This window comes from Struthio camelus, chromosome Z, assembly GCF_040807025.1.
Source record: "Struthio camelus isolate bStrCam1 chromosome Z, bStrCam1.hap1, whole genome shotgun sequence".
Taxonomy (NCBI): domain Eukaryota; kingdom Metazoa; phylum Chordata; class Aves; order Struthioniformes; family Struthionidae; genus Struthio; species Struthio camelus.
The window spans coordinates 22,224,489-22,285,436 of NC_090982.1; the positions used below are offsets into that span (position 1 = coordinate 22,224,489).

Consider the following 60,948-nt stretch of genomic DNA (forward strand, 5'->3'; position numbering starts at 1 on the left):
ACTCCTGTCTCCGTGCAGTTTGATGGGGACTATAATACTCAAGCTTTCCGCAGCTCCCAGACCAGCAAATGAAAACATCAAACCTCAGATAAAACTGTAAACCACAACATTTTGGGTTACACAACACTGCAGTTTTTCTCCTCCCTGCGGGTCACACTCTCAGCCTTACAAAACGCGGAACCCCCCCCTTACCGCAATAGAGTACATTCCTCCAAAATTCACATTAACTGATTTTAAATGCCCCGGACATAAACAACAACAACAATAACCCAATTTCAGCTGCCTTTTTTCTGACAGCTTAAATCCCTGTGCAGATTTTTACAATGCTGTGGGATATTTTTAAGCTGGATTTAAATGTCTGCACAAATCAGAATTAAAAAGTTAGCCTTTTTTCTTGTGATTCAAAGTTAAAGTCATATGGGTTGTGGCTGAAGATCGCTTCAAAGAAAGTTAATCTTGTGTATTTTGGCGCCTTTTCCCTGCCAGCTACTGTACTTAAAAAAAAAAAAAAGTTGGAGATCTTGTCTGTCCCATCTGAAGTTCAATGGCAGCGCTTTCCAGCCGCGGGAGGAGAAGATGGCCATGTTCGCAGCCCTAATAATAATTCAGATCACGCCACATCGGCATCTTGTGTCAAAGTCGAATCTGGCTTCCCCACCCCCTTCAACCTGAGAGCTGCCAAGTCCTCACACACTCCACATTCAACCACAACTTAATGGATGGGATATTGTGCATTAAAATGTGGCCCAGACACACAGGCAAAGAGAAGACAAGAGGGAAAGCAGACAGACACCCACACGCATACACACAGACACACAGGAGAAAGGAATGAATTAAAATACACACACAGGTCTGACAACAAAACAGCAATGAAAAAAAAAGACAAAAAGGAACAACAAGAAACACTCAAAATTAACTTTAAAAAACAAGCCAGAAATGCCACCCGAACGCTGCACCCTGCAATACAGCATGAAAGACAGTAACACAAGCCTCCAGAGACAATTTATCTAGCAGACCATACACAACAGTAATGCCATTTCTCCAACATTCTACATTAACAGCGCAGTCCATTAACTATGAAAACCACCAAGACAGCCAGAGAGTAAATAGTATATTAAAATGTAAGTGAAGAAACAATCTCTACAGCAACAAGAAAGAAGGAAGAGTAACTGTCTGCAAGGTACAAATAAAGTAGCATTTGCATTAATCCTTTCCAGCATTTAACTGATAGTTGCCTGCCAGACAGGAGGGGGGAGGGGGAGAAAGTTGAAGCAGGAAGTGTGCCAAGTTCAGCACTTTTGGACGCAAACTCCCATCAACTGATTCCTGGCATAAAAGTGTGACCCATATACAAAAGCTGCCAAAAAAGCAAAATATAAACAATCCACCACTTATATCTCATCCTGTAAAACAGAAGTGATATCAGCATTTAAGAAGGGGGTATAACATCCACTTTGAAACCACAGAGACACAATCTCAGCCAGGAAGAAGAAAAAAAAGCAAGAGCCAAACAAGTTTGAAAAGAAAAATCATTTTCAATGCCACATACCATTGCACTGTATTGCATTAAATAAATGGGATCCTGAAAGCTGTAATACACACCACTGGGCCATTGGCTTCATATTCCCAGGTAAAAAAGCTACTCTTTTCGCAAAGGCTCGGAATGCTTTCTTAGTTTTTTGTTTGGATTTCCAGACATGGCTTTCTGGGTTTTTTTTTTGTTTTTCTTTTTGAGGGGGAAAAAATATTATTTGCTCAGGCTGGCTGTTGGCTTTGATTTTGTTTGGTTTTGTTTGTTGTTATTGTTGTTGCTCCTGACTCTGTGTGTGTGTGTGCGCGCACGTGTGTCACCAAAGGCAAAGAAAATTCTTGGCCAGAGCCAGGGAAAAGGCGGTAAAGTTACAGACAGTGTGGGTGCCGGGGGGGGGGGAGGGAGGGAAGGGGGCAACGAGCAGCCCCCTCCCCATGTCTTCCTGATCGTCCTCCTTCTTCGAGCTGCCAGGCCAGAGAGCAGGTTGTAGTGGCTGATTTCAACAGGCGGTCACACAGAAGCTGAGACCTTTTTTTTTTTTGACCTTTATATAAACGTATTTTAATATGTATATAAATATATAAATATAAATAAATTATATATATATATATATATATATTTCCCCCACCACCACCCCCCGGCGCTAGCCCGGTCTGTGCGCGGTGCTCTCCGCACCGCTCCCCTCGCGGACGGCTGCGGAGGGGTCGGCGCTGCGCCGCCCGGGGCGGCCCCGGCCCCGGCCCCGGCCCCGGCAGCGCGGCTCTCCGCTTCCGCCTGGCGGCTGCCGCACACAGCGAGGCCGCGCCGCTGTATTTGCATATTCGCCGGGCGGCAGCCAATGGGCGGCGGCGGCGGCAGGGCGCGCTCTCTGCGCGGGGGCGCGCTCCCTGCGCGGCCCGGCGCAGGCACCTGCCTGCGGTTTGACCGCCGAGGGCAGCGGCAGCCTTGACTTGGTTTTGTCCGTTTTTCTTGTGGCAGTGACTCGCGTTTTATGCACAGTCCCTATCTTCAGCGTTTCCAGAAATAAAAGAAATCGCCGTAGGCTAAGAGGGATACACATATGATTTTAGATCCACCGCTTGCTTTATTTCTACTTCTACAGAAGGCATTCAAATCAAATTCCCCGCTCCACTCCTTGCAGCGGGACTGAAGGTATAGCCACCGTCCTAAGACCCAAAACGCTCACCGCTTTGCTATTGGCAATGCTCTGAGCAGATGATAACGCAGAGGGCAATAATGGGGCAGGAATAGTTAAGTCCCTTGCAATTGCTTTCAAAAATTTTAAATAAATTAGTTACCAAAATATTTTAATTTAGCCCTTACAGACCACACTTGATGAGTACGTTGCTTCGCACATATTTTTATAAAATGCTTTTGCAGACTGGTTGTATAATTGCTTAGTTTCAGATGCCTTTTATAAACTATCACATCATACTGTTCCCTAAAGAATTAACTTCATTCCAGAGGAATTGTTCTCCAGTTCACACCAAAAGGCAGTAAGGCAGGCACCTCACAGAGGAAGGATTTCATATATAAGACTTCCAACAAAACAGGGCATTTACAATGAAATAAATAAAACTGCATGAGGCAAAAGAATGCAAAGAGTTTTAATTGGTTAGATAAAAAATATATTTCTTCCTGTTAAAAATTGTTTGCTGAGCACAGATTCTAAAGAATCTTCATAATTGCCTGGAGACCATTGCCGGGAACTATTTGATAAATATAATCAAAGGCTCATGTATTTCATAAGAGGTTGACCTTAAGTTCTGTTAATTCTGGATTTTCCAGTCTACTGAGGTTAAACGTCTGTAAATATTGCTACTGCTTCTTATTTCTTAATGTTCATAATGAATGAAATATGCTAAGAGTGAAAAACACAGTTTTCCTCCATGGGTTATTGTTACATATTCAGTTGCCTATCTGGATATGAGTAGAAACCAGTTTGGGTAGAAAAATATTCACTTGCAGAATTTCTGCTAAAATAAGTAACGTTCGAAGAATTATTTGACATCTTGTTAACAGAATCAGGAACAGTTTTCAGGACTTATGTTCAAAGCTGCCCATGGAATTTACTTTGTTAAAAACTCTGCTTCTATTTTTACATGCTTGTTGATAGTGAGCAAATTATCCACAGGACAGGGAAATAATATGAGTAAAAGAGTAATACTCTAGCACATGGATGGTCCAGCAATAAAGTCTGTGAGTAGTGCAGTCACAGAATAAAGTGAATAAACAGGGGTCATATTTAGTGACCATGCAATAGGCATACTCTCAGTGCAGTTCAGCTATGTGCATGAAAGGTACTGCAGTCCTCACGCATAAAAAGACATCCAAGAAAATCAGGTAGTTTTAACTACATACATCATTTTTCAAATTTAGAAAAACTGTTTTAACCTCACAAGCTATCAAGGCAGAACTTTGAATTTTTCATGGCAAGAATTTTGTAGTTAAAAAGATGCTGTTTGCTCTTCCCACAACAATTCGTTCAAGTCCTTCTGAGTAATAAGCCACAAAAAATTCACAATTTGCACATGTGCACGACACTTGCTCATTATTTCTGAAAGTTCATACCTTTGCCATGCTGCTCTTTATATGCTCCCTGGTCCCACTGAGCCTCCTGCATAGTTTCCTAGCAACTAGATAGAATTATAACTCTGAGCTTGGCACAGGCAAAATGGATTCTTCTGCTTCTCCCCCCAAGGCAAATACTCGGTGGTCTAGGGTAAAATGCACTGGGCAAAGAGATCTGCAGTTCCAGTCAGGAAGCTTCCAAAGACTGGTATTAATAATTCTCTGTACTTTCAGGCAAAGCCTAGGATTCCTGCTCTCAAAGGGTGAGACAAGCGTCACTCGTCCCAGCCCCACTCTTACATACTAAGTAAGGGAGAATTGGTAAGCGTTCATTCATTTATGGAATTCCATAAAATTATTTCTAAAATCCTGAGCTCTCAGCAATCAGTGAAAGTTGTTACTGACTACTGCAGACCAGATTTTTCACTGTGGAAGGTATAACAACGTAAGTTTCATCCATTAACTTATGATGTGTCTGAGAGGCAATATGGAACATTCAGTTTTAGTAAGCAGCAAGTCTTCCTTTTCTTGTCCAGGAATAGAGCTGGAGAATCCCATTGCCCAGTATCTATTTCTGTCTAGTTAATAGTCACACATTATGAGTTTTTCTTTGTTTAATCCTGTTCCTCTAACAAAATGCACCGTCACACCTCCACCACTCCACCACATCATCACCAGCCCATGGTAAAAGAAGATTAAGAGATTGCGAAGTGGAGATAGAAAATTTCCTATGTGTTCCATGCAGTAGTCTGCCTCTAACTGTCCTTAATAATACAGCAAAGTAGTATTTCTTCCCCCAAACACTTGCCTCACTCCATATATAGCATTACTTAGGAACTGTAACATCATTGTTTTTAATAGAAGAAGAAGAAAAAAACCCTCAGTCTTAATGGTAGCATTTAAATAGCACACAGAGCCTTTTGAGTTCACACCTCATTAAGGTGAACAGGAAAGGAAGGAGTGTACATCTTTGTTGTTACTTTTGCCTTGCAGCATTTTCTGCCAAGCTATGTGAACAGACCAGCAGCACATTAACTGACTTTGTAGCAGCTGTATTTTTGTAGCAGATCTTTTTTTTTAAGTTTAGAAATTGTAGAACATTGTGAAATGGAGCCAGGGCAAGCCCTTAGAGAACAATTATTTTGGTTCCCTGTTTTTTGCAAATCAATCTACCAGATCCGAATCTCCTTCCTGCTCCAGTTAGGGGTCTCTTTCCATTGAACTTTCCATACCCAGCTGCTTCTGAGATGGATCCTACAGCACCCAGGTCAACGTGGCAGAATATTTCTTGCTCTGGACACAAGCATGCTTACCTGTGCTGGCCAAACCCACCTGTGAATATGCACCTGAAGAGCTGCATGTGGCCTGCACTTATGCAATAGGCTCTTTAGCTATGTTGCAATTGCATGGGTGATTGGATTTGGTCCTAGGATGGAGCTGGTGCTTGGATTTCCAAGCACGTCTTCCAAGGCTCTTAGCACGTAGTCCGTTTGAGACCATGTCTTGAAGTGGTCACAGAAGAGCCTCTCTGTCCCAGCTTTTTCCTGTTGCTGGGTGCTAATGTGGTAGACTGGAGACACCTGTTGCACACTGCAGTTGACTATAGGCTCTTTACAGGCACCCACATGACAGCATGTGCAAAGGGATGCTATCGACTCAGCATGTCATCTGGGGACACTCAGCATTTCTGCATAAAAAAGCCCATCTGCATGAAGATTGAGCACAAACTTTTCCAGACCCCCATCTCCCGGATCCACCCATGAGGACAAACATTCCTGTCCGGGGGGATAATTTTGCCACCTGGTTGAATTTTCCACTGTTCTTCCTCAGGTCTGTGTCTTTTTGCTGTCAGCAAGACAGCTGAAGATCTTACAGCAAGCATAGATTTTTTTATGTGATTGATCCTCTTGTTCCTATTGCTAATGCGCCTAAAATCATAGCTGAGGTTTGAGAGAATGGGCTTCACAAATGCTCTGCAACCATCATTAATACTGCAGAGATGTAGTTTACCTAACATGGAGAAAACCTAATTATCTCAGCCTGAAACAAGGACTTCCATCAGCAGCAAAGTAGAAAAAGGTACCAGCATGATGTCTCAGAGCTGATATTTACTAGTTTGAACAGCAGGGACTTTATTCCTTTTCAAGAGTACAGATGTTGGCAAGGTATGCGTGTGATTTTAAGAAACCCTCTTGCCCTCTTCATGCTGAAACACTAAACAAGCGGAAGGCTTCATTACACACTCAGCTGAAGCATAGGAGTATAGCGTGAACTCAGCAGGCTGAAGAACAGACAGTACTGCTTCCCAAAATGTTTTTGGAAAAAAGTGGGGCCGTTGCCATTCCTGTTCCTGTGTTCTGCAACATCCTGCACAATGTCTCCAAGGAAAAGGACAAGATTTTCCATCAATTTTCCAGACACTGTAGGCCAGATAGAAATGACTAGAAAATGTACTTGACATCAGTGGACAGGGTCCAGTAAGCAAGCAAAGAAAATAAAGGATGTATTATCTGCACACATCCTTGTATCACTGGTTATGTGCAAGAGAAAAAGTGATGTTGTGGAAATGAAATGTTGCGCATTCATCCAGCGTCCATATGAATTTATTTTCCACTGCTTTTCTTTTTTCAATAGCAGAAAATTCAGTACTTGAGAGTGTTCCTGACTTCTCTCCTGACCATTCACATGCCTGGGAACATATGTGAAAATTGTCCAATCAATTTATTAAACAATTTAATACTATTAGAATAAAAGCAAAAAACCATTTCAAATAAATGCTTTAAATTATCAAAGCATTTGGAAAATCACTGTAGACACTCCACTGCTTATAATAGCAATTTTTAAAAAGGTTAATATAAAAAATGCCAGTAAGTGCCAATCATACAGTCACACTGGTGTTGGAGCAGGATTTCTGAAGGTTACTATTTCTTTCTGATCCCACATTTGTGTGCTGTGTTGGAATGGAGTGAATGGGGAGCAGCACCCACTTGCATTAGTAGAATAACTGAAAACCTTGTACTCTCTGGAGATTGCACTGGCTGCATAGGAAGATAGCATGCAAGAAAAGGCCCCAGTAAAGAACTGCAGCCAGCTAAGCATCAGGAGGTGGAAGCCATGAGAGTGACCAGCTGCTTACACAAATGCTTTTGCTGCTCTGCCTTACTGCATCCTCCTCTGGCCCTGCTATATGGCCACTTTTCCAAAGAGAAGTCGTGTTAGCTTTGTCCTTTTCCATAGTTTGCTTTTTGGTGGTCATTTTTTCCCCTGCTTCACTGCCTTAAACCTTCATCCAAATTCTTTCCTGAGTTGATGAGTACTTCATGAATCTATGAGCGCTTTCCTTTTATCCTGTTGATTCTACTTTGCTTATTGACACAGTTTAAAATGAGGAAAGCTGATCCAGGAAAAGTAAAGAGCTTATCATTTATGCGCCACTGAAAGGAAGAAAATAATCTATCTTTTCTTTGCCATGACATGGCAAGACCACAGACCTTTTATCACCTCTTCTTCATCCCTGCATTTTGGCCAGTCCAGAGTCTGATAGCAACCAGGTTCCCAGTCCACAGATGCACTATGGAAGGGATTTCAGATGAGTTTCTTAACTGACTAGAAATTAAGGAAAATGGATTGGGAAAAATTAATTTCAAGAATATTAATAGGGAACAATTACTGATGAGAAGATGAGTAACTTTTTGAGGCTTAAAAAACTCCACCTATCACTGCCTCAGCAGCTGAATTAAGAGCATACAATGGTAGAGGGAGGGTTGGTGAGCTGCTGGAAGTTTATTTTGCCCAAGAAGCTCATTCTTTGTTAATGTACTAAACTGCAGATGTTAAAAGCAAATACTAATATCCTGAGTGGGAGAGGGAGAGAATTAAGCAGCCATCAACAGGAAACTAAGGTAAAACATACAGCTTTGCAGATGGCCAAATTTATTCTATCCTTCCCTCCAAGTATGCGAGGTTATGAATGGATAACCTCAAGAAAGCCAGATTACTTAGTTCTGGATGGGCTTTTTATGTCACACGGTGATCTATAATCCTGACTTTGAGACTACGTTTTAAGGGTACCAACCTGCACTGGTAGGTCTTTCTCATCTCTGTCTCCAAACATGTCTTAATGTTAGTGTCGATTTTGCTTGCACCTACCAAAACAAAGCTCTAAGCCATGTTCATGTCAGGGGGTAACCAGCCCCTTTGGTGAGCCTGCTGTGGCCAAGAGCTCACTAGCCACAGCAGCACGTCGAAGATGAGACAAACACTGTGGAAATGGAGTGAGCTGCATGGCAGGAGAACCACCACAGGTGACCTCAGGTAATTTCTGTTGCACAGGAAGCCCTGAGTAGGAAGAACAGTGGAACAAAACAGGGCTGGGAACTGAGGAGCAGCTCTGAAGGGCTGCTAAAGCTGGACACGAGGTTCTTGGTGTTAGCAGCAGCTGCTCCACAAACTCGTTCCCTATGTGTGCCAGCAGCTGAACAAGCAGCTCTGTCTCTCAGGAACATGTGAGTTTGGAGCAGGTATTTTATTTGAAAGCATTAAAACTAAAATGTAAGTCTTGCTTTGTGCTTTAAACATAACCCGAATTCTCTACACGACAGCTTTTTGTGCTCAGACGGTGACTTCCTGGAATGTTAAGAGTTTTTACTGGACACAGGAAATTTCAGCTCCAAAGGTGACATTTTCAGAAAGCTTTGAACAAATGGACAACAAGGTAATAATGGAACTCCTCTGTAGCTTAATCATAGCCTGTAGTTCTTTGAATGCTCTGAATATGGAGACAAATCCACTCAAGATAGCAAAGTAAGACTATTAACCTTTTTGTTAACCAACCCAAGTGATTAATGGAGTAATACATTTTGCAGTGCGGTATGTATTAACACAAGCAAGCGACAGAGCAGGGCAGCACTGAGCTCTTGAGTAGAGGAAGTAGAGAAAGTCAGAGGAAGATGTGACTGCCAGCAGCAGGAGGTCACTCCAGGCCAAGAACAGCTCTGTCGGACTGGGATGAGCAAAAGCAAGCCTTGTTGAAAGAGCGGTGCAGAGTAATCACATACAAACAAAGCAAAGCAAATTCCACTTCTCGCTTTATCCTCCCCCTCCTCCCATCATTTTTATACTTAGCCTTCCACATCTTTCTTCTGCTTCTAACTCAGCCAAAGATAGGAAAATGCATTGGAAGCAGGAGTAGACGAAGTGGCAGGAGGGTATGTAAGGGGCATGGAGAAAGTACTATGAGAATCTCCAGTGTGTGAAAGAAAGTAATACAAGCCTTGCTGAAGGTAGTGGCAAAAAGGATATGCAGCCCGTAAGTAGAAGTATTACCTATTGTTCAATAAAGAAAGAAACAAATATTTTGCCTATATGCATATATTTGTGCTCTCTGTGTACAAATGGAAATGCAGATTGGTAGACTAGAGGAAAAATACAAGCAAGCAGTGTGTTCCCATTCAAGAGTACTGGTTTGTTTTTGTTTTTGTTTTTCATATCAGTGAAAGGATTTCTTTTTTTTGTTTCTAAATGATTTGCTTTCCTTCCCTAAAGCGCATCCTCTCATGTTGTCTGTGAAGTTTCAACTGACAAAGTTTTCTGGGAAAGAACTGGCTTCTTTGTTTCTAGTATGCGTTGCGCCTGCAACTCTTGTGGCCTTGATTCATAAAAAATGATGTGTTTAAATGTATTTTTTCATTAATATCCCTTTTCTAACGGCAAGCTATGCTAATATAATGGCCGACTTAAGAATTCATGCTGCATCTGCACCACCAAAACTGCAGTATCTCCTCATACCTCTCCCTGACAACACAGTGAAGACTAAAGCCTAATCACAGCAGCGCCATACCTAAGCGAGCGATGCCCACGCAGAAAGCTGTATCCTAGGGCAAGCAGCTGCCCCAAGGGCAGCTGTGGCAGGGAAGGCTTTGTGGCAGCCACCTCGCTTCTCCCAGCACCTGCCACCCTGCAGTGGCCAAAGTGACCCCACAAAGACCACCACAGCTGGATGGGAGGAGGCCACACACTGCTGTGGTGGGGCCAGTGTCTGCCACCCCTGAGCTGCCCTCCTTCCCCCGCAGGGTGTGCTCTCTTGGCCCTTTTTTTCTCTTTTTTTCTGTTTGTTTTAATTTTATTGTATTTCCTACACTGCGGGAGGGAGCCACAGCCAAAAATAATGTTGCCAAGCCGAGGGGGTTGGCACACGCTGCTCAGAGTCTGCAGCAGCAGCGGAGGCTTTAAATAGACCGAGCCCCGGCTGCAAGCTGCTCTTCAAGGGCTGGCAGCCGCACCCCGGTAAGGGTGGTGGGTGCAGACCCCGAGCTAAGCCCTCACTGCCCTAGCACCTGGTCCACAGCGCTCATCGCTGCTTGCAAAGGAGCTGGGTTCCCTCCTGGGACGGGCTGGCTGTCCTGCCACCCCATGGTGCAAGCTGAATTACCCCAGCCTAGGGGTGGCAGGTGGCCAGTCCTGCCATGCTCAGCCCCCCACCTCCCTGCCCCAGCTCCTCGCTCACTGCCCGGGCAGGCCGACAGGCTGCAATTGCCAGCGATGCCTTCAATCCCCTGGAAATAACTCTGCAGTTACTAGAAATCTATCATTAAAAAAGCTGTGGTGGCTGGGGTGTGTTTGTTGGGGGGAGACTGTGCTCCAAGTGTTTCATGCGATATGAGAGGCAAGAGTTATTCCAGCGAGGCATTTTTGGGGATGGCTGCCGTGATGTCACGAAAACTGCATGATGCTGTCATTTTATTAGGCAGCGACCACTGGTGAATTTATCGAGCGAAAGTAAAAATGTGATTTCTCTCTCTCCTTACCCCTCCCCCAGCCCTCAGATAATCCTCAAGAACAACTCTTGCTGTCCCCCAGCAAACACAAACTTGAAAGCTCTGGGCAGAGGCCAGGCCAGACTGTGCCTCAGCAAACTGTGGTGGGCCTTTCCTCCTTGGGGAGAGCAGCACGGGGCCCCGCAGGCTAACAAGCCGGTCTGCAGCGGGGACCAGAGTCCCCCCGCTCCAGCATCCTGTTATGTAGAAGCGATCTGGTAAAGCTGCCTCTCCGCAACAGTGCGAGGTGTAGGAGGGTCCCAAAAACAGTTCGTCTAAAACCTGCAGCCCACAAAGCTCTGCGGGGTGAGGGGAGAAGGGGGATCTCCCTCTCTGCCCAGGGCTTGGCGTGCAAAGCAAGCAGTAGCTCCCGCAAAGCTGCGCTGCCCAGCTGCAGCCGAGCTGCTCCTTCTCGTTAACTCCTTCCTCTTCCTTCTGCTTCTTCCCGGCCCCTCGTTCCTCGGAGCCCTTCGGAAAACCCTTTCTTACACCATTCCCGGGTTATTTTGCTTTCCAGGAGGGAGCCCGATCCCGCCGCCCCTCGCCGCTCCCCCTCGCTGCAGACAAGCCGGGCTGGTCCGTCTTTGCACTTCTAGAGGCGGCACGCCGACAGCCGCTTTCTCCGCCCGCCGGCATCCTTCCTAACTTCGGCCCCGCTTCCTCCTCACACCCCCAGCTCTCCCAAATACCAGCCCCCTCCCCGGGAAGTGGTCGGTTTCTCCCTGTTTCATCCAGTGCGCGCACATTTCCTCGAGTCTGTTGTTGTTGCAGTTGCTGTTCCGAGCGCAGCTGAGTATCGCTCGACGCCCTCAGAGAGAGCGCTGCCTTAGAGCCGACACCAACCGCTTAGGTAGGATGGAGTAGAAAGCAGTTAACATCGGTCTATATACAGCAGATACGCGTTGGCCATTTCCTCTCTGACATCCTTGTATTACTTTTACTGCAGCCCCGCTTACGAGTGTCCGCCTAATACTCTTTCGAGGACAATCCGCTACTTGTTTTTCTCTCCTTTCCCGATGGACACATAAACCACGGAGAAAACAAGGAAATGTGCAGCCTCGTAGGTTTCGCTAGCTATTAACGCCTCCCCCGCCCCACAACCAAGCACTGACTGCGATGTTAGGGAAGTTTCCACTTGCAATAGCAGCTGCAAAGTCGACTCATATTTTTTTTGTTAATATTCGTGTATTTAAACACGAAATGGTGAGCGTATTGCACCCTCTCCTGACGCCGCGCTTCCCCCGAAAACAGCCTACCCAAACAAGCAAACAAGTAAACCGGCTCAGACTGTCGGCACCAAGCCGGAGCAGCGCCGGAGCCGCCGGCTCCGCGCTCCCAGGCTGCGGGACTGCTCCCTTAGCTATTGTCTGCGCGCGCTGCCTCCTTCCTTTCTCTCTTTCCAAACTTTCCAGAGCTCGCTCTGAGCCGGCACGAGGCTGTATTTATAGACCTGGAGCCCTCGGCTGTATTTTTCCTTGTGCCTCCTTTGGCTTAGGCTTAAGTCACTGGCAGGGAAAATAGAAAAGAGGCAGGAAGGCGGACAGAACAGGAGGACAGAGGGGGAAAAGAGCTAGAAATCCCGCAGACGGGACCTGGCGGGAGGCGAGGGGAAGCAGCAGGAGGTGCGGGACTCCCACCCTTCTTCTCCTGGTGGTCGAGAGAGAGGTAACAGCGCAAGGGCTGGTCCCGGCTTGCTCGGTGGGGAAGGGAAAGTCTCCCGTCTCCGGGGGAAGGGGGAGATGGGTCAGCCACCCCATCGCGATGGGGGCTCGGGGGGAGCTGCAGGAGGCTGGGAGAGCCTGTGCGGGAGCCCAGGCCGAGGGGAGCGTTTGCGGGAATCAGACTTATGGTGTAGCACCAGGGAAAAATACATATAAATAAAGCGTGCCCAAAGCCAAGCGCGGAGGCAGCTCGCTGCCGCTCGCCCGAGCGGGGGAGGCTGGCAGACCCGTGCCCGCTGCCGCAGGCGCAACCTGCGCGGCCTGGCGAGGGCAGCCCTGCTTGGGGGGGGGGGGCAGGGGGCAGCGGGAGGGGGGGCATTCAGCTGGGAAACTTGCAAACTGCACCGGTGCCAAAAGGCATCCAGGAAAGCCCGTGAAGAGACCCCGAGAGGGCTCGGCGCTCTGCTGATGGTCAGATACTGCGCAAAAGCTCGCAGGGAACAATACCGCTCAATTAGGCTGGAATAGGTTATTTTTTCTTTGACATCTCTACTGTGTTTTAAACGTTCAAACTTAAAAACAAGCCCCACGCCGCTCACAAGAATAGGGAAGTAGTAGCTGGCTGGAGACGCATTTACTGGAAAGGACGAAAGCTTTCCCTGTCTGCAGAAAGGTGATTGGGAGGATTAAGAAACTATTTTTTTATTCCTACAACTGCAAGCAAAGAAGCTAGGGGGATAGGATTTCTTCGCAGTGTGCATGCTGAAGTCTCTAAAATGGTACCAAAAATGTCAATAACGCGAACTGCTTAATTGTTATGTTATTAAGCACTTTCCTCACCGATGTGCACCTTATTTAGATCCTAATCTCTGAAATGAGTGTGAAATCAGTTCTGACATCTTTAGAGAGCCTGTCCTGCAGGTAAGTAAAAAATGTGAAAGTGTGGAAGGAGCTTCCCTTTGGGCTGAAAATGAGACTTTGCCTCCGAGTAGCAGAACGGATAAGCCAGCAGGATTACGCTTCGCTATACAGCTTGGCATTATTATGACCTTGTTCAAAAGCATTCTGATGTGCCATGAGGAGGGTATACAATTAGATTAAAGCTCCCAATAACACATCAAATCCCGTACTGAGCCTCTGCTCTGGACCCCGAGCTTGCTTAAATCACTGTCACTTCACAACAAAACCCATTCACCTTTAGTGTCTCCGGCTGAGTTTTTTGTTTGATTACATCAATAATCTAATTTCTGTTTCTTACCGGCCCTTCCAAGTGGGCAAATCTTCCCCCTTATAAGATGGGTGGGGGCTGTTATTTTTAGCTCGTTTCCTGGAACAAAATGTTCCAGCACTCCCTTCTTTCAATCTCATTGCGGTTTGACTACTCTTTGATATTTAAGACCGTCGGTTTTCCTTGTCAAACTACCTGTTATAGGAAATGGCTCCCATAACTTGGCAAATCACTCTTAAAAAGTAGACAGGAACTTTTATTTAAGTAAAGAAATGTTTCTAAAAAGTTACAGGAAAAATCCCGAAATATTAACCTAATAAATCGTATTGCAGGTACTTCCCTTGTGCGTAAGTCGGCATAGATTTTACCTTAACGGTGTGCCCAACTACCAAAATAAAAAAAGAGCTGATCAAAATATTGCCATGCCTTCTTGTCCCTTTGATAAATACGTTTTGTCAGCTCTTGCTGAACAGCTTTTGGGAGTTCCATATGCACTTCATAAATGCCAGTAAAAATGTGGCTTCTATTTTAATATCCTTGCTTTAAGTAACCTTGCTCCCCCTTCCCAGTTGTCGCTCTGCACTGCAACTGTAATTTCAGTAACCGAATATTTCAAAGTGCGTATAAACATTTCCCTCCATCGTCCCGAGGACTTCAACTGAGATTAATACTATCATCTGCCATTTTAACAATATGTTTCAGTGTTTTTAGCTACAAGCTACTCAACATAAAGGCAAATAGGGTTTTGAAGAGACACATTAAAGTAGATGGCAAAGGGAGGGGAGAAAAAATACACTTTGTCAAGTGATGTCTCTTAAAGACTGGATTACAGCAATTCAGACTTTAAAAACTAGCACTTTCAGACCCTTGAGATTATAATGATGCACACATTTATACGTGTATGTAGATACAGTCTGAGACACAAAAATGATAAAAGGAGTTTTACACCTCATAGCTGTTGCTTTGGAAAGTTCCCACACCATTCATGCACATATCTACACTCACGTTAGCAAAAACACTGCAGTGAATTAGTGCCTAATCACTGAGATCTTCTTTATGTGATTTTCTGTCATTTCCAAGAGCATCCTCCTGTACAATGTCCTCAGTGGTCGGGAGCCAGCGACATATCGGAGTCAAATGAATAGAAGAAGTGCAGACGAGTCTTCTTTGTACAGAGAATTTGAAATGTGTTTGTGTGAGGAGTCTAGGAAAGCCCCAGTTTTATGGCTCCAAATCACATTCTCAGCAGCAGAACACGATCGCTAAGCTTGAGAGAAGGGGACAGAATCCTACTTGGGTAGTGTTGTGACAAGCAGCAGTAGCTGCTTTGTTATAAAAATAGTGTTTGTTATGAAGAAACTGAATGAATAGACATCCAGATAAACATTCCCTGCATCTAACAAGTCTACTGTCCTCGTGGTGTGCTGCTAAACCCTCTATCCTTTTTAACCGTTACTGGCTTTTTTAACTTGTAATTATGTACACTGCTTGCCACTTACCATAATTTCAGCACTCTCTAGCGCTCTGAAATTGCATATAAAAAGAACAGAAAGGCATTTTCTCTGTTTATGCACATCGATAAATTCAATTCCTATCCTTACTATATAGTAGCCTTTTTAGATGAACTTATCGAGGCTACTTAAATATTAGACTTCCTAATGCTTCTGTATTTTTAATCCATCTTAGTTGTTTTTTCCTTGTCCTGAAGAACGGTAATAAACTCACTTCGGTAGGAAGGGGAAACCTACAAAAAATGTAATGCAATACTGTTCTTGTTCTTCAAGTTAGGAGCTTTCTCTTTGTATCACTGTTTATCTCACTATTAAAACGTCCAGCTGAGATGTTTTACATAAAACAAGCGAATTCTTTGGTTATGTATGAGCAGCTATGATATGCACTTGTATAATTTCTGTGTACATTTAGAGTGCCCAGCCAGCTGGTGTCCTCTAGGCTTTCTGCATATGCTTTTTATGTCATCAACTCCACTCGGGTAAATGTACGGGATGAAACTGCAGGCTGCAACTCAAAGCAATGCTTCTAACACAGAAAACTAGTAAAGCAGGGAGATCAGCTCCTTGAAAATAGATTCCCAGCCTGACAGAACAATAAAGCCCCCATAAAAGACTAAATGTAAAGTAAGAAACAAAATTCAAGAAATAGCGGGGGGGCGATAGAGGGGACATACGTCTTTTGTTTACCATGGGTGAGCTTTGGAAGCTTCACTTCAGCTCTCCCTCACATTCATTCCTGGATTAACAGAGTGAAAGAGGTACTTTTTTTGCCGAGGCTACAGGCTCTCCCCCACCTCCTACCCTCGCTCCCCGCACGCCGCTGGGTGCATCTTTCCGCGCGCGCACAGCCGCTGCTCCGGGAGCGCAGGATAAACCTTCCCGAGACGCTACCGGCCGCCTCCGCGATCTCGCAGAGCGAAGGCAGCAGCATTTCTGCTGTTATCGACGCCGGTGTTGCCCCATTTCCCTTGCACCTGTCCGAAGCGATGCCCCCCGCCTCCGGCCCGCGGGACTTGCGCGGCTCCCGCCCGGCGCACGGCGCCGGCGGCTGTCGCTGGCCAGCGGCGGAGCCTCCTCTGCCCTTTATTGATTATTTCCTTCTTTTTGCTTATTTACTTTCTAAGGCAGACGGTTCCTAAAACCCTAGCCGAGGGTTTGTGAGCGAGCCCGGCGGCGGGCAGCGCGGCCCCTCCGCGGGGCGCCCGGGCCCGGGGGTGCAGGGCTGCCCCGCGGAGCCCCCCGCGGAGCCGCCCGCGGAGCCGCCGCGCCACAGACCTCCGCCTCCCGCCCCAAACCCGCCGCCGCCTTCCCCAGCCCCTCGCCGACCGGCCCGGCGGCGCAGGAAGGGATTATTTTTAGGATATCCGAGGCTTTCTTCCCACTTGGAGGAAAAGTCACCTAATTTGGTCAGAGCCGTCCCGGACCCGCAGCGGCGACTCCAGGAGGCCTTCCGGGCCCCCCAGCCGCCTGCGGCCGCCGCGGGTGTTTGCGGTGGGGGCCCCCCTCCCCCGGGCCGGGCCGGGCCGGGCCGGGCTGGGCGCCGCTCCCGCGGCACCGCGGGCCGCAAGGCACACGCGGACTTCTGCGCGGCCGCGGCGGCGCGCCAAGCCGTGGGAGCCGCGCAGCGCGCTCCGCTCCGCCCGCCCCCGCGCAGCGCGGCCCCCGCGCGCCCCCCAGCGTCGCCTGCTCCGCCGGCGGCCGCGGAGGTGCCCCTGCCCCGCGGGTGCAGGCCGGGGGCGCCCCCCGGCTTGGGGGGCCGGGCTGCGCCCTGCAAGGCTGCGCTCCCGTCGGTGGGGCGTGGGCTCGCCCACGCTGCTGTGGGTCCAGCGCCTCGGGTGTGGGGCGTGGCCCCTGCCCCCGGGCACGGTGCATCGCCACCCACTGGGGCACCGCCGTGGGACACTGCGCGGTGTGCCCCTCAGCCTCACATCGCCCTCCTCCCCCCGCCCGTGCCCCACCAGCTATTCCCAGCAGCTTCTCTGTCAGGGCAGGCCAGGTGCCCCTCTGTGCCTCCGACCCATGGCACATGGGAGTCGCCGGTGACTGCTGGCCCCACTCTCGTTGCTGGCATCTCCCCCCTCCTTTTGGGGCATCTCCCCCCAGTTTGGGAGACCCAAACAGCTGCCCGTCCTCTGCCCAAGGCCTTCCGTGGGCTACACCTGGGTTCTCCATGCAGTGTCTGAGTGCATCACAAACTTGGGCTCATTTTACTTGCACACGCACTTCCTGTGTGAGTTGGAGAGAGCATTAACCTCGTGTTACACAAGGGAAACAAAGGTAAAAAAATATTAGCTGTTGGGATGCGTTATTGGAAATAATTAAAACCTTATTTTGCTTTAGGTCAAACTCACTGTCTCCTGAGTGCATTCTCTCCATCTTCCTGTGCTCCATAAGCACAATAACACTTATGGACCAGAGTCTGCATTAAGGCTACAAAAGTCACCTCAGTTCTTAATTTTCCAGCATGTGAGTGCTTCAAAGTGTTTATTGGTATCATTGCATACTTCTTCTTCATTACGTAAAATACAGTACGCAAAGTACAGGCTGGGGGTTGACCTGCTGGAAAGTAGCTCTGCAAAGAAGCACCTGGGAGTGCTGGTGGACAAGTTAAACATGAGCCAGCAGTGTGCCCTTGTGGCCAAGAAGGCCAAGGGTGCATTAGGGGTGCATTAGGCAGAGTGTTGCCAGCAGGTGGAGGGAGGTGATCCTGCCTGTCTACTCAGCCCTGGTGAGGCCTCCCCTGGAGTCCTGTGTCCAGTTCTGGGCTCCCCAGTACAAGAGAGACATGGCGCTACTGCAGAGAGTCCAGCGGAGGGCTACCAAGATGATTAGAGGGCTGGAGCACCTCTCCTAGGAAGAAAGACTGCAAGAGCTGGGCCTGTTCAGCCTGGAGAAGAGAAGATTGAGAGGGGATCTCATAAATGTGCACAAGTACCTGAAGGGGGAGTGTCAAGAGGATGAGGCCAGCCTCTTCTCGTTGGTGCCCAGCAACAGGACAGGAGGCAACGGGCAGAAACTGAACCACAGGAAGTTCCACCTAAACCTGAGAAAAAACTTCTTCACTGTGAGGGTGACAGAGCACTGGCACAGGTTGCCCAGAGAGGTAGTGGAGCCTCCTTCGCTGGAGATATTCAAAAGCCGTCTGGATGTGATCCTGGGCAATATGCTCTAGGTGACCCTGCTTGAGCAGGGAGGTTGGACTAGATGATCTACAGAGGTCCCTTCCAACCTAAACGATTCTGTGATTCTGTGTGAAAATGAAAAAAAACATGTATATAGCATCATCTTGGCAGGCACATGGCTTACCAGTAGGCCTGAAGCCTGCAGAGCTACTTAGGCAAAGTGTTTCCATAGAGCTGTAAATTTCTTGCAGTCTAGCTTTGCTCCACGTGCTCATTAATGCCATCTTATTATGAGATATTTTTGTTTGCTGAGAATTTTTTACTTTTTCTTCCTTAATTTCTTACCCAGTTCAAATCTCTCATCAGTCAGCTGTTTATAAGTCATCAACCTTACTATGTACTGCAGCCATGAAACCAAATCATAAAAGACCAGTGTCATCCTGTTTTATGAAACAGAAAAACTAACACCAGGATGCCATTACCTCAGCTAGGAGCAGAGCCTGAGATTCCTGATCTCCACTTTGCTTTTTACGGTTGTGACTAGCAGAGCTGTGCAACCCACTGAAACGCTGAGCATCAGCTCCTACTGTAGCTATGAAATGAAGTACAATTCACCAGTTACTACTGAATGGCAGAGATTTAGGTTGAAAGCCTGATACTCTTTTATGAGCAAAAATAACAGAGATCTACAAGAGTAAAAAGTACAGAAAACATGACCTAACAAGGAAGGATGAAGGCCTGGATTTATCTCGTCTTGAACAGAAGGTTGAGGAGAGCTGTGATAGATTTAATGGTGGTGGGGAGAGCAGATGGAGATGACATTTTTTCCTTGCCATGTGCATGTGTCCATCCCTAACACTTCCCGTTGGAGTAACTGTTTGGGAATTGGTCCTGCACGTCTGGGAACTGAAGCATATATGCAATGCTTAGAAATGGCAGGTGGGGCAAAAGTGGCTCTTAGTACGCCCGCCATCATCAAAGCCGCATTACATTTTGTCATAACTGATCACAGCTGGAGGCTACCCTATTTTATCCTAGTGCTACTTATGGCCACAGTGTACCCTACTTCTTAAATGTTAATTTCCTTCTCTTCTTGACCCATGCGTGAATAATGATGCATAGTCCACTGAAGACTGATAAGCATTTAAGAAGCAATATCAGCTGGGAATCAAGACTTCTCCTAGAGACTCCAGTAAGCCCCATTGCTATATATAGGCTGCCACCTCATCACAAGGACAACCTTTTCAGAGCAGAGCATAACTGCAGGGAGGACCATGGGAAGGAAGGGTTTGAAAGGGTTACTCTAGTCTTGGTGGAGCCTATGCACCAGGCTCCACCCAGTCTGGTAATGGGGGATGTTGAGCACATATTTCTGGGCTTAACTCACAGTATCTTAACATTACCCCTGGGATGAAATATACCCTCTTTTATGAGCTCAGGAGTGGTAAAATAAGAACTTTGGTGAAGCATGCAGAGGTCATCCTAATTCATGAAAATGAAACAAGTTTCCTCCAAAAATGTTTCACTATGTTTTGTCACCATAATTTGGGACTGCTATTATTTTCTATACTTAATCTTTTATGATTTTGTTAAGCTGATAGTTCATTTGTAGAGAACATTCTCCTGCTCCCCTCCCCAGTCAAGGCTCTAATATGCAAAGTGAAGTTTCATTTTTATTTGTTTGCTTTGCAGTTCACCTCTCAAGAAGCTATTTGATTCTGAAGGAGAAGAACCTCTCCTACAATGCTAACCTGGGGATCAGAAGGAAGGAAAGCAGCATTGGAGGCTTGGAAGCTACTATGCTCAGGGGCTATTTGCGAGGCATATTCAGAGAAAAGCACATGGCAAGCCTGAGGACCATACTGACACAATATTCTCACCTTTTGGGAGATTCTATATTTCCCTTCTCTCAGACAGATCTTCTTTGCATCCACCCCCAAAGACACTAGCAAAGTGTCTTAAAAGTGACACTAGCAAAGATGGCTTAATCTTCAAGATGCTGTTTCTTTGAACCCTGAACCAGATTCACTGCCTCCTCCTGTAGCCGTGGCAAACAGTCTGTTGCACTTACCTGCTTTCCCTAGGCTGCTGCTGTTAATCAAATAAATAAATCCCTCATGGCCAAAAGGGAGAAATGTAGCCTTCGTGGGGGACTCAGAATGGTGAGATCCTCAATAAAAATTAAATTTGTCATATGACTGGCTTTAAATAAAGTTTAAGAGCAAGGAATTTCACCAAGATGGCAAGCTATATTCGGACTTGTCAGAGGCTTTCTAATTGACCCTTAGTCCCAGAAAGGGTACCACTGTTATCGAATAAATCCCTGTACCATTTCTGCAAATGTAGCCAAACTTAGGAGGTAGCTGGTCCTTTATTTCTGAGGAAAGCTCTGCTGAACAGCTGATACTGAGCAGGAGGGGATCTTTGAAACATCTGTCTTTGTAGCAGAGTTGGAAGCTTCTAAGATGATTCCCCATAACTGTAGTTACAGAGAAAAATGAGAAGGCTGATGGTAGGGCAAACATATATGATTTTTTAAAAAATGGTTTATTTTCCTGACAGCACAAGAACATTCACTAAAAGCCAGAGCACGTACTTCTGGGCATTTCTTTGTCAATTCATCCCATCTGTTAGGTATATAAGTATCAAGAGGGCTGCTCTTTTTTTTCAGTAAAAAGGTATAAAAATTGGTGTGTCGCCCTTCTTTTCATTAAGTGAAGGAAGTGAGCACTAAAAATAGATGACAGATATTTTCATGGCAGTTTGCTGTCCTTTTGCACAGAAACACAATTCCAGAAGTTTCCCTAAAAGGGAAACTAGGGGCCAATAAAAGCAATTTTCAGAATCCTATTAGCTGCCAAGTGGAATCGTAACAGACAGTTAGGAATCTGCAAGATTTCACACCTAATTCTAGTGGACTTAAATTTTACTTTGCCATTAGAACAAAACCTCTAATTGAGAGCAGAAACTGCTTATTACATTTTTTATGTGAATCTGACTCACACATTGACAAAAATCTAAGGAAAAAATTATCTCTTGCATACATATGATAATTCCTCTTGGATTTTCTGTACCTAAGAATTCTTCATGATTTACTAATAAGAAACAGGGAATGAGAGGAAATTATCTTCATCTGTTTCTTTCACCCACAAAGCCCAAAATAGACAAGCGTTAGAGTAGCTGCATACCCTTGCACCTTCTCTAGCTAATTCCTCTTGCACAGACCTCAACTAGCAAGCCATTAAAGAAAAGAAATATATATGGAGAGCAACTTTTATATCTCAGGTACCCATGAAAGCTCTGTAGTAAGTACAGGGGAAAAATGTAGAAAAAATAGTAGAACTAAGATTAGAAAAGTAAAGGAAAAGAAAGAAAGAGGAAAAGGGGCGCCTACTGAAACTTTTCTCTCCAGACACTCATGATCAAAGGCCACTACTGCCATTAGACAATCAATCTGCAGTTGCATACATAAAACTTTGGCAGCATATAGTCTCTGCTGCTTTCAACAGAAGCTTTAGACATCTGAAACTGGGCACTCTCCCAAAATTTAGATCCAGTTGCATTATACATTCCAGAAAAGACAGCACCAAATCAGAGGCCCTCTTTTACCCGATTTATTTTCAAGCTATGGTATGTGAAAAGTTATGCTCCAAAACCCTGATTTAACCTCTTGAGTTGGCTATATTTGCATCCGCCAGCTCCATCAAATAGCCCACACTGTTAGTACTTAATTACTGCCTAAATGCTTTGCTCTTTTGGGGGAGATTACTGAAAATAAGTGCTTGTTCTTCCTGGCTAATTCCTTCCAGGATCACTCAATCACCTGCAGACTTACTTTGTAAACATAAATCTACAACCATACACCATTTTGTAAGTGTAATGAAACCTGTCTGGTTAGATAGGTGACCCTGAATCTCCTGATTCTTCTTGCTGTTCAGCTTTAAAACCTCCATGTCTTTTGTTCTGGGGCATTCTCTTGCTCCTGATTCAAAACCAGCCCTAGCAGCCAGTCAAAATTTTAGGAGCCTCCCCTTCTCACTCACTCCACAGTCAGAGGTTTTTCAAGCAGCTGCACTAGATTTCCTTGCAGGGAGATGAATTCAAAGGAGTTCTGCAATCACAATCAAAGCACAGAGGACAGCCTCAGTTACTTAATCCTAATCTATTTACCTCTCTCTCTAGATGCTTCTGTCTTCCTCTGATTAAACACCTCTTCAGAGATAACTTAATCTCAGTGTATCTGAAGAATACAGGGGCTGCCCTGCATTTACTAGATTCTACAACTCCAAAATACTCCATTTCTTCATACTCCATTTATCTTCCATTCCATTATCAGAAGACGTGCAGTAGCTGTAGATACGCAGGACATCACTGAACTCTCTCACATCCACACGAATGCCCTGTGGAATGTGCAGCATCCAGTGAAGCCCTGCCGAAGAGATTCCTCCGCGAGAAAAAGTCAAAGACCAAATACCACTTAATGGGATACACACAGAAGTGTGGTGAGATCCAGAGCATGCTCATGAAATCATCTGTGTGTTTATGATAAGAAGCTCACTCCCCCCTTGGATAACCTCCTGATTGCTTTTGTTAAACCTCTGGCAGTTTAAAAGGTATCTTGCTTTCCAAAGTCTGGGCCTTCTTCCTCTCTCTTTTCTTCTCTCTTCCCCACACAGGGGCCTCTTCTCTTCACTCGGCTCCCACTCACCCTCTCAAATGACAGTCTTTCTGTACTCGTCTGTGCAACAGCACACAGCCTAGGCTCTGCTTCTAAAAGCCAGGAGTAACGTCCTAGTCTCTTTCCGTATTGCTGCACTGTGCCTTGGTCTGAGGGTTTGTAAACCATGAACATTAAAATATCTGCTCATCTGTTTTCTGCTTTTGCTGCAATTTGAACAAAAAAATTCAGTGAAAGTTACTTGATTCTCCGATCTTTTTTTTCTGTTGTCTATGAGAAGCTGAAGGCTTCAAGGCAGGTCCAAAGTTATCTTAGCAGACCACTGAATCACAAACACAGAGCTGTCTATGTTACTAGAAGGGCTGTATTTTCTTTTTAAAATAACAAAAACTTGCAGAAAATGCATTGTACCTGGACTTACCTGGAAGTGTATCTAACTTATAAAATCAGTATCCATAGTCTGGTCAGTGCTGCCTATTCTAATTAAACACATGCATGGTCTTACTTTGAGAAGCTTTTCCAGAGAGCTCCAAGCACCTGGCACTTCCTTTCCTAAATCCTTGCCCTCCTCTGCCAAGGCCAGACATCACGCAAGTACCTTCACTGTGTGTCCGAGAACTAGGGTACATCCCAGGATGTGGATGTTTGCCCGTGCTGGGTGAGTGGAGACATACTGCTACACCTTATGCCTGACCATGCACCCGAGGCATGTGGACATCTGTTACAAGCCAAGGTCTAAAGTGTTACGACATTTCAGTTTTACTGTAATCTGACTGACCCAAAGCATCCTTTAATGATACAGAGTTTGTTTATGTTTCCATTAAGTCAACAGCAGAATTCTCATCAACTTCAGCATTAAATGAGAACAGCCACTGAGTGCCTATCGGGGAAACGTTGATAAAAGCTGAAGAAATTGTAAATAGACCAGCCTGAACTGAAAAATTTGATCCAGACATCTCTAAATGTTGAGTAGTTCAGGTCTGAATCCAAGCTGTGCATTCAGGAAAAGCTTTATTGACAAGCCTTTAAGAAATTAACCTACTGCTTTTCTCTAGCTATAATTTTGTGTAAGGAAAGCTTAACCCTTAATACACTGACATTTTTCCAGATTGCCAGTCAGTCAGTCAGAGCACATCTGGCTTTCAGTAAAAAACTATCCTGGGCAAGCTGGAATTTGGAAGAAAATAAGGTAATTGCTGTCTTAATCTATATAGATCATTAAACAATTCAGTTAATTTACAGTTTCTAATTATATGCTGCTATATGTTCCTTCACTGTATCTCAAAGTCTCAAGAGTAATATCATAACGGAAATGACTCTGTAGAGTTCACAGAGGTTTGCCAAGTTCCAACTAAATGTTGCCATCTACTGTTAGAATAATAATAATAATAATAATAAAACATAAATGGGTAAAACTAGTGCTATAATTGTAAGAACTCTGTGGATATTTGGGTTCTATTGTGCTGATGCACAAGGGATTTTTCTATCTGAATGCACAGGCAATAATATGTCTGTAAATTGTCCTGTATGTCAGTGGGAGAACAGAGTTCATTATCTGCAAGATCTCATTACGATTACTTTTCAGCTTCTAAAAATGTTGTAATAGTTTCCAGATCCGGCATTTATGGGACTCATCATATTGAGAGAAAATAGGCCTCATTGAAAAGCTTGTTCTAAATGTTCTGAACCATGCTTTTTGATGCAGCACATAGAAAAGTGACAGTAATGTGCTTAACGCTTTACTTTTCCAATATTAAGAGTTAAAAACAACCTTTCCCCACCACTAACATATACTCGAGATATAGGTCTACATCAAGATTCTATGTGAACATCTGCATGAGGACATAAAGACGAATCAGTTACTAAATACTTCTGTTCTGAGCTGACAATAAAAAGACTGCTGTCAGTCTTCCACTGTATGTGCAGCAGAAACGGAAGACAAAAAGAGGTTAATTATCTCAAAAAGGAGACTACCACTCAAACTCAGAAAACAAAGGGAATGTGCATGTTTCCAAAAATGACATTGGAGCAGGTGATAGATCTCAAGCAGTTATGCGATTTTCAGATTCCTGCTGTGTGTGCATTAGCTGGAATATTACATTTACCGCTCCATGTCCTTTGGTTTTCCATTGAAAGGGCCGTGCTCAGTTTTCCACATTAGAGTTGGAGGGAAAAAAATAGTAAAATATATATACCTAACAACAAGGTTTAATATGTTTCAAACAGAATTTTCCACAGCTTTCAAAATCCTTTGCCAACATGTTATTTTACTGCATTTTCAAACAAACATCCTCTAATTCTCTATCCCAGGCAGGAATTGTGAAGAAGTTAGACGTTATTGGAGGCTACTATTAAGCAGAAAACAAGAAATCTGAACACAGAAAAAGCAAAAAGAATGCATAGTATAATGCAAATTTATCAGTGCCACCTACAGCTGGAACTGTGAACTGTAAATGATTTTTCAGTAAGTCTAATATGGAGACTTAGTGTTACTGCTGGTAATAACACTATTGTATAGTGGCTTTTGTTCTGCTGCATAATATGAAGAGAAAATTGAGGAAGACAGGAAAACAGAGACAGACTTCCTCGGGGCTGCACAGTGGTGGGATGAGAAGCAACAGACACGGGTTACAACAAGGGAAACTGATTTGATGTTAGGAATTTTTTTTTTTTCCACATGAGGATGATAAGGAACAGGTTGCCCAGGGAGTATGTGGAAACTCCATCCTGGGAGCCATTCAGAACACAACCGGACAGGGCCTTGCACAACCTACTCTAAGCTGGCTCTACTTTGAGCTGGGGTTTGGACCAGATGAGTTCCAGAGGTCCCTTCCAACTGGAGAGATTCTATGTTTTGAAGATGAAAAAGAAGAGGATCATGATGCAATTTGCACCTTTACTGACCTAAGGATGGAAAGGAAGTTACGAGACAAAGATGAGTTTCTTGAGCCTTAAAAATGGATGTGAATAAAAAGCATTCACAATTTCTTCTAGCCTCCAAACTCTTTAGGAACTGAATCCAAGAGTGTGCTGAAATGTGTTACTTTCTTTGTTTCCCTAGGATTTTATTTATTTGTTTGAGTCTGCTATTTTTGGGTTAGAATTGTCAAACTATTGACAGAAAGGCTGTTCATAGCTTGCTAATGCTAGCTGTGGTAAAAGGAGTATCTCAATAGGCATGAGAAAACGTGCCTACTCCTAACAGATTCTTACTTACTCATCCTTTATGCAGTTGTGCTAACCCTAGGCTGTTCTGGGAATTCTCCCGCGTTAACTCATTGACTTTCCAGTGGTAGCAGTTAAGCATGATTTTAGAGTTAAAAAAGGTAATGTTTCTCTCTGAGTTACCTAATTCTAGTGACAGGTTGTCTGGAAGACAGCACAGAAGAACTGCAATATCAGACGTGACATTTTTATGAAGATGTCCCCCATTTAACATTGTCAGTGAAAATATTCCCAGAAAAAAACGCTAGGAAGTTCTGGCTTCAGTATGTCTACAGTGCTACTGTGCTATGTCCCCAAGTACTAAAAAGCATGTCCAATTCATGGATCAGCTTTGCTACTTAATCTCTTTCTCTGCATAAGTAAACACACCTAGGGATAGCAGCCCCTTCAGTGGAGCAGAGATGCAACACGAAGAAGAAAGTGGTGGCCAGTCTGGGCTGATCCATGTGGGCAGACAAAGCAGAGTTCACTGTAAGGGTATGAATGAGAGGCAAAGCTCTTATTTCTTCAGAGGTGGGTATAAGGGAAACAACAACCTGTGATGCTGAACAGCTAGAGCAGGTGCTGGGGATGGGAGAAAGCTCCAGACAAGTGGAGAGCACCAGTACAGAGTACAGGTGGGCTCACACTAGTGTCTGCAATAGCCAGAAATTTTTCTGTCAATTACAGATCATCAGAGCCAATGAGAGAGAAGGTATCCTACAGTGGGGAAAAGGTAGACACCAAGTCCCTTATAAGTTAGGTGAACTAAAAGAACCTCGCTACCTTCCAATGCTGTTGACTTTAATTTTTCAGGTAGTTTGGATGAATGCCTTCAAACCTGTTGACATACCACTGCCACTCTTGTTACAACCACTTAAGACTCAGAAGCTCAGGGACAATTTCTGAGCAGTTCTTACTCCCCACAGGCAGACGTGTTCTTTCTCTCACAGGCAATTGCGTCATATTCTCCTGTTTAAGAATGTCTTGCCCTGTTTCAGAATAGCTCGTTTCCTCAGTGGTAAGCAATGAGTACATACAGAGAAGCAAGGGGTAACACACAGATCCAAACATGTAACCAAGCTGATGCAGACAGACCGCCTATAACTGTATAATAAACCCAAACAGTTCCCCAAAGTCACACAGAAATACAGTTATGTTCCTTCTTCATTTTTTAGATCTTCAGCACATGCCTGCTACAGGTCAAAAGTGAAGTCATCTGAATAGAAAAAACAAAAAACCTGTGTATGTAACAGTGGGGTATTAGGCTGCTTTAAGAGACAAGGAAGAGGGCTGAAATACAATAGGACTTATGAAAACCAGTTCCCAGAGGGTCTTAAATTGTAAGTGCAAAATCATCAAATTTAATACGGAACATGCTTTCTGTCTATTTTTGAGACAAGCTGCTCCACCTAATAGAGCTTGCTAGGCCTAACTGGCCACAGTCCCTGGTAGGGACAGAACCTTACAGACATCTACGAAACTTTGCAACTTGGAACAGAAAATGTCACACATTTTGGAAGCCCCTTGGTTCGTACATAGTAGCTAGCACATGTTGAATGCAGGGAGAGGAATAATCCAAGGGCCAAAAAGTATTTAAGAAAGATAAATTTTGTCATGGTTGAGTTTCATGGCAAACTTTGAAAAATGTGGACTTTGTTGTGGATTCTATGAATTGCAATGTTTCTGCATGTCGTTATTTAATTCTGACTTTCCTGATATTTGATGTTTTTCTTTAAACCACTGTTGGAGACTAGGGGTTATTTCATTATCTCAGTTTTAATTAAGAAAATAACATCCCTAAAAGTAGATTTCCACTTATTCTCCCCTTCTGCGCAAAATCCCTTGAAAATATGATCTCTTTGTGACTTCCAGTTTCAACATCAAATCTCATGTTTATTAAACTTGTCTCATGCTTTTGAAAGACTGGGCTGAGCAATGCTTGTGCTGTGAAGGAAAAGATAGATGTGAGGAATAGCAGGCCCTGAATTAAGCTTTTCAAGGGTGAAAGATGTATAACACAGTTTACTGTTCAAAAGCTTAGTTTCTTTTCACATAAAGGGAGATGTTTTTGTCTTTCAAAGAATAGTGAAAAACACTAGTCTCAGAAAAGGTCTCTTTGTCACTTTGTAGCCAGTCATCTTCATCAATGATTCACTGTGCCTCATAGATAACCCTTCTGACTCCTTGATCTTTTAAGTGGTGCTTTTAACAAGCAAGATCAATAAGAAAATCCACTTCCCTAAACTGAATGACAAAAATCCAGTGCCCTCTATACACACGCAGGATCTATGCTGTTTCATACTCTTCTTTGCAGCTCCAGCAGAGGGAGCTCATTTTAAACATCAAAAAGGCTTAGTCAAATATTGAATTATTTAAGATCTGAGAAGAAAAGCATTGCCTAACCAAATACAGAAAGTCAAAATTGCATGAAACTAGTTATTATTTTTTAAAAGATAAGTAATTTTGAATTATCTTCATCCAGTATAACCAAATATGAGCACAGTTGTGTCATCTAGTAATACAAAAACCTCCTATGCTCTATTTTTAATAGTAATAATAATGTCAATGTACTTCATATTACATATCTTACTTTTAGTCTAAGTGAGGTCTAAAATAAGGACCAATTCTGTCATTTGGATCATACTAAAAATGTATGTCGGGACAGTCAGAACAATTAAACACTTTATTAAAGTCTTTCTTCATCAACTTACTCTCTGTGTACAGCTAATAAGATGTCAGAAAAACTGTGAAACTGCATTAGTATTTATAAAGGTTTTAAACACTTCTAGCCTATGATCATTGCTGAGACTGCTGTGAGACGCCTTGAGCTGGAGCCATATTCAGCGCAGTGTTATATTTACTAGTGTTATAATTACCCACCTGTTGTACTCTCTCATGATTTGCAAAGCATTTTTCTACTAGCTGCGATAACTTTATTTTGTGCTCTGAATTTTACAGATATGGGAAATAAGGAATTATAGTTAAATATCTTCCCAAGGATTGGGAAAGAACTGGAGACACAAGTCAGAACTTGGGGCTCCTATTGCTTTGCACTGCAAACAAAATATCACAGCAACGAATGCCCTGCAGGGTGAGGATGCTGTTTGACAGTGAACTGCAAAATAAAGGAAGATAAGGAAATGTTTATGGTACACTAGATAGTGGTCAAGATAATGATCACTGCAGAAGAAGAGAATCTCTTTAATTACCACAGGGAAATCTTACCCTCTTCATGGCACTAATATTCATTTACGACAGGTCAGTCAATAGTTTGTTTGGTAATTACTTGACTGCATGAATATTTGAATCCTCCAAATGTAATTGCAGGAGCAATGGGAGGAGCATAAAAGGAGGCCTTAAACCTTAATTAGCTTAGGAATATACCTGATTGCAAAATGACACTGCTGTGTCATTTGTATAGCTTGATCAATACATAAATACCATAGATAATGTGCTGCTTCCTGAGAAACGAAGATTTAGCAACACCAACAAATGAAGTTTGACAGTGCCTTTGAGAGATAACTATTCACATTTTACAGGTAGAAAACCCAATTATTAGTACGTCAAATGACACGCCTATCGTGAGCTGATGCAAGCCTATGACCATTTCCTCCTATCCCTTTCATATTGCAGACACAGGATGTATTAACCATGATGTTTTAGCCACAGCTGAGTCAGGTTAATGTCAGTTATTGTTGCTTGTCACCATCCTCCAAAAACAAAGATTTCTATACCTCAGTCATAGTTTCAGTTTTTCCTTCCACAGAAGATGTTTAAGGTAACATGGATCAATTTGAGCACCCTCTTAGATGGTGACCACAGGGACAGTTAGGCTGGTAGGTCTCAACAGATGACAGGTACTACTTCAGTTGCAAAGAGTAGTTGCATGCATAACTGCAATGACATAGGTACACTTTACACACCCCAAGACTTATAAAAGTTCTTCCCTCATCACGTTACATATGATTCTGATGTACATCAGAAAGGGAAAGCTATTAAGGAACATTATGCGGAAAAGTTTGGTGAACATAGCATTTCTGCTTACAAAGAATACCATTTCACCTCTCTTTCAGCTCCAGTATAAATATTTCTTACCAGAAACGTGCCTATCAAGGGCAAATTCTCAGGGAAACAGTTCAGATCCTTTCAACAGATGATCTGAAACTTCTCCTTCAAATACTCAAAAGGTAGACATAATTGGTGAAATCACTATTAAAATTAGAATCTTCTGTTTACAATATCATTTAATAGGCATCAAATAGGTTTTAACAGTATGTCAGTCTCAGGAATCAGATGTAATTAATAAATGCCCCTAATTCAGTTCTGCGGTTTAGATTATGATATCATCCAACTCCTGCACTGATTTCTAACCTGGTAATCTCTGAACCTTTCATTGTTTCATAGATACCAGCCAGCCAATTGTTTGAGCTTTTTAAAATTAGGTGTTCTCTAAAAATGTTTATTCAGAATAAATGAGAAAATACTAGATCAGTTTAATACAGGACACTGATTAGATTTCTCAAAGAAGCCAGAAATTTGACATTATTGTGCCTGTTCCTTATGAGCTGCTGCCGGGTAAATTTTAATCAACATGCAAACTGAGCCATATAATTTTTATACTCAGCAATTTTGCAGCATATCAGAACATGAAGAATATAGGATCTCAATCATTTTTAAATGCATTCAGCAAATCAAATAAGATGATCAATGTATTTTTTAATAATATAAGTGGATTTTCTTTTTTTTTTTTTTCAATCAGTAGATACAATGAAAGGCCTCATTTTAGGAGGTGATGTCTTTCTAACTATAGTACTGAACGTACTAGAAAGTTCTGCTACTTCCAAATGCAGGTTAAAGGTGTTCTACTAACAGTGGCTCTCATTCTGTCACCCATACTCCCACCGAGCGGCAGCTTCTCTATTCTAAAATAAGGTATTATACAAAGCAATTAGTGTAGGAAAACCGACTCCAAAGGCCAAACCCTCATATTTTAACACCAGTTAACCCGATATTAAAATATTTTTTTAAAATCCAGTGTTTTGTCACCAAGAATAGAAAGTGCATTTATATAGGGTCTGTAGTGTATACTACTAAGCTACTGCTTAGGGTGCTCTCAATGCACCTAACAAAAGAGTTACAGTGGAATTGACAAAAGTGATGCTCAGAGGTATGCTGACATAACTGGACGGTACACAAAGAAAAGAAAACAAAACCACAGCTATCTTCACACTGAAATCCAAAAAGACCCACAGAAGCAAGGCAAGCATGTGCATGCATATGGTCAAGATTTGCCAGTTGCCAAAGGGACAATATCAGTAGGGAAATAAATCTGAGCTCAGCCAGGCCCACTAGCACACTGCGGTAGTCTTACTGACAGTAATAATATTCTATTAGCCTAAAACTTAAATTTGTGTTTTGTCTACCTCATACAGAATGCACTTGTGATGTATTTATGATTCACCACCCAATACGCTTGTGAGGATGTTGTCAGCAATAAAACATTTTAAAACTGAAGGGGACATTAAAGACAGAGGAGGAGGAAAGACTTCTTGAAAGTCAAGCAATAGTAAGAGTAATCTTGTACACGTGGAGCCTAGGATTGTCTTACTTGGTAAAAGCTTTGGTAACAAGAATGGCAACGTTCTTAAAAGAACTCATATAAGAAACTTAAACATATCTTTAAATGAGGTGAAGTACCATTGCAAGATTTAAAAAAATTGTGCAGAGATGTAATCATTTTTCCATTTTAAAATAACAGTCCATGGAACTGAACTCAGTTTATGAACCATCTTTTCCTTTACTAGTTCCTTATGAACTGTGGGGCACACAAATTAACAGGGAATTAATTATGGTCTACAGTCAATAGCTAACTGAAAAAGGGCTCTCTAAACAGCCAAAAGAGAAATGTCAGTGAGACTCCTTATAAAAACATGTTGTCCTCTAGCATGCGAGGCATTGGCAGCATTTTTCTTTCAACAGCAACGCGTACTGCCTGATAGCTGAAGATAAATGCTGAGCCGTAACAGCAATACATGTGAAGAATTACTAGCCAGAGATGGTATGAGCTGGCAGTGGTAGGCAAGCACAGTTATCATGCTGCTTTAGTTATAAATATCCATCAGGGCAGCAAAGCAGATTCCCTGGCAGAGAGGCGTTGGTTCTGATCCACACGCTGCTGGGGTTTGTCAGACGAGGAATAGATGCAATATGACCCTAGAAGGATTATGTTATGCTGTTAATGACTATTCATGTCTTACAGGAAGTGGAGCAACACGTTGCTGTGTGAAGACTTCAGGAAAAAAACCAACATCCTTGGAGCAAAAAAAACGGGGGAGTTTGGGATATGCTATAAAGTTAGGAGAAAAAGGGAGAAGCCCTGGTTGCCAGTCAGTCTTGACCCTACAGGGGACAACGACAGCCAGACCAAGGTGAAGAAAACAAGCTGTTTGGCTACAGAAGGGCAACAGAAAGGTCGTTTAAATCCTTATTATATAATTCTGCTCAGAGAAATACCCAAATAGGAACAACAAGAGTATTTTTAGAGTCCTAAGTAATACAGCTCTGTATTATTTCCCATAACACATCCTAAACCAGACTGAAAAATAAATGTTCCAGGGGTCATGTGTACCTTGACTTGTGAGTTTCTGACAGTCTAATTCATTCTGAGTTAATTTTTATTTTACCAAAGATCTTTTGTAAGGCAAATTGAAAGATGATTTTTCCTAATATGAAAGATGTTTATATATTTTAAATTTTATTACATTTTTATATATATAGTTTACATTTGTGTTTGGACTGATCTGACGAGTATTCTTTTAACCTGCTCTTAATCAGACATCTCCACAAAATGTAAACAGTCACTAGACTATTACTGTCTTGGAAATAAAATAAACAACATGAAGATAGCAAAAAGAAAACTGCAGGCAAACTGCTGAATCAGTTTGTCTTTACTGAGCTATTTTTCCTCACTTGCTGAATTTGCACTTACCTTTTCCATAGGAGAAAAAGGAAGAAACACATAAGAACTGCAGTATGAGCTGAATACGTCTGATTACCAAGGTAAAATAAGTCAGTACAAAAATACCTTAAAGTACTTACAAACATTTGTAACTTCCATGATATCTGCTGTAACTCCCATAGTATCTGCTCCCTAGGTCTTACACTCTCCTGTCATATCAAAGCCTCCGGAAAATTACAGCTGGGTCACAATTTTAGCTCTCTTTTCGCAGAGTATTTTAGATTCTGTATGATTTTTTATGTTTTGTATTTCAGTACTATATATCCTCCTTTTAGAGATGAGCCTAAATTTGTGCTTTGAAACAGTCAGATCTACTCCAACTCATGCAAACATGTCTTAAAAGACCAAGGCTTCCAAATAAGCATGCTCTTTCATATGGAGCACTTGCCAGGAATAGCATTCTAGAAAGCTGATTGAAAAAGATAGACATCTTTGACTACAAAGAGAAAGTTAGTTTATTAAGTAAAATGTTTCTTTGGTTACCTTTATTATAAACAAAGTTATCTTGGTCCCGAAATCAATAAACATATCAAGCGCCCGGCTCAATGAAACCAGCGTAAGTTAAGATGAAATATTTTATTAAACCCCAACTTCGGTAAGTATTGACGAAATTAGTCCTATGTTAGCCCAGACTTAGTGGAGCTGAACGCTGTTGCCCCAGCAGCTGTTATCATATGCACTATTGTGAGGGATAAATAAAAAAAACTATTAGGGAATGTGTCTAGTTCTTGGTATCAGTTATAGCAATAATGGTGGGGCTTTGGAGACCATGTTTATTTAAATACCTCTGCAGGCAAGTTTTTATGGCTCTCTTAAGTGCCATTGCGTGAAGAGGTGCGTGTGAACGTTTCATTTACCTTGTTACCTCTCAGTTATCCTTTCCCATAGATTGAGCAGTGAAACGTTAAGGAAGTAATCAAATTAAATGTGGCCATCACACAAATTGTCCACCATTGTCTTAAAGTTATTTGATGGAAGAGTCTCTTCTGAAGAGATGCACTTGCAGCATTTGCTTGGCCCCTGTGCGTTGTGACACCCAAAGGGCTGAGGATCGTGCAAGCGGGATACTGCTATTCATTTAAACAGATGGGCTTCACTATAGCCATCCACAGATGTGCAACAAACCTGAGGATAAAAGGCAGGATTTCAAGCCAGGAATCTCCAAACAGCAGTCTGTTCTGATCTGACATACCCGCTACTGAGAGATGTACCACCCCTAATCTGTCTTTGAGCTGGATTAAATTTCAAAAATAAAAAAAAATAAAACAAATGCAGGTCATAAATGGAGATGGGTTTTGGCATATGTTTACCAGGCAGATTGAAACACAGCTTAATGGGATAGATAGGTATTGGCTTTCAGTCAGTGTCACAGTTCCTCTTGGGTTTCTTCACAGCGTTATGGGAGGCAAGTCCTGCGCTGGAAGAATTCCCACGAAGCACGGTCATAGGATGCAGAAATACATATGCCTTACTGATTTGCTTATACTCCCAAATGTTTGATTTGCCAACTAGATTTACTGAAAGGTAGATTTAATATGTAACAAAACATTGTATAGTTGCATAGAGACTACGAAAATTCATGCATAAATACAAAACATTCATCAGCTCAAATTAAGCCAGTGATAACATAAGAAATTCATGTAAATCTTGTATGGAGGTATTTAAAAGTGATTGAAAATACTAAGATAACTGTCATCAACTCAAGATTTTGCTAAAGCATGTTTTATTAACTGTCTATTAAAGAAAAACCCTTAATATACTTCCAAAACAAGTATTTTTGCTGTATAATAATATTTTGAATACATATCCTAAGCATTCTGAAGACTGACGTCTCATTCAATCTGTCCATATGAAACAACACAGACAATTGAAAAGAAATATAATAAGGGGATCTATCTCTAGGTTTTCCGTAGTTGCAAAAATAGTACTATTTTGCAAGTGTGCAGTTTGACTTGAAGGACTTGACAGATGCATTCAGTGACAGCATGTCATCAGGATGACTGCAATGGAATATGGTTTAACAAAGGATTTGCTCTGAAACAAGCTCAGGGATGTTCGTTTCTCTTTTTCAGATGATTGCACTGGGGTTAGCAGCTGAGTTAGCTCTTCTGCATCCTCAGCATAGCCCAGGAAAAAGGGCCCTCTTGTTCTGGGGCCTTTTCCCTAGGTTTTATGTTATTATTTAAGAGGAAAATACCCCATCCCCTATAACCACTGGTTCCTTTATGTTGGTATAACAATGCAGAAACAGAAACTCAGTCCAGTGCAAATCAAAGTTGAGATACACAAGGAAGGAGAGGCCGTAACACAAGTGGAACACAGATGACAGGGCAACAGGAGGGTACTGGAGGTACTAGTATAGTCTAAGGTGTGGTGCTGCTGAACTGCAGCACTAATATTTTCTGCAATACGGAAAATTGCACTGCAGTATTGCAGAAGAATGGCTTCTTAAAAGTCTTGTGGCACAGGTCTGCTCTATGAGTGAGTTAGGATTGAAGGAAATTGAAGGAAAGCCTGGGATGACTGTGCATCTTTAGTCCATAGCCTTGTCCTGGAAGAAGAAAAAATATTTGCCTGTTTTTTTATCTTATTCTGTCACTCTCTTTTCCTTGTCTTTGTAGTGGCCTTTTCTAACATAAAGTAAACTTAACCACTTGTGAGCATAACTGAGTTTCTTCTGCTTCTGCTACCAAACTATGCCCAACCACTGATTCTGGTCAAGGGTCATTTTTAAAACGGGGAAATCCTGGAAACCCAGGGCACCAGAGTATTTCAAGGAGACATACTCCTATTCAGAACCAGTAGGGCAAGATTTTCCAATTAATCAGGCCCTTAAAATAGCTAAATTTTAGCAACCACAGTCAATTAAAGAAATATAACTAACATGCTATCAAGTCAAAAAATCTGGAGAGGCCCATGTTTTGTATTCAGGCGTGCTGACACAGCCTGATGCGACAGGCTTTTCCCTTGGAGCCAGCAGCAGTCAGGTTTAAAAGCTACAAACGCAAAAGCTGAATCGAAGGCAGACACATGCTCACTAATTTCACAAACATGCCGTTGAGTTTAAAATGTCAGCAGTTTTAAAGCTCACACTTTTTCTCAAACAACACGTCATATAATACAAACAGCACAGTACAATGTAAACAGTAGCTTGTCACTGAGTTTTCTGGCAATAATCTGGTCCTTCCAGGATATGCCATTTTTGTTTTCACGAAAGAGAATTACAGAAGATTGAAAGGATAGGGAAATAGATTACTGGGCTACCAGCAGGCCTTAAGTGAGAAGCATATAAGCATTTAATCAATATAAGACCTTGCATGAGCGCTACAGATTTAAAAGCCTTTTATTTGGCCCATACAGCCTTACAAATCCTTGCCACAAAAAAAGCTGCACAAATGTGTTTAGGTGCAGAAATGTGGATTTCTGGACTGTTAAAATAAATTAGACCCTTGAATCAAAACCAAACCACAGCAAATACTGTGACAAGATAAACTACATGAAATGGAATTAATTTGCAGCACAACTGTGGATATTTCTATTATACCAGCACAGGCAACTAACCACACTGGGTGGAGTCATTATAAAAACAGAAAGAAAAAAGAGCATCATCTGAATAGACTGGCAAACTATCATCTTTTTATTTATGCGTGGTTAGTAGAAGAAAAAATAGCCAACTCCTTTTTTCAGAATCACAGTGAGTTTTCCTGAAAGAATATAATCTATAGTCATTCAGGTTAGCTAAAAGATAAAAGAGAAGCTCCATGCAATTTTGCTAATCTGCACAATTAAACATTCACTCCCATGACCTGGGGTTTCTAACTCGCAGCAAAAACATAATATATATATGAAAAAGGCAAGAACCATGTTTCGAAGCCTTTGCCAGTTCTGAAAAGATCAGGATAGATATTTAAAGTTGCCCTAAATATTTTCAACCCAGGTTAAGATGTTCATTCTCTAGCACAACTGTGCAATATAGAGATGTTACAACTTTGCCATTTACAAGCACTGACATTTTATTTTAGTCATCAGATCTGTTTTTTTGTTTTTGTTTTTACTTTCTGTGTGGTACGCCACTAGTCATTCACCCTCAGCGGGACTTCATGCCACCGATCACAACTCTTTTAGCCTCACAGTTCAGGCAGTTTTCAATCCACCCTACTGCCCACAGACATAGTCTATGCTTAATAACTTTGTTTATGAGGAGGTTTTGGGAGACTGTGTCAAAAGCCTTACTAAAGTCAAGGTAAACAACACCCACTGTTCTCTCATCTCTCAAGCCATCCATCTCATCATAGAAGCCTACCAGCTTGGTCAAGCACGATTTCACCCTTCATAAATCCTAACTATTCCCAGACACCTCATTTCCTGACACATGTTTGGAAAAGGTTTCCAGGATTAGTTGCTCTATCACCTTCCTGGGGATCGAGGTGAGGCTGACTGGCCTGTAGTTGGCCAGATCCTCCTTCTTGCCCCTCTTGAGGACAGGAGTGACATCCACTTTCTCCGGTCCTCAGAAACCCCTCTCATTTGCCATGACCTTTCAAAGAGAATCAGGAGTGGCCTCTCAGTGACATCAGCCAGCTCCGTCAGCACATGTACAGGCATCCCACCAGCTCCCATGGCCTTGCGTACATCCCGTTTGTTTAAATATTCCCTATCTGGGTCCTCTTCCACCAAGGCTAAGTCTTCTTTGCTTCACATTTTCCCACTGCTCTCAGTGGCCTGGGATAGCCGAAGATTGATCAGTAAAGACAAGGTGAAGGAGGCATTGAGTACCTCAGCCTTTTCTATGTCCTTTGTTGCCAGCTCCCTAGCCCCATGCCGCAGTGATCCCATATTTTCCCTCATCTTCCTTTCACTGTTGATATACCTGTAGAAGTGTTTCTTGTTGCCCTTCATGTCCTTTGCCAGATTCACCTCCAGGTGGGCTTTGGCTTTCTTAATTTCATCCCTGCCTGCTCAACGACGTATATATTCCTCACAGGTCACTTGTCCCTGCTTCCACCTCACATTTTCATCATTTTTATGTTTGAGTTTAGTCAGCAGCTCCTTGTGCAGCCATCCAACCTCTTGCTGCCTTTGCTTGATTTCATCAGGATGGACCACTCTTGAGCTTGGAGGAGGTGATCCTTGAAAATCAACCAGCTCTCCTAGATATCTCCTCCCTCCAGTGCCATCTCCCATGGCATTCTTCCAAGCAGGTCCCTGAACAGGCCAAGCTTGTCCAGGGTTGTAATCCTCCTATTTTCCTTTCTTTTAATTATGCAAGGACTGATTTTTCTAATTAATAAGATTGTGAAGATACCTGCTATTACCAGTCCTTTTTACAAAACCTGACACAAGGTGCCAGCTTGCTGTGACTGTACAGTTGGTAGTGCTCTGTGTGGTGGCTGATGCAGCCTTCATTCAAATTTGAGTTACAGGAGGAGGGAAGTAAGTGTTTTTATGCTTCCTTTTAGCAACTTTTAAAATACTTATGGATCTTTCAGTGTCAGTCCACCTCATTTTTCTTGTCACTACAGATCTCTTCGAAACACAGAAAAAAATATTCACAGGTCCTAGGTATTTTATATTCGAGCATAGATGTCAGCCAAACAGAACAGGACAAAATACTTCCATGCCAGATTGCTGCTGTCAAAAGGAGCAAGAGTATTTTTCTGCCACCAAAACATTTGTGCCTGACTACCCCACTCAGTTCTCTGTCAGTAGCCTTGCAGCTTGCGGGGGGCGCCCCGGCCTGCCACTCTCACCGTGAGCTCTGCTCACCGTGGCTGGGGGGCCGCACCACCGCATGAGACATTAGAGCCTGTTCGCGCTAGGTGGCAATGCTCGCACAGCTCTGATAGAGGGGACAGCAAACATAACAAACCAGGCACTTTCGTTCATAGGCGGCCGTGATCGTATAGTGGTTAGTACTCTGCGTTGTGGCCGCAGCAACCTCGGTTCGAATCCGAGTCACGGCACAGGGGAGAGGGTAGCATTTCAGTGCTCACTTTTGGGGGCTTAATGCTGGGGAGAGGCAACTTGTGACATCTGAGCTCTCGCTCTGCAGCGCCTGAACGGGCCTCAATATCTGAGTCACAGAAAAAAAACAGAGGAAAGGAAGCAGAAATGTCATGTAGCTTACTGCTAGAGTAAGCTAGTTGATACTCTTTGCATTCTTCGAATCTATTTTCGTCTCATTTTGTGTGACTTCAAACCCTTCACACAGGTGCTAAGGTTATGTGGGACAACATTTTCATTGACTTCACTCTGCTAGTTTTTTAATATATGTCCTTTCTCTCTCCCAGGGAAACGTCATTTTTTAATCTGATCTGTCCACAAAGATGCCTCGTGAGGCCAGTAATTAACAACAGTAAAAGAGAGGCATCGGGTCTAGGTCTGAAATTTGATTAAAGACAGGAAAATGCTCCTAGAAATGCAGGGAATTTTTGTGGAGAGAGGGTGATGTGACTGGGACAGTTCTGACAAGGGAGAGAAACGGTCCGAACGGTTGTTATCAATGGCACAGAGTCTAGCTGGAGGCCTGTAGCTAGCGGTGTCCCCCAGGGGTCTGTGCTGGGTCCAGTCTCGCTTAACTTATTCATCAATGACTTGGAGGAAGGCACAGAGTGCGCCCTCAGCAAGTTTGCTGATGACACAAAACTGGGGGGAGTGGCTGACACACCAGGGGGCCGTGCTGCCATTCAGAGGGACCTGGACAGGCTGGAGAGCTGGGCAGAGAGGAACCTCACAAAATTCAACAAAGGCAAGTGCAGGGTCCTGCCCCTGGGAAGGAATAACCCCATGCACCAGTACAGGTTGGGGGCTGACCTGCTGGAAAGCAGCTCTGCAGAGAAAGGACCTGGGAGTCCTCATGGGCAAAAAGCTGACCACGAGTCAGCAATGTGCCCTTGTGGCCAAGAAGGCCAATGGGCTGCCTTAGGAAAACTGTTGCCGCTCCTGTCAAGCGAGGTGATCCTCCTCTTCTACTCAGCAGTGGTGAGGTCACACGTGGAGTGTATCCACTGTATCCACACAGTGTATCACTGTATCCAGTGCTGGGCTCCCCAGTACAAGAGAGACATGGAGCCCAATTCTAGTTCCATCATAAGACACCTATACATCTTGCTGATTGAAGTAAAAACCACTGCATTTTGTCCAAATGATTTCTTCATGTCCAAGCACATAGACTGACTACAAGTCAAAAAAAAAAAAAAAAAAAAAAAAAGGAAGCATGGAATGAAAAAAGAAGGGAAAAGATATTCTTTATGGGAAAGTTTCCTCTAATGATGACGGTGTCTGTCTTTCTGAGGTTAAACCTCAGTCAGACATCCAGATACAGCCTTCCTAGCTCTTGGCAAACTTTCTCCAGGTGTCTGTCTAGGGTTCGCTAAGGAAGCAAGACTGTCTTGAACCTATTAAGATGAAAAGGAATTGTTTTTAAAGCAGGACTCACATAACTATGAAGGTCAGCAGGGAATATTTAATTCCATTAAACTCATCTCTCAGTGAACAAGAAATAGGAAGGACAGTATGGTGAAACAAAGTAGTACAGTAGCCAGTGGAGCAACCTTAAAACTCTTTCCAGTGTTTACACTTCTGTCTCCCTGGGAAACTTCACGGTTTTTATATTAGTTGTTCTGTAGTTCTTTTGTAATTTTTTTTTTCAGTCAAGTTCAGTTCCCACACACAACAAACTTCAAATCATATTTCTAAAAAGGATTTCCCACAATATACTAGATTTCTTGCTCTTGCTTTAGCTAAATGATTCTGACTTTTCCCCCTCAAGTCCAAGAGTAAAACACTAATTTACCCAATGTGATTTTAATATAAGTGCTGGCATTTTTATATTATAATGATGTTTTCTTCTCCCTGCCAGTAAAAAGGTCAGCACACCTTCTTGCCTCCAGCTGCACAGCAAATAGTAACAGCTTTGCAGATCCCAGAATAAACACGTCTTTCTGTGCTAGAGTTTTCTAAAGAGATTAGACAGACCTGCCACCCCAAATAAATTAGTGGACAAATTCTGCAGACCTAAAAGAGAGGTTTTGCCACTCTTATCAGAGAATGAGACAAAATTTATTATTAAAAGGAACAGTGAAGTAGGAGCCTGGAGCCACAAGAGCTGAGCTGGGGATGCAGGGATCCATAAGAACAAAACAACCAGAAATGATGCTGTGGCTGCTCTGCTGGAATTCAACCAAATCTAAACTTTTATTTTAATTAATGTGCTTCCATAAAAGAGGTAACAGGAAGAAAAAATATAGGAGTGCAGTAGGCCTAGCTCTCCATTGTTTTATAAATGACAGCACAGGGTACAGTTGTGTGAAGAATCACACCCTGTCACTGTTCTATTTTTTTACATCCATTTTGCATTAGGTAAAAGCTAATGTGAGATGAAAGGCTATGGAATATGACGGCTCCCGCATCTACATGCCCAAATGCACAAGACATAATTCAGGAAAGGAAAAAACAGACAGAAAGCAAAAAAGAGCAAGGTATTATCCAGAGTAGTGCAGGACATTTGATAGTTTGAGGTTTGTGCTGAACTCTCGATCAAGAAGTGAGACCCAGCCCTACCCAACAGTATTTCTGTATTGCAGAAAGTTCTGGGTTCGAAACATGACCCAAAGCTCAACGCAAAGCAGTTGAAAGGTTCAAAAATGTGCTACACTTCAAATATGTTTCAGTGCAGCTCTCTCTATTACTAAGAAGGACTGCTGGAGCAGCCACATAGTTTTATTTAGACAGCAATACAGGTTTTCTTTTAAGAAGCATCAAAGACAGATGATGGGAAAAGTTGTGGAATTGCAGTGTTAGGCATTATTTATACACTTACATTTGCACAACAGACTCAGGAATATCCTCTCTGCCAAATTTTTCCCAGTTCCTATCCATCCTGCAATAACGCCCTGCAAACTCAGAGCGAGCTGAACTTCCAGGGGTAAAATCATCCCACCTGTGAAATGAATTCCTAGCATTCTTCGCTAAAGGACAACCAGCCATTTAAGCTTTCAGGAGTTCTCTTTACCACAGGTCTCCTTTCAAAGAGTATTCTTGACTAGGGCCCCTTGAAAGGTTTTCAGAGGGGACCTATAAAATATTTAATACGAACTGCAGTCCTGTGAAGAGAATGGAAAACAGAATTAATTTGATTTGATGACTGCCGATTCAAAGCAGCCACTGTTTTCTACCCTGTTCAACATGTGATGTGAATGTCAGACAGAATACAGACAACTCCTCTGTATTCATGAAAAATTAAGGAAGAATAAAATAAATCTATGTGAGTTTCAATTCATCTTTCAGTTTGTCTTTCTGTTCAGTGTCCCCTCTTCAACAACTAGGTATTTTCCCCCATAATGTAAAACGACTTACAGTTTTAACTTTAATCAAAAACTAATGTTAAAGAACAATAACAAGAAATAGATCCATCTTCCCAAGGATCACTGGTGGGCACATTCCATTCGTTTCAGTGCCAAAATGTGAATTACGCAGGTTAGGGCTATGAAGATAGACAGGTCTATATCTTAAATATTTACATTCTGTGCAGAAAGTGTCATGCATGGGAACAGTTGCAGGCAGAAGAGGACACAGAAGAACTGCTGGGAGAGACAACCACTCTCTCTTCCGGTTTCATTTAAAAAATATTATTATTCTTTAGTTTCCATGAGATTAGTTTGCTTCTTAAAGGCCGAGAAGGCTGCGAGAGCAAACTCTTCCCTTTGGCTGTCAAAGTGTTCTTAGCCAAAAACTTCAGAGCTTCCGGTGCGTCATAGCTTCAACGGGAGGTTTGTGTAAAATGAGATCCTTGTTAGTGTTTTCAACATATTTTCAACATATTATTATTAAATCATAGTTTCCAACCGAAAAATTTTTTTCTGGGCATATCTGCTAAAAATGAAGAGCCACGTATTTCATAAACATACAAGCAATTCTTAGTGCAATTCAAGACTCAAAATCAGTTCCAAGACTGTATCTCTGAATTTCCTAGTCTGCAATCCTTGCAAACTGTTTTGTGCTATTTTTTTTTCTTTTTTCCCTAATCAGTCGGGAAGAGTCATAAATATTTGCTCAGGAGATGGCATGCTGGGAGTCACTTACCTTATTATGTTTATATTCCAATATTCAGTTGGGTTTTAGTTTTGATTCTCTTATAGGGAAAACATAAATAATTGCAGGGGGAGTTGGTAAGAAAGATCTGTTTATTTTCCTACAATATTGTTGCTATCACTTTATAGTTCCAGTATTGAACTTTAGATTATCAGCATCCTATACAAAAAAGTATCCAAAGGAAACAGAATGACCACTTTTTCAGGTAACTGAAAAAGATGATAAAAAGGTGATAAAAAAAGAACATTTTTGCTTTATCTAGTGTCCTATCAACATTTTTCAGACTCTTCAGTTTTATTACAGCTTGTAATAGGATAGTACAACTTTTCCAATCTTTAGCTTCAGATAAACACTAGATAGGAGGATTTATATGTAAGTAAGGAACTTTGAAGTCTAGCAGGCGTGAACCTGTAGAGTTTCAGCATCCTTAGGATAGTGCAAGAGCAGAGCAGTTTCTGGCATGGCAGATTTTGGACTTCAGTTCTCAGACTTCAGTCACTAGGATGCTTTAAAAATATATGTACCTGTGATGAGCTATTTTGATATTCAGTGAAGGAATCTTTGGAGTTTATCCAACACAGTAGATGACGGCATTTCTGAGAGAATGCAGCAGGGACAGAGTATGAAAGATCAGCTTCCTCTCTTTTAAGCTAGAGTATGTTTCTTAATTGCTTTCTTTTGGGAAATCAGTCATGTCTATCTTACCAATTAGACCAAGAAGGCAAGAGGTAATTGCTCTGATATGACCCTAAAAGGCCAAGTGATATTTAGACAGTAAGCCTGCAAAGGACTTTCCAGTCAGGAGGGAAAATTGCCAGATATTTATAACCAATACAAGAGAAAGAGCTCTGAGTCTGAGGGAAGTTAAATGACGTCACGAGTCATCAGCCCACCACGCGGACGTTGGGATGCCCAAGTCTGCAGGCTTCAGGGGTGAGATCTCAACTGGCTTTCTCAAGATTGCAGGCAGCAAGGCTTAACGTTTTCTTGGCAGTGGTGCAAAGAGATTTTTGCTTCATTTTCTCACTAGGTAGGAGGGCAGATTAAGTTTCTGCCTCGTTCCAGAGGGAACGGCATCTCTGTGAAAAGCAGGGCCCTTTGTATGAAGACTGAGTACTGTCCGAGCCTGGCCAAGACATAATCCGTTACATATAGGACTTATGTTACAGCAAATGCAAATGCAACAGTGAAAGAAAAATACTGCTTTCTCTTGAATTAACTCTTTATACAATTAAAGAAACAAATACCAGATACTCCATAGAGTGGCATCCAAATAATCAGACAAACTCCATAATAATGAGCTTTTATTAATATAGGTGTTACTCATTGTGTAATTTTATTGTTAATTTAGCATCCATTACACAAACTTCCATTAATTACTGGAGTGTAATTTAAAAAATTGTAATGGTCATTTTAGATGTCTTCAGTCTGAGAATCTGAGCTTATATCTGAACTCTGTGATACAGGACAGTTAAATTACCTACAGTTCCTACCACAGAAACAAAGGGTTTCCTGGAACCACTGATAAGTGATGGTTCCTCTTGTCTATCACCAGCAAAATCCTCCTGCTAACAGCAGTTCATGCCTGGTTAAGTAGGATTTCCACATCTACCACTGTCATATTTCCAGGCAATTCAGGCCCATAGCTTTATTAGCATACATATTTATATGTATATGTACGTGCATTTATGTATATACACATACATATACTTTTAAAATATGTATACACATATATATACACGTACGTATACATATACATGTACATGTACATGAACAAGAACATATATGTAAACCTATATATTCAAAAGTATAATGGTAAAGATCAAGACCAAACTGACTTCACTGCTCAGTGCAGATTTGAAGTAGCTATAATTAACAAAAATTACATACTCACTATGCCAGTGTTTATTCCAATATCCATAAACATTTAAATAAAAAAAATCACACTTGTGACAGGATTACTAAACTAATACCAGTGGCACTTACTAGCTTAGCAAAACATTCCTGTGAAAAGCTACAGAGCTTCTAATTATTTCTCATGTTACTGTGACATAACATTAATAGATTATGTTTGATGCATAATCTGTAAACGCATTTCTGCAAAACATGCATCTTTTCCTGCCGTGACTCGGATTCGAACCGAGGTTGCTGCGGCCACAACGCAGAGTACTAACCACTATACGATCACGGCAAGCTAACTGAAATCTGTGAAAATTGACAGCTTTTTTTCCCCCAGCTGCTGTCCAAAATTGTATACAAATGGTGCCACCTACAGCTTACACCGTTTCAGCAGCAGCTGATTCTAAACATTTTTACAAGCAGGAACACCTTACAATCTCCACAACATTGCTTCCAGACTTAGTTTTCCCTTCTATTGATGACCTGTGCTTATCATCATTGCCTAAAAACAGGCTCAGGAGAGTTACAGTAACACTTCCTCTATCCCCCAAATTTTTTCAGAGAGAATGTTTTTTTCTGATTTCACTACTAGTGGGAAAGGGGAAGTCATGACAGGAAAAACATCCGGCAATATACTGAACTGTAAGACTTAGGCAAAAGAACAGAATCCACTTAATTAAAAACTGCATTCACTCAATTAAACTAAGTATACTTCTTTTCAAAGCACCTGCTTGTATTAATGGACATCCTCCTCATCGCTGCTGTAACAAGCACAGAATATAAAAACCAGCTTTGTGTGAATTGGTGTTATTTTCTGTGGAAAGAGGTGGTCAGATAACACAAACGAGGGACAGCACACTTACCATCCATCTATCAACCCAGACCATCAGCTAGTGATATACTGAGACAACCACTGAGAACCTCCTGTCTGTTGACAGGAGTTCAGGCACATAAAGACAGTAAACAGCATTCAAGAAGGCACAATAGCAAGCCAAATTTTATTTTTTTAGTTCTGTGGAATAAGAGCTCCAACAGAGCTCTTGCAGTACAATGTAGAGAAAGATCATCTTTTCATACATAGATAGGGAAGGAGAATAATAAGGCAAGCTCCAGGGCACACAAGCCCCAGGGCACACAAGCTCTGCCCTGAAAACGCAGCCTATTTTCCTGATACTCACCCTCCACACAGTTATATTCACTATTTAATTAGAAACCTTGCAAACCTGCCTTGCAAACCTGGCCTGGCTGGTAACCTGGGCGACTGGGAAGTATGCTCTAGAGGACCCTGCCTGAGCAGGGGGTTGGACTAGATGATCTCCAGAGGTCCCTTCCAGCCTCGGCCGTTCTGTGATTCTGTGACTCTGTGACTGCAGCTACATCACCACTGCTGCAGCACAGCGCAACACCAAGTCTCAGAAGAAGCAGAAAGACATACAAAGAGCCTTTCTAAGCTGCCATAAACCAGACCATTCAAATGTCTTCAGTCAGCGCGCTGCTATGTGGATTTAAGCTGAAAGAAGGTCTGCACGGTGGGGACCAATCCATAAGGAGAGTCTGTGAAAGATACATTCAAGCTGGACTTTTAAAGGCAAGCACACAAAACAAGACAAAGGCACAGACACCTCGCACAGAGCTCTAGGAGGGAAAGACAGGACCAGGACCGCAGCCAGGTGTGTAGTTGAGGTGAAACTAGTGCCTCTGTGCTTAGGTTAGTCACTACCTCACAGTGCCATTATGCTTAGAAGTAACTAAGCACAACTGCATAAACACTCAACAAAAGGACTAAGGAGGTACTAGGGCTTTTCCCTGTTCCTGCTCCACCCTTGCCTGTCAGTTCTCATGCCACAGTTGTCGTGAAAGCAGATTACAGAGGGCTGAGCTACTGAATCTCCTGGCAAGGAAAAAGGATAGGAAAAAGCAATGGCCTGGTAGCATAGCTTTGTGTGTTATACTGTGAATGGCACCCGAACAGCCATCACACATGTGTTGTCAGCCATAAAAAGTCACAGCCTGGGAAGCCCTTTCGCCCTTCTCCTTGTCAGCCTTCACCCTCTTTGAACTTTAGAGAAGTATCACAGCAAGTGCCAGTTCTGGGCAGATGCTTCAATGTGCCATGTCCTGTGATACTCACCAGTACTCCAGAGACTTTGACTATACAGTACAAACTCGGCACCAGCTAAGTATTCATCAGCTACTGTCAAGATAGTGTATTAAGTGCTCTCTTTTAATGTAAACTCCCTTTTAATTGAAAAAAAAAATTCACTGAAGGCTGCTGTTCAGAAAGAAGGATTATAGATGAGGGTGAACTCAGCTGGAAGGGTATTACAGAGATATGCCAGTACCGTCACCCAGCCACCTGCATATGAACATGCATGCATTTGGAAGATCGCACTGCTTGGCGCTATGCACATACCGCATGGCAGGTAGAACAGACTTGGAGCAAAACTGATTCAGTAGCAACTTCCGTGAATTTTCTCGTTGGTGACCAGCTTAGGTGGCCTTAGTTTTTTATTTCAGCTCTTGTTATTATTGAATACTTAACCTGAAATAACAGCAGCAACTTCAATTTTATGTTTTGAGTTTCTCAGAACATCCACATTTACCACCTAAAACTGGAGAAAGCCCAGTAAATGTTACAGATACCCTGTTCTGTGTACAGCTTCCCCTTCCAATAAAGGGGATTAAATTAAAATTATTGAAGGACTTCTTGAGGTGCTTTATAGCATGATACTCAAGAGGTGAAGATTTGCGATGTTGTTTGTCTTACAAACAATCAATAAAATTGTTGCAGCTGTGAGGAAACAGTCAATCCTTGCAAGCTCTGGGACCTTTGCCTTTTGGTGGTACAGTTTTGCCTCTCATAGAAGTTACATGGGTACCTTATTTTTTGCAGCAGTGACATAGGTCTGTTAGTTTCCTATGAAAACTTATCATGTGATTGTTTTAAATCTGGATCTCGGAGAAATAAAAAAAAGCACTTCTAGTTCCATCTTGTAGAGAGCGTGGAATATCTTGTAATGTATTTTTTTTACTAAGTTGAAGTTATTCAGTTACATTGTTCTTATTTCAGATCGATATATATGTGATCATAAAATACAAGTTATATAAATGAACATTTAAACAAACATTGTCAATTACATCAATATACCTTTGAAGCTGAAGATTAGACAACATACTTTTGAGATAATATGACAAAGAATAAACACAGAGTAGCAGATGATAATTTCATTATTTGTACTACACTTGTACTGCTTTCCACCTATTCTCTGTGCATCTTACCATTGTTTATATTATTAATTTATTTTTTTCATTTCTATTCATCAATTTTTTACTATTTCTTTTCTCTCCAGCAGGGTGTTAGTATTTGTGCAGTACTTGCACATTTATTTCTTTCCAGTGACTCTCTGCCCTTAAGTCTAGCCTTGCAATCTTTGCTTGTCTTCGAAAACATCTATGAGATTTTTGCCCACATAATGGAAAAAAAGATTCTAAATCTTTGCAGTTTCTTCATTTTTGATGAAAATGTTTGTTTGTTTGTTTTGCTGAGAATGATAATTTATCAAAACAGAGACTTCTTTGGTAACAAAACATTTCTCCTGTTGAACAGAACGTTCAGTCTTGTCCAGGACTGAATCTCTTCAAAAAGTACAAAAATTAGAATATGTCCCCAGCAGCCAACAGTTTCACGGGCAGGTCTTGAAGAAGGAGGACTTGAAACAGGTACAAATAGCACCTCTGCCTCTCTCTCTCTCTTTCTCTCTCACTTCCCAAGAGGATCCTGTACTTATCAGATTATTAGTTGATTTGAGGTGAGTCTCTCCCAGGGTCTCTAGTCTGAACTCTTACCCTTGCTGTGATCATAAACAAGTATTTACTGAGACTGGCCTCCAACCTACTCATCTGTGCTTTAGCTGAGTGTCCAAAGCATCAGGTTACGGAGTTTATTCTTTTTGACCCTGTAATGAATTAGCAGTCCAAGGGTAGCACTTGACAGCAAAGTTGAAGACAGGGATGCCCTCTCCACACCCCTGCCTTGGTAGGCAAGGAAGCCCCGATCAGGTCTATCTTCTGCCTAATTCTAGCGCATATCGGGGTCTCTCCATCTGTTTCACAATTGTCCCTACTAAGAAGAAGATATTTCTTCCTATCTCACATGTAAGAGGTTAAAAACCTTTATTTCATCTTGAGTGAGAACCCAAAACTCCCAGACTCACCAAGTAGCTTCATACAGTTCAAATGTCTGTTCTGACCACATGACAGAGAAAATTTGGGTTCTAGGTCACAGCCCAAAATCAGCTAAATACTCACTTCTTAGTTTAAGTAAGTCATCACTAGCTTCAAGCCAGATTTTGAGTATGAATTTTTAAATGGTTAACTGCTTTTAACTGTAAAGGATTAAAGAGTTTTTAAAACAGCGATAGTAAGGATATTAAATGAATGTTGCATTGGCAAGAGGCACAATCATCACCAAAATCAGAGAAGCTGCTTTGAAGAAATGGTGTACAACTAGAGATTGGACATCGTCTCGACAGTGACACCTGACACCCTGGCAGAGGAAGGAGAAGGCCTTTTCAGTTTTCACTATAGAGTAAGCTTACCCAATTTTACAGTTACCATCCTCTCTGACTGTATTTTTAATAAACAAGAAGAAGAGGGGAAGATGAAGTTACATGACATATTGGGAACCCTTCAGGCTGGCATCTGAAAGTCTTCTACGTTGCTCTGCGTTCGTGCCATTGTTCGCACAGATCTAAAGCGCTAATGAGTTGCATTGGGCAGTTCTGATCAGGCAGCATTTTACAGTCGCAAGGCATAGTATGGTTATTGCCACATGTGCCCACATGTGTGTGCGGGAGGGTAAGGGAATTTAACGCACAGCTGCAGGGAAGGGTGAGCCTGCTCCTCTTGTCTGTGCCTTTGGCTGCCTTTTCACCGAGCCTCTGGCACAGAGGCACGGAGGACACTGAGGCAGCTTAGACTTTCACTGTAACAGGATTATAGAGAGGCCAGGGCTGTCTCTGCTGGGTATGGGTGTGCCATTTGGCTCCTGTACCATTCTCAGACAGATTCTGCATCCAACTACACTTTAATTTGAACATAAATGGAAGAGACAATCAATGCATATTAGAATTAAAGGCTGAGCTGGAAAGATTCTTTAATTCATGGAACTACTCTGTCAAAACAAGTTGGTTTTTTTCCATTCTTCTGTTAATATTATACCTATTAGCATTACAACTACTACGATTTTCTTGATGATTTCCAAAACAAAAGTTCCTGTCCCTTTAGGGTCACCTTTGGATTCTGATTTTTCTTCTAGTTCAAGTGCATCTACATGTACTGCTTTCGTTTTTCTCTGTCCGCACCAATAAGTTGTCACAAATACAAGTGTCTTGTATTTTCTGCTAGTCATCATCACAGAATATTTCTTCATGAACAAATCCCTCTCTTCCCTAAGCATTTTGTTCTCTTCTTCTGTTGTTCTTTTCTCTTCTTGAAGCTTTGTAGTTTCTTTCTGGCAACAAAAGGCCTAGAATGAATGTAACATTTCAATGTTTTTCTGCCAGAGCCATAATGCCAAGAAATCTACATCTGCTTACAGAAACCACAAAATCTCAAAAGCTAGGAAGGCCGTGTCTTCAACTCCATATATTTCAATATAGCTACTTACAACATAAAGAGAACAAATGACACAGCTAAGACCTTTAGGAGAACAAAATTCCATACCACCAATACTTAAGTCAAATCACAGTTGTATAATAGGTCTTGTAACATTTAACACCTCTTTCAATGAAGAGAAAATTGCAGTTGGCTCACATTCACCTCACTTTGCACAAACTTCAGTTAAGTGGAGCAGTAGGTCAGCATTCAAGCACAGTAGATGTATCCCTACTCCCAAATAGCAAACTTCCAAAGTCTACATGGCAATAGAAACTCCTGCTCTTGTTATCTGATGCTTCTGGTATGCAGCCCAAACTTGCATTGGAGTTTTATGCTGCCAGTTTGTGCTGCAAGTGAACATCTCATTTGTTATTCCTGTTTTTCATAATTTTATTCAGAACATCATCATGTAAAATTCTCCATCTCACTGAGCATGCATATGGATTGCATTCCTACAGCTGCATACACTTTTTTTTTCTGAACTGACTCTTGCTCTTTATAATTTGTACATATTATTTTCATAAAACATGGAAATTGAACTGGATAACCAAAATGCGCACTGTGGCTTACCTGAAGCAGAGCACGAACTAGTACTGATACCTCTCTTACTTAGTTCCTGAATCTGTAAACTTTCCTCAGGGGTGCAGGGCTAATTTCCTCGGAGGGGGGGAGGAAAAGTTCCCCACGTCTCAAAAAATAGACTGGGAACAGGAAAGGTCTCAGGATGATCTGTTACTGTCAAACCCATTTTCTTAACTACAAACAGCACGTAAGCACAGCCTCCTATTTAGCACGCTGCTCTTAGCAATCTCTCAAAGTCAAAGGAAGAATTTTTATGTATAATATTTCTTGCAATTTTTTTTACTGTAACACAGTAACACACTTTCACCTAAATCTTTGTGTCAAAAAGAGTCAAAAAAACACATGACTGGGAGGATGGATGTGAGTCAGTTTTTTACTTCATTCAGCACCAAGCTGTCCCTTCTAATGAAGAAAAAGAAGCCTTTTTAAAAGCCAGGATTTGCCAGTCCTTTCCACTATGCTAGGTTTTCACTAGCTCTTAGCGCTCGTTTCAGCTTTCCATACGGGCACGTTTTCTGTGCACTTACTACTGCAAGGTAGGCAAGCCTGTGGAAAATGCTGCTTTGCAGAGGAAGAAACCATGTCCCCTGTTCAACTCAGAGATGAGTAAACATTGAAGGATAACTGGAACTAATTACATGGAGATAATACTAACCAAGACGGTTGGACTAATAAAACTTTTTAACACTTTAGCTGTTATTGACATGCCTTGACAGCAATTTTCAGCTATGTATTCATTAACAAAGCACGTATTTGATTGGTCTGTACCTACTGTGAGTGCTTTCTAGAAGTACCAAAAATAAGCATCAAGGAGATAACACATGGGCCTTGCCGTACTCCTGTTGGAGCAGAACAGACATGGTTCGCACCCCTATGTCAGTCTGGGAGGTCATGCCGTTGGCTCTTAAGTCCCAGGAGCTATTCCAGGGGCAAGCTTCACAAGCTTTGAGACATGCTGACAGTAGCAGCCTTCATCTCCTCCCCTCCTACCGCAGAAGGGCAAGTTTTATCCTCTGTGCACACTTCTGGTGGAGCAATATGCCCCACGTTTCTGCAGGCTGAAGGCACTGAGCCACAGGGTTACCTCACTTCAGCTGTAACCATTTGTAAACCTTAACTTGCCAAACTAACAGAGCATCATCAGTGCTGAGGACACCACCGTGACCGAGGACATAGCCATCCCGTAAGTCTTTCTGTCATTACAAGCTGAGCTGATATATATATCTCTCACAGTGAGCCACAAGGAAATCTGTTTGGTCCTTTTGTGAGGGAGAGGAAGATACAGTATGGTGCAGGATAGTGCCAGAAAGCTATCAGCACTCAAGTAAATTATCCTGCAGCCCACGTGGAGAGCTTTCCTGCCTAATGGGACTTGCTCACTGGGGTTTTAGCTTGCAGCTCAACACAATCCAGCGACCCTGGACTGAAAGTCGCTCTGACGCTGAATAAGACGGTGCTGCCTGCGAAGGGAAGCCATTCTGGGAGCAGTGCCAAGAAAGCCATAGCTCCAGCAAGTTGTCAAAAACCTGCAGCTGCCGGTTCTGCTACCAGCACAAGATGGGAAGCACCAAACCGGAACACTGACTAAGGAGAGAAGACCAAAAAATCATAAAGGGTAGATCCAGATAAATAGATAATTTGTTAGAAAAGAAAGCCTAAACCAAGCAGAAATCCCATTCAAGAAATTACAGTGTGGTGGGGTTTTATTTCAGTACGGACAGGGAGAGCACGTCCCCACATTCAGATACTTCCCTTTAGTTAGGTAATCTCCACCCCTTAGACTGCAAATTGTTTATCATTCCTGCACACTGCCACAAGGGTGTTCAGCTTACACCACATAGGCATTTTTCTGAAGTTTTGAAATAACCTAATTTCTAAGGCTCAATTTTGTTCATGAAAATCAACTCCTGCTGCTGTCAAGGAGTACAGAACAGATGTCCTAACTCTCCTCCTTTTCCAGGTTTCAGAGAATGTAGATTTATATTACTGCCCACTCTGAACTCTTCCCTCTGCCCATTCCTCTCTCTTTCCTCATTTGCCTAATTAATTATTCCATGTACATATTTCATCTTGTAAATCAGCACATATTTGGAGGATTACTTCAAAATAGAACAGCTCTGTAAGGAAGCAAATTCACATTATTACATCAATTTATCTCACTTCATCTTTGTAACACATTTGGATGGAATACATTTATTCACACATATGTATTTAAATGGGACAGATGGATGCAGGATGTATGCAGGAGTTTGTTGTGACACAGCTGAGGAGAATGATGTTAGCCCGGATTATGTACCAGGCCTTCGTAAATATATGAACAAACTGGGGCTGAAAATGGGATAAAATAACTGTTTGTTTTTTTGAAAAAACTCTGATCAATAAAGACCTGAAGTGCTAGTGAAGATGGTTAAAACCTTTTTCTGTTTGATTATAGTCAGCCTTGCTGAACTTCGAGTCACGGGTCAATGATATCTAAAAGCAGCTTCACAATTCGTAGGGCTGGATTAGAAACAGCATGGCCATAGGATGCAAAGCATCAGTGTGCCATAAGCTTGCTCAACCAGTTCAGATTAGCCCCAAAACATGGATCACTAATGGCTGGATCAGGTATTTCTGCCTCTTCCCACAGTCAATATAGAGAACATGAAGGCAGCCTCGGCTGTGCGTTGCCTGCTGTGGCTGGATCCAGAGCTGCATGGGTTCCCGCACAGGACCCCCAAGCCAGTTCCCATTTCTGGAGCATGCAGGTGGATCCTAAATTCCTCCCCTATTACCACAGGCTGAAAAGGCACACCTTCTGCTTCCTGTTTTATATGCACAGCAGTGCAAATAAAGGCTGTGAGTTTACCACCTTCTCTGCTGTTCCAGATGCCTTTTTTGTAGCAAGAACTAAGGAGGAATCAGCATCATGTAAACTAGTGTCCCTTAAAGGACCATTAATAACTGAGCAACATCCAAACAAATCCATGTGCTCCACAGCAAGTCATTGCAGTTTTAATCAGATTGTTCATGTCTACTTTTTTATATTTTGTCCTAAGATATACTGCCTAAAAGATTCCTATATGTATGGAACAATAATCCATCAGGATAGAGATATTTTACCTATATATTCCATACAGCTATACTATACTAACTAATTATCAGGTTTTTAAAAATATATTGAATTACTTCAAGGAATGTGACTACTAGAAAAATGTGAGCACTCACACAGTCCTTTAGATAATCATGGAGCTGGCTGACTAACTCCACGTAGTTGCTCCTTGACAATCTTATCCAGTAACCTTTACTGCGTAAATAAAGTCGGCAACATGGCCAAAGCCAAGTATCCAAAGAAAAGCACCAATGAAACCCCACAAAAAAAATGACTGCTTCTAAAATTGAATCTTTGCACACTTTTTTCTAAGGCCTCAGAGCGCAGTCAGGTCACACATTCATACATTTATTGGAAGAGGAAATTCTCCCGCAAACGTAATAACAGAGCTTCATGAGAAAGACCATGCAGGGAGCGACTCACAACAGAATTGTATAGGCCGTAAGAGGAGATATAATCTTTAGATATTAGACGTTACTTTTATTGAATATTTCATAGAATATTATTTAACCAAGATTTCAAAGTTACTCATGTATTTACCTTCTTATGCTGCTGTCATAGGATTTGAAGCAAAATACATCATTTGCAAAATAAATTTACAGAGGCCGGGGTCACATATAGAATTAAACAGTAGTATAAACCACTCCACCCCGCTACCAATTTTCACTTTCACTATTTGAGATTTATTTAGTAAGGAACCAGAGAATAATTCTATTCACTTTACTTAACACAAAGTTTTTTTTTTTTTTTAATTTGCTGTGTAATTTCCACAGTTCTGCAGATGAAAAATAAAATAAAGTGCATAGCTTTCAGGATTATTAAAATATTATTGACCGCAGCAAGGATGACTAAATAATGTTCCTAAGTAATTGCTTAGGATTTTGGCCATGCTTCACTGACTTAAGGTATAAAACATTTCAGTTCTAAAAGGTATCGTGTCTCTGTGCTCTTTAAAGCATCTTACTTCATTTCTGTGTGTAGATCCTCAAGCACTCATATCTGAGATCCCCCTTCCCTCAAAAAGCTATCCGAATTTATTTCCACATAATATATCCTGAAGGTTTGCTTACGCCACGTTCAACTTTGAACATTTAAGCTAGTTTTTAATGTTGTTTGAAGATCAAACAAGGTTTAACCGATCAGCGCTAGACACAGAGGATTTATCGGCAACCACACTATGCTGTTCCTTTAATACCTTTCAGCAACATAAGTGCTTACAGCCTAATAGGTTTTTAGCTTAAGATCTAATCATCCACTCTTGAATTAAGATGCCTGAATGAAGCCAACTCATTTGGAACTAAGCACTTTAATGTCAACAGAGACATATGGTATTGAGACTGAATTACAAAGGATCTCTTCTGAGCCATCTATTACGGAAGCAAGACTAAGACCCCAGCATTATTATTAGTTTACTCATTTATTTGCTAGCAAATAATTGAGAGTAAGATCTTCTTAAGAAAGTGGAAATGGTCTAATAATTGCCATCTGCTGGCATACTACATTCCCGTGTGCACTTATTAAATCTCCCCCGTCCATATTTTATGGCTCTATGCTCATCTGCAAAACCCCTTTTTTCAAGTGATAGAAGCAAACAAATTATACACTACGTACTCAAACTCAGTCACTAAAATTCTAGTTCAGGAATAACATTAAGTTCTCTAATATCTATTAAGAACATTCCCTTGCCCTGAATTATTCAGGTATTACTCTCAGATAAAGTATTCATATTAAGAATGTTCCTGTGACAAAATTTATGGCAACGTTTGATAATATCCATCAAATATAACATTAAGAGCAGAAGTTACATTTGTTCTGAAAAGGTTCCACTGTTCCTAGACAAAAGGTGGTACAGAGAAGAAGAATATGCTAGAGTGTCCTCGTGCAAAGTCAGTAGGAAAAACTGAAGTGGTGATCCTTGTGAGTCTGTGTTTTTGGAACACAGAGAACACAAAAATAAAAGGTGATTTAAAGAGAGCCCAAAAGTGCATTTGCTCCTAAGACAGTCAGTTTAGGTAGGGAGTTATGTAGACAGTAGATTCAGTTCATCAACTTTTAAATCTTTTTTGACTATGTAAGGTTGGAAAAGAGGCTGGAAGGAGAATGCATTTAAATTTCACTGTGTATCTGAGATAAAGCACAATGTTTTGTTATAACATTAAAAACACTTTGCACTTACAGTTGTAAGGTAGGTAAAATCAGATAATGAAGCTGCACTATCTTTTTAAACCATGGGTTATTGAGGGCTTCAGTAGAAACTAACTGTATCTCTAAAGTAATTGCAATTGAGTCAGTAAGACTGCAATGCGGACAATCCTTACGGTCTAAGTGCCTGCTCACTTCAGAGGTGTGCAAGCTCGAAAAGGCAGGAGAGCACCGCAGTAAACAGCCGGTGAACATGACTGCAGAGATAAAACAAGGCAGTGTGGTTCAGTCCTCAGATACTGTGAAGCGATTTTCCTCCCAGCAGACTATGCACATAAATAATGTGAAATCACTACCCAGGTCTTGCACTAAATGCTTTCTCATAAGACTTGGCAGTTTTGTAAGGTTAGAATAGCTTCCTGCCTTTCTGATCATGGAGACCTTCCTAGAAAAACTTGTAGATATGCCAGGATTGCTTAAAATCTGCTTTGTTCCTCCTAAATGCTACATAAAAGTATATTTTGTTGATAGCTATAGATCTCCATTTGTAATGTTGGAATCCATGTTATTAACTAGTTAGGAAACAGAAAAGCCAGTTTAAAAATCATGTTAACTCCTAAAAGCACTGCAAAGCAGAACATTCCTATTAAAAACTGCTGCAAAGCAGAAAGGTTTATGTCGTTATGCAACATTAGCCATTACAAAAGTGACATTAAGAATTGTTTGCATAATAGTGCAGCACAGATTAGTAAAACCGGCTCTCCTTGCTGCTTTTCTCTCTATAGAGGCACACAGTTCCTGTTTTGTTTTGGCTTAGTTTTTTCAGTTTTGTTTGGTTTATCATTTCCAATGTATGTATTTAAGGTGGATCCTAAACTATCGGCTAAGTATCAGTGAGGGTCACGGCAGGAGCCTGGCTGATATTAGATCATTAGATGCTGTACAGGCCAGACCACAAAGCCCAGTTCTGTTCTCCGCTGCACATATAAATATATCCCCGAGAGAAATCTGGCCTTTGGCACGTGTCTAAGGATAGGAGAGAGGCTATGGATGCAATAGGCTGTGAGAGGAGGGGAGCTTGTTTCCGTGAATTGTTCCTCCACAGAGAACGTGGAGAATTTTACGCAGCTTTGGTTAGGAGAGCTCAGCTTTTGTTTTGATCTCTGTCCTGTATAGGCAAATTCCTACTCTGTGAGCTTCTGAGGGCCACACAACACCCTTTTGATTATTTACACAGCAGTGTGAGCCATCTGGATGACAAGATTTACTACTGAAAATGTAGTGCATTTGTGGAGGCAGAGACTCCAGGAACATTTGAAGAACAGAAATGAGGGACAATTTAGCCTGGTGGATAAAGTTTATGCATGTGTCATCAGTTTATGCATGTGCTGGGAGTATATATTGTGCCTATCTATAATTTTAAAATGAAGCATTAAAAAAGCTCACATTCCTAGTGATTTCTCCCTAGGTGACAAACTATATCAGACACTTTCAGAAGTTTATCTTCCAAGGACCAGAAACATATTTTTTTTGTGAATGAAGGCAAAGTGTACTCCTTCGTCATATGAACTCTGATCCAGCTGTGTTTTGCTATTATATTCATGCATGGAGGATTCCCGACAAGTGATGTACAAGTGAAAGAAAAGCATTTGTTAGAATACAGGAAAAATCTGTGTTTCTGATTCTTTCTCTAAAGAACAACCTGGATTTTTTCACAAATTAATTTTTGTGTACTAATTATTAGAGGGATCATGGGGAAGATTAAGATTAAAATAAGGAGGAAGGAAAGAACAGACTTGAGGGGATGAATAGCAGCCGTGGTGAAAAAATCTACCAGACAGTAATTGTAGAAGAGCCATCAAATGTCCACAACTTCATATGAAACCCTCTTCAGTGTAGAGAGGCATGTGACAGGAAGGCATGGTTTCACTAAAGAAAGCATTTAGGTGTGGTTCAGCATCATCCAACAGCCTTTTGTTCACTTGTGGTTAGCCACAGCTACTCAGAGGCACACCCCCCAGGGCATCAGCTTTCAGCTATAAAGAAGATAACAGCAACTGGTGGTGCTATAGCCAGTGTTAACAAACTAAAAACATAGTAAACCAAAAATACACCACTCCTTGAACCAGTTTCCCATCAGGACCCACTTACTAACTTTTATATAGAAAAATAATACAACGTATTGTCTTTAAGAGATACTGGGCAGCAATGAAAATAAAAAGAGACAAGGATAATTTGGGGGTACAGTCCAATTTAAAAATTGCGCTCTTATTAGCAGGTAGTTCGCCAAGAGAAACTGCACAAAATAATATCAAATCAACTTGTCATAAGCATGAATCTTGTATGAAAAGGTACATAAGTTTGTTGTTACTTTTAAAGGAAGAGGAGCATGCACCTTGTGTTCAGCTTATTCTGAAAAACAATTTAATTGTAAAGACAATCACAGACATCAAACACTTCCATTTATAATTATGGACCATAATTTGCTACCACCAATATCGTGGTTTCACAAATAAAAGCAGACCCTTAATTCTGAGAAGAGAATACAGAAATGAAGAACTTTACACTGTTAAGAATCTGGCTGTGACTGTGATAAAAAGAAATGGAATATACCAACACATATGATTGTATATCCTCTGGCACATTCACAAAAATTTGTTCCTTGTGAAAGCTTTCTTCCCGAATTCCAAGCAGGATTTCACATTCTGCTGCAATTTTCATGAGTCACCACTTGAGGGACCCTAAGACTCTTTTGTCTTGTGATTTCTATGTGAGAATTATACTTGAATTGGACCTATCGCATATGATAAAACAAAACATCTTAGGAAGATGTTTGTGTACTTTTTATCAGAGAAAAATGTACATAATCTAGGGAAGATCCTACTATTGGAAATCAAAATAATCTATTATTGTGAAAAGGTCTAGCTAGAATATAGCAATTTTGTGAGCAATATATTTTTAAAAAGGAAATTAATTTTTTGAATAAAAATATTCTCAGAGATTAAAAATCAGCATTTTTATGTCCTGTGTAAGCAGAGAAAATTTGCCACCTCATTCATTCTGCTGACTTCTTACCTGCATGATAGACATACAAAGCATGTATTTCATTAGTTCTGAGCACCAGACTCCCAGGGACAACAAGGGAAATGAGAGCAAAGATCTGTAGCACAGATCAGAGGGGAAAATTTAACAGAGAAACAGAGAAAACCTCATGGTAATTTTTGCTGTTGTAAAATCAAAGATGATTGCGCCTGGAGGTACTCAAACCATGTTTCCAAACTGGAGCTTCACACAGACCTCTGGAAAAATGAAGATTTCGCTATTTGAAACATGACAAATCAGGCTCAGGAATTTCAACATATGCAGTAGATGAACCTTTTCTTCAGAGCTAAAAATAGAGGATAAGTATGTAACGCCAACTCTGAGGAATAATAGAGGTCATGTGGAAATGCCACTTTAGATGTCAGAAGCAGAAAGAATCACTGTGTTGGCCAGGCACAATGCCACACTCCCCAGGTTTATAGTGCTTCCAGGTACAGATGGTTCCAGACTGTCCAGGAAGAGATGAGGAATTACCATGCTACACTGCCCTATATGGCAAAGAAATGCTTTTTGTTTCCAAGCCTGTGTTCAGACAACTGATTTTTGTCTTAAAAAGGTATGTTCTAAGATTGAGTTAACGAACTGGAAGTCACATCCCCGCAAGAAAAGGCAACATACATGCTCATCCTTAATTAGCTGGCTGACAGATCTCCATCGCTTTTAATTTGACCTACTAGTTTGGATTGAAAATAAAAAGTGCTTTAGTTTTTCTAGGATTTAAAGTAGATTAGCTGACTTAGGGAAAAGAACGTGTTATTTTTCCTATAAAGATAAGTCTAAAGTTTTTTTTCCAAATATCGACTGAATTTAGAAATCCTTCAAGTTGAGATTGTTTAGGTGGAGAATAACACATAGCCAACGGACTTGAAAGGGGAGTCAAATCGAAGAATAAGCCAAACTAACTGGAAAATGGGAACGAATAATCACTAGTACAAAGCTACATCATTATCTTGCTGAAATTTAGTATGTTTATATATAAACGCGCACAGAAGCTAATACATAAACAAATAAACAGAAGTATGTACAATTGTCACAGCCCT

At 41.9% G+C, this 60,948-nt stretch overlaps 1 long non-coding RNA gene and 2 other non-coding genes across 3 annotated transcripts; 2 read left to right on the plus strand and 1 right to left on the minus strand.

The window, feature by feature from the left end:
- Positions 1-12,421: 12,421 nt before the first annotated feature.
- LOC104146692 (uncharacterized) lies at positions 12,422-24,722 on the plus strand. The gene is made up of 3 exons (XR_011138037.1): positions 12,422-12,582; positions 20,132-20,601; positions 22,622-24,722. It is a non-coding gene; the product is annotated as an uncharacterized lncRNA (long non-coding RNA).
- A 14,511-nt stretch (positions 24,723-39,233) lies between these two features.
- On the plus strand, positions 39,234-39,305 carry TRNAH-GUG (transfer RNA histidin (anticodon GUG)). The gene has a single exon. It is a non-coding gene; the product is annotated as a tRNA-His (tRNA).
- A 6,248-nt stretch (positions 39,306-45,553) lies between these two features.
- Positions 45,554-45,625, minus strand: TRNAH-GUG (transfer RNA histidin (anticodon GUG)). The gene has a single exon. It is a non-coding gene; the product is annotated as a tRNA-His (tRNA).
- Between the last annotated feature and the right edge of the window lie 15,323 nt (positions 45,626-60,948).